The sequence below is a fragment of the Nyctereutes procyonoides genome, unplaced genomic scaffold, assembly GCF_905146905.1.
Source record: "Nyctereutes procyonoides isolate TBG_1078 unplaced genomic scaffold, NYPRO_anot_genome, whole genome shotgun sequence".
NCBI lineage: Eukaryota > Metazoa > Chordata > Mammalia > Carnivora > Canidae > Nyctereutes > Nyctereutes procyonoides.
Window position 1 is genome coordinate 37,413,982 of NW_026575030.1, and position 72,089 is coordinate 37,486,070.

Genomic DNA, 72,089 nt, shown 5'->3' on the forward strand with positions numbered 1-72,089 from the left:
TTTCACTGAAGCATCTTCTAACACTAATGGAAGAACTAAAAGCTGGGCAAGATTGAGCCAAACTCACTTAACTGAAAAGGCCTCAAGATATAGGTGCACTTTCTTTCTTCCTAGCTACATGAGTGGAAAACTAAATGTACTATATTCTTCAGCAAATGTCTGTGCTCCATAAAGGGAATACTATAGAAATTGAAAACCCAATTGCTAAAGTCAGGAGATATAAGTAAAGATTGGGAAGTCAGTTGTGTTAAGTATGTGTTGGGAAAGAACAAGCAAATAAGAATGTAAGAAATGTCCTGCTATGCTGGACTGTATTCTGTGGATTCCATAAGAAATGGAAGTTGACATAGTCCATTACCTAGAAATAAAACACATTTTTAGATCAAACAGCCGTTTTTCACAAGGTCACAAAAGCTCAGCCAGCAAGAAAGCCAAATAGGAATGGAACAAATGGGGTAACTTAGATCTCTTTGGGCTGATTAGTCATTCATATCATTTTCAGTTCATAGACTAGTTAGTGGGTAAAGATTGGAGTACATGAGGAGACCTTAATGTGTACTTGGATCAGTGAAAGAAATGATGCAAGCAGAAGGAGCATGTGCATCAATTGCATTTCCCTGGTCTACATTATAAAGTTAAAATGGAACATGAACTGTGTAGTCATGTGGCAGTACCTGGTTAGAAAACACCTATTGCTGACTTGGTAGCAAATGTTTTTTCCTACAATGTTAAACATCTGTAATGGCAATATCATTTAAGTGTCTATCAATCTGGTAAAAACATATTCTGAATACTCTAAGTCAAAATTCAAAGCCACCATATTTTACATTTATCACATAAGAATTTTTGCTCTTGTTTTCACATACACAGTTGTTTTTCTGTTAATTATGGTAAATAATCTTTACTACAATTCTGAGAAGTCGAAAGATGTAGCAAATAAAAATTAAAGAAAAAACTCAAGGAAATAAGAAAATTGTTCCAACTATTACTTTCCCTAGAAAAGGTTTGTCTTCAAAGACTTACCAGGTATATTGAAAGTAAGAGTGTTGCATTCTAGTTGTGTAGTTACTCTTGGGAGTGGGTTTCATCACTGCTCTATCCCCCATGTAAGTTACTGTAACAGTTCAAGTGAGGTATCTCACTGCTGAGTGATTCAAGCCTTTTGTAAGCAGCTGTAGACAAAGGACCCTAACTCCACATCCGTTGGATAGGTGCACAATTCTCACCTCAAAGATAACCCATGGTGTGCAGGCATTGGCTCAGTTTCCACGTGGACCCCTGCCCTGGCAATGAATCCATCCTGACTCTGGATCTCTATGGTCCTGCCAGCTATCTGTAATGGCTCCCTCTCCTAGGAGCTCATTCTGTGTTCTCTTCCTAACTCCCAGCCCAGGTGATCTTTACTCATTCTTCAGCATTAAGCAGAGCCCTTGGGCTATTCCTGGAGAATTCAGTCTCTGGTTATTCTTGAGAGGTGAAGGAGAGGCTTAGTGAGTATGATGAATTGTGCCAAGCCTACATCTTCTAGACTTTTGAGGATAAAAACCTCATTTTGAAGACCAGAGTAATTTCAAGAAATTGCAAGATAAAAGTAGTCATAGTTCTGGTATGCATTGGCTTCTGAGAATCAGGATCTGCTTTTCTAGTATCTGTACTTTATTAGATAAAGTATCATCTACATACACTGGGAAAATGCTTGTTGCTGTGAAAAAGGCTCTAACATTCATGCACTGTGGCACTGTTCTGCCTGGGTTTAAGTATGGGTACAGTGCTGCCACTTTATTAGTTGTGTGACCTTGGACAAGCTATCCAAGATTTTAATGCCTCAATTTCCTTATCTGCAAAACTGGCATAATAATAATAATACCTATCCTATAAGGCTGCTGTAAGCATTAAATGAATGCATACATGCAAAATGTTTAGAGTGCAGTAAGTACTTAATGAATGTTAGATGTTATTACTAAATATAAGGCGTATTGTTTATTGAACCTGCAAGCTTGTTTATAACCTCTCTAAGTTAGCCAAGGACAATGTTTTGAAATTTTGTTAAATCACATAATTGATTTAATATCCTCCATCTCTACTAAGATATGTTTGGTCTTATAAATAAATTTAAAATGGGAGAATTAATAAATTGGCCCTTGTCAGTATTAAGAGACAGAATATTTTAAACTTCACTGATTAGGAGGCAAGATATACTTTAGAAGATCATGAAAGATGAACATTAACCTGTGGGTCTACATGTAGGAAATCCCCACAGTCTTTAGCTAGGTTTAATCACGTCTCCCTGGGCTCCACTTCTAGCCATTAACAAATTACCTCGTTGTCTCTTCTGAGGCTGACAGGCAATTTTAGTGATAAATAAAGTCGAAGATTTTCAAAGTGAGGTTTGAATTACTTTGCATATATTTACACACATAAACAAAGCCACATTTGGCAAGTTAGGATTTGTCAGTATAAAAGACATTTAATAAATTTATCACCACCTAGTTGTTCCAGAGGCAAACACTAATTTTCATGTGATTAATCTAAACATTCAAAGAGTGAATTAATGAATTTCTAAACAACTTACTTTGGCTTGCTGCTACCTTTGCTGATCTTATACCCACCTATGTTGAAATCTCTTTCTCTCACTTAATTTCTCCCACCTCTCCGAAATTTTGGGAACCCAAAGAAATAAACAAATAGTTAAAGACATATGTAAAAAAGGAATTTCTCGCTCTTCTAAATGCAAATATACATGGAAAAGAAGAAAAAATGCTTTGAAGGTAGCATATTTTTTATGATCTACCTGATGCCTAATACATAATCAATCACTTTCATGAATCAGACATTGAGAAAAAGTTTGCCTCCATAGAGCACTATATACTTCAGAGTACTCAATAGAAAGGACAGGTAAGAACATTCTGGAATAAGAGTTACAGAGAGAGAGAGAGCAGTAGTAGAGCACAGCTTTCTCAACAGATTGAATTTGCCAATGTACCTCTCTATAAACTGCTAGTAAGTGAATAAATGTTACTATCAACAGAGATTAGAAAAAGCTAAATTAGCAAAACAGGGGACTGTTTAGTCTATTCTGGGTGACCAAATGTCATACTGTCATTGAGGTAGCAGTAACCTCAGGCAATGTCGGATGTTTGTTTAGGCAGCAAGTTACCTTGGGGGCTTACCCTCTGTTGTTTGTCTCTTAGGCTTGAAAAATGTAAGATCCAAGAGGTTATTATTTCCTAATTACATCAAGAAGAAACCTAGGCCTGAGTAGGGGGTTTCAAAGACATAGCAGGACCCCGTACCAAGAGAAGAGGCTGCCCCCTGATGTGATGGTGCAGGTACGTAGGAGGCCAGGAGGAGCCCCTGATGTGATGGTGCAGGTACGTAGGAGGCCAGGAGGAGCAAGCAAAGAGATACCTCCCTGGCTCAGGATGACCATGCAAGCAGTTTGGAGGCTTTTCATTCCTAAAGCAGCAATAAGGGAGAAAAAATTCTTTTCCTATTGCTTTCCTAGGTTCTCCAGCAAGGTCCTATAAATTAGACCGATAAAAGACAGATTAATAAGAGCAAAATAAACTGAAGTTTATTAGCATGTGCATTGGGCTTACACATGGGAGTATCCAAAGGGGTGGCTAGAACTTGTGCTTATATAGCGTTGTAGCCGAGAAACAATAATTTTTAGAATAGTGACAAGACAAAGGAAAAGGAAGGATTTTGAGTTTCTAAGGGCAAGAAATTACATATATGGGGGAACGAATGGGAGACAAGAGCTAGTTAGTAAAGTTTGTTATATAGATTCAACTCTGGGCTAATGGTTGAAAGTTGTCTCTGGTGATTAATGCTGTCCCTCTGGGTAGAGAAGGGTGAGGGAACAACTTTGAAAATTTATGTCCTGCTTTTCGGTAGATGGAGGGTAGAGAGCTTTTCTACTTCTTCTCAGTTGCCTTCAGCTCAAAATAAGTTTTATGCCAAAGTGGCATATTTTAGGGTGGCATAGTCTTCTCCCCTACACAGTTTAGTTCTCATTCCCATCTTTATAACTGAAAGACTCCAAACTGCTTAGATTAAAACTTGAACTGGCAGCGACAGCGAGCCGCCCAAACACAAATGGCTACTAAAACTTTTGGAGAACTTCAGCTATTCTCCTGAGTCTAGAAGAGAAAAGCTAGACAGTGATCAATAATATAATAATTTAGTAAGAGAAGGTTTTAAATTCCTGTGTATCTTATTACATTTCTTAAATCCTCCCTTTCCCACTTCTTAGTTTATACAAATTTTAGAATGGGAAAAAATTATTTTGATACTATTTTTGAAATGTGTAGATGAGAATGGAACATTTTCAGGTTTTTTTTTTTTTCATGTAGCCTTTCAAGTCCAAATGAAGATGCCTTTTTTTCCCTCTATATTAATTAAAAGGCAGTACTCTTTACTTAGTGACTAACTCAGATTCTTTCAAATTCTTATTTGAGTGACTTGCTATATTAATGAAATTAATGAGAGTGTTATATTTTGTTTTTAAATTACACCTGAAATCATGAGTCTGTCATCACCACCATCATCACAATAACAAGAAACACGTATTAAATATATACTATTTACTAGCTACTATACTACCATGTTATAAATCCTGCCTTCCATTCTGTCTGCTATGATCCAGGAACTGCTCTAGGCACCAGGAAAATAGTGAACTAAAGAGACAAAATCTGTGCCCTAATGGAGCTTATATTTTAGGGGTGAAAAACTTGAGCTTAGTCAGATTTGGGTAAATTTCAAGGTCACAACAAGCAATAATAACCTGACAGTAACCTGGGATTTCAAGCCAAGTCAGGGATTGCATAGACAGACAGTTAAGTCGTCTATCCATATTAAATAAGTAGTCTATTTTTATGAACCCAAAATGTTTTCTTCTAAAATATTCCTAAATATTGTATATTGTAATACAGTAATTTGTTGCTGTTTTGAGTCATTAGTCCATGGGGCTGTTTTTATCCCATCACAAGGATTTTCTATTCTAGTTCTTGCCCAGATATGAGGAAATATTAAGTTGGTTTTGATCTATTTTTCTCCACAACAGTCCATCAGTATTGATATAATTTACCAAAATCAAAAATGACTAAGTAAATAACTCATGTTTAAATTATATGAACTTTTCTACTCAGAATGGACCTTGTTAAAAGTCATACTATACATTTGAATAAAAAAATAACTCTTCAGTAGCAACTCAATAGAATATCTTAACCTCCTTCAACATGGTCTTGTCACAGCGGGGCCAGCCCAGCCTGAAGAAAAGAACGGAGGCCAGTGCTTGCTTGTGAAATGATGTAGGATCTATAGACCCTTTTTAAGGCACCAGTTTCTTCTTGTGAGCTGTGTTGTGGTTTTGTTGTTGCTTTTGTTTTGTTTGTTTATTTGTTTTTCATGTGAAGATGGGGACGATATGGGGAAAAGAAAGGCTGACACTCAAGGTGGCCCTCCAAATGTGTTATAAAATGTTTCCTTTTACATTCTTGTCAATGCCCTTCAACCAAAGACCATCAGGAACATAGGTGTAGTTGAACAAAGTTGGGTTTATTGACTTGTTGCAGGAGGGGAGAGATGGTGCCATGGGAATGCATGGAGTATCTCAGTGGAGGGTTTTAGAGAGGACTCCCTACAGAATTTTGGCTGTAGAATTTTGGCTTCTGTTAGGTGCTTTGGGGGAAAGATTCAAGGAAACAGGGCTTTGGTGTGGATTGGTGTGGATTAGAAAGTAGTGGTAACTCTATGTTTGTTTCTTCATAATTCTTATCTAGAAAACTAAAAGAATGCAGTAAGGCTAATGTTATGTTAGGTAAATAAGCAGCATTCACTCATATTAGCCAGGATTGGCAGATGTTTGGTCATTTTTAAGATTAGAAATGTGTGTGATATTGTCTGTGATCAGACATGATTATTTAGTAGTCTTGTTTTTGTCCAGATTAATGGCTGATGCAGAGTGGTCTTATCTCATATTAATGTTCTGTGAACAATCTTGTTGTTCATGATAACTACATGATATAGCCATTAGTGCTAGTCCAACTCTTAGTCATACCAGAGCCCAGCTAATACTGATGTGCCAAGACCTGGCTATGAGAGGCTGTCTTCTCTTTTACACTATTAATAAAGGCCTTAGGAAACATGTAAGGAAATTGTAAGACTAGTTGTTGCCACTAAAATATTGGTTGGTTTCATACTTCAGCACAGGAGGTATTGGAGAGTTAAGATTTCATGAAGTAGGATTGCAGAGGGACAAATACGTTCTCAAATACAACTTTCCATTTGTTAGGAGGGAAATTTCTTTCAGCCTTAGCATTCTTTATTTGAACAAAATTTTCCAAAGTGTTCCAACAGACAAAACAAGAGGAATTTAAGTGAAAATCTGATTGTAGTGGTTGAAAAAGAGGTGAGGCTGGCGTGTTAGGGATTTGAGTAACATTCACATAACTTGCAGCCTGTGTCCTAGTTGTCAAACAGAGAATATATGAAGTCAAACAGTGGCAACCTTTGAAGTTAAATAATCTCTGTTAAGTTTCCCATGTTTCAAGTAGTCTATGAATCCATGATTCTCTTCAGAAATGGAGTCATGGAATAGACTTAGAGCGTGGTGATTTGAGGATGGTCGATTGTGTGTTATGATTTATATATCAAATAACCAATAATCTGATAATGTCAAGATGATAGCAATAGCAATAAATAACTACTACAGTTGATTTCTCTGGTTGTTTTAAGAACATAAAACAGAAAATGGGTTCTATTCCTAAAATATTATAAGAAGGGATGGAATTAGATGGCATTTGGTCCAAATTACATGAGTTTTTAAAAAATTATTTTATGAAATCAAGTCATGTTTCTATGACTATTGATTTTCTCCTAGCTCCATGGCACTTGATGAACACATAAATATAGCCCCTACAATATGACATGCACTTTCATTATATTTTTAAACCATTTATCTTTGAAGAATTTTAGACTTATACAAGAGTTGCAAAAATAGTATACAGAATTTCTGTATATCCTTTATAATTTCCTTTCTTCCATAATGTTAACGTCTTACATAACTATGGTAAAATGACTGAAATTAGGAAAATATCCCTGGTATAGTACGAACTACTGATCTATAGACTTTACTTGGCTTTCACTATTTATCCACTAATGTCCTTATTTTGTTGCAGGGTCTAATCTAAGATTCAACATTGCATTTAGTTGTCATGTCACTTTAGGCTCCTCTAAGGTGTGACAGTTCCTTTGATTGTTTTTGTCTTTCATTAAACTGATATTTTTAGGAGTAATGGTCAGTATTTTGTAGAATGTCCTGTGATTTGGATTTGTCTGATGTTTTTTATACTTTGATTGAAGTTATGGATTTTTTAGTAAGAATATCACTTCTCAGTACATTGTATCGGGGATACATGGAATAAAATATATCTGATCACTGGTGATGTTTTTCTTTATCACTAGGGAAATGTCTGCCAATTTTATTTATCACTCTTTTTGGACAGTTCTGTTTTTTTGGCAAATGCATGGAGTTATGTTTCCTCCACCACAATAATGTACAAAATTTTTCCACTGTTCAAAAATTCTTCTCATGCTTGTCCTTTGATCCCACCCCTCTTTCCATCGCTAATCTCTAGCAACCACAAACTCATTTTCCATCCTTACAGTCTTGCCTTTTTCATAATGTCATATAAAGAGAATTATACAATATATGGTCTTTTCTATCTAACTTCTTCATTTAACAAATGATTTTTAGATCTATCCCTGCCATTGTGAAATAGTTCTTTGTTACTTTCTTTATTGCTGAGTAGTATTCCATTTTATGTATGTACTATAGTATTTTTTTAATTCATTAGTTTTGTCTCACACAATGGATAAAATGGAAGTGAAAACAATTGACTGATTTTTATTTATTTTCTTCTACATATCTTTCGATTGTTATTGGTTGGCATTTTAAATTATGTAATTTTTTTCTTGGAATAACTATCAGTTGAGGACAATCTGAACTTAATTCTTTGGAGAATTAAAATAGTCCACATGAATTATTAGACAGAATCTTTGGTTTTCTTATGAAAAGGAAGGTGCTCAAGGAATGTGCCAGCCAAAACTCTTGACTAAATGTATATTAACATATCCTGCCACTGACCAGGAAAGAGAAATGGGCATCAATCTCAATTTATTACCTATTGTCACCTGGGAGTTATCTAATTTATCAGATCCTTTATTACTTCAGTATTCAGCCTCAACTCAGTAACTTTTTTCCTATTGAAAAAGTCAATGAAAATAAGCCACATAAATGACCAGAAAAAGCGGAAGAGCTATATATATTATATAACAAGATATAATTTAGGGAAAAAATCAATGTTAAAATGGGCATCTAAGCACAGAGTGAAATTGGAGAAAGGTTTGTTGTAAGTATTTTTCCTAAAAAGTCTTAACAACAGTTCTGTTTGTTGTTTGTTGTTATTGTTAACTCTACTGATAATGCTAAGGATCTGTCAGCAATTTCTTATAAAGTATGGGTTGTGGAGTGTCTTATCAATAACCCCTGTATTAGTGTTCTATGATAATATGAATTAACTAGATAGATGAGGGACCATTACAGTCTATCACTGCAGTGATCCATACATTGAAGACTCCCTAAGTACATGTTGACACAATATTGCAGCAGTGATCCATGAATTAAATATGCTTTGGATCCGAGTCATTACAAGTTTAATGGAAGAAATGCACCAGTTCTACTGAAAAATGCCAGTTTTGACTCTATGATTAATTCTTCCATAAACACATTTCTAATGTCTGTCAGTAATGAATATTTTTCCTGAACCATCCCTGCTTATTATATTGTGACTTTGTCAACATTCGGAGTCCCATTTGATATTGACTATATTTGAAACTCCTTGAGTGTCACAGAAGAGATCTATGGAATAATTGCACAATAGTATCCACACAAATGTATCTTTTGTGAATAATGGAAAGCACTATTTTACCCTTTTTAAGGACTAGGCATAATAACTACTCAATAGACTTAAAGTGAAAGAAAATTAAATTTTTATTTGGGTCATTATTCAGTCTATCCTTCATTATAAAGTGTTCGTGGAGTTATTGTCATGGCAGAGTGAGCAAAAGATATGTGACAATGTTCCCTGCTACTTAGCATTTATTCCTTTTTATTCCATCATTCTTCTTTTACATATATTAAATTTTTCATGGTACATACTATGCAAGATAATAGTAATCATTTCTCAAATATTTATAATAGCCTTACAAACATCCTTTCCTCTGCTGAACACATACTGGGCACATGCAGGATGCTAATTATGGAGACAAAAAAAAATGAATAAAAGGAAAAAGAATGAAGGATGAAGAAGGTTTACAGAATAGATTCCAAAATAATTGGGTCAGATATTTATCTGAAATGGGAGGTGAGTTGAAGAGAATAGGTACAAGAACAGAAGCCAGTGAGAAGGAATTTAGACAAAATAGAAATATTCTCAGTGGCTTCACTCTAATCAATAAACCAAGGATTGAGTTATTTTGCTATTAGGGTGTGTGTATGAGCAGGGGGCTGAAGAAAATGAAAAGGAATTGACTTCTCATTGTGAGGAGCTTCCTAGTCTTTTCCCATCAGGACATCTGTTCTCCAGTCCTTTCCCGAGAGGCAACTGGCACGTGGTTTTTGTCTTCTCTGCTCTTCTTTTAGCCTGCACCTTTTCTCAAAGCAAAACAAAATGAAAGACAAGAGCTTTCTGCTACTTTTAATTTAATGTCTACCTTTTAAACTAATTCTCATCTATTTCTGTTTTCTTTGGTTAGTTCTCTGCCCTTATCATAATTTTTTCTCCTTTTTCCTATCCTTCTGTTAAATTTTCTTCTCTTCACTTTGTCAAAACCATAACATCCAGAACAAAAAAGCAGGAAGGTGTTTCTTATTTTTGTAAGTGTTCAGGTGGGAAATGTGCCAGGAATCTTGTTGTACCTCTCTCATTCTACAGATGCCAGGGATGACTCTGTTATTACAGAATGGGGCTGGTCTGTATTTGCCTCCCTCCGTGCTAAGTAGGGTAAGAGGAAACCAGAACTGGGATGTGCATGTGTTGGGATGGGACAAAGGGCAGGTGTGGAGAGTGAAGGAATTTATACTGGTGGGACCATGGGCCCAGAGATGGGCATACTGTTGTCAGCAGACATGGTATATCTCCACAAATAAAGCTGAGAGACCAGGAAATTGAACCCTGGAACAAGGAATAAAGAGCAGAGTGATGGGACTTGTAAGAGGTGAAATAAATTCGTAAGAAATGGAATCACTGAAAAAAACACATCTCTTAACAGCTATTTTACGGGGGGGGGGGTGTGTGCAATGTGCTTTCACATACATTATCTCATTCATTTCTTACAACAAGGCCATAAAGTATATGCCGAGCGTTTTGGGTATGGAATTATTGATTTAAGTAGCTTTAACAATGAAGCTCCAAAACTCAGTGACCACCTGAGACTAAATGTGAGCAGTGATGATTGAGGATGGTCCCAAAAAGTCTTAACAATGGCAAGAGGAGAGGAAGAGGGAAGAAAAGAGGAAAGATACAGAGAAAGGCAGAGTAATGCCATGTGTATAAAATTACTGCACTATCATGAAAATAAATGCTTTAAATATGTTATAATGTATCTTTAAAAAGACCAAGCTGGGGTGCCTGGTTGGCTCAGTTGGTAGAGCATGTGACTCGATCTTGGGGTCATGAGTTTGAGCCCCACACTGGGTATACAGTTTGATTCAAAAATAAAAAATTTTATTAAATAAATTAAGTTAAAATTAAAAGACCAAGCTATCTCCTTCTATTGATCTAAATATGTAGTGAAACTATATGGTTTTGTCTACTTGTCGACTGACTACTAACCAAGATGGCTTAACATTCTCCTTAGATTGATAAACTTTAGACAGGTTTCTTCTCAATTATAGGTTCCTGACTTACCTTTCCTCAGAGCATTTACTTTATAAAACTTGTAATTAAAAATTATTTCTCTGTTCCTTTGAGATATAAATCTCCTCCCAATCTTTTGTCAGTTTTACAGCCCAGGAATGTATCTCTCAAGGACCTGGGAGCCATCCCTTTAAAATGTCATCACTACGAAAGGTAGCAGCCCTATCTCCCAGTCTCTGTGGGTGGGTAGAAGCCTAACTTCAGTAAGTGCCAATTAGCAAATACAGACGATTTAATCATATTGGCCAACCTCCCTTCTAACATTCTCAAGTACTTTTCAACTAGCTCACTCCTATACTTATAAACCCTCCTGCCTTTTGTTTTAGAGGAATTGAGTTCAGTCTCTTTCCCTTTTTGCAGTAGACCTGAGCTCCTTTGCAGATAGACTGGAGTAAGCCTTTCTTACCTATTTAACTCCATTGGTTGCAATTTTTCTTTGACACTACTAACCCTGGGTGAGTGTCCATTTGTAAGAGTAAGTACACAGTATTGTCAGGGTGCTTGGGTGGCTCAGTCAGTTAAGGGCTGCCTTGGGCTCAGGTCATGATCCCAGGGTCCTGGGATTGAGCCCTGCATCCTGCTCTACAGGGAACTTGCTTCTCTCTCCCTCTGCCTGTTGCTCCCCCTGCTGGTGCTGTCAAATAAATAAATAAAATCTTTTTTTTTTTTTTTAAGTATATAGTATTCTTCATCCACCAAAACATAAGCTTTAATAAAATCAATGGCCTTATATCTGTAATAATTTAAGTATAATCCTCTTTAGATATAAAGGATGGTTCAGGTGATCTTTGAGATCAGTAAATCTTTTGACCTTTGAAATTTAACCTCAGATGTGGTAAAAAGGAAGCGTCCATTCACTGGCCACAGAAACATTATTTTAGATAGCTGTAATACATATTTTAAGGAAAAAATGTGATCAAGGAAAACACCAGGCGAAATTTAATACTACGCACACACACACACACACACTTGCACACGTACACACACACCCCACTTGATTGTTTTTTTTTCCTAAAGAAATTTTATGTATAAGTTATAGGAATATTGTATAATTGGCAAATACGAATTAAGAAAAAAATGGGAATGAAAGAAAAATAAGAATAAGAAAATACTATGAAACTGGTGGTCTATGGACACCATGCCATAAAGCCTATACAACATTACTGAAAGGGCATCCCAATTTGGGCTTGAGTTTTCAAGTAACTAACTCAAAAGGAAAGAAAAATGATCAATTACAAGATCCCCATTATCTGGAAAAAGAGAACAGCAAGCAAGACAATGTGATTTGAAGAAACACAAGATATTTAAATCTGAAAGAAATTGTAGTATTTATACATGCACATATACGTGCATGCCAACACAATGAGTAATCTTTGTAGGCAGGTAAATCTCATATTTATTAACTGAACCCTGTACTAAATGCAGAAATCTATTTTGTAAGATTATTTTCTTACTTTTCTTGATACAAAATAGATTTAAAAAATACAAAGTTCCATTTCTGTAAAAATGATCATGTAAGGCACAAGATATCTAGCACCTGGTTCTCTGGTAGCTTTGTCCATTCTTTAATTTAGTCCCCTTAAAAATAGTAAATGAAATACAAATTCTTAAAAATATGAGTTTACGTAAGTCAAAGTTTTCATGTCAATTAGGCTATAAAGAGGGTAAGATTATATTCTCTGACAAATTTCTGGGACTGCAGAAGAATATGTACTGGTCAAGATTTAACATACTTACTTAAATATTTCTTTAATTTTATTCCATTATTTCATTTCTTATAGTTTGGGTTTTCCAGGTGGTTGTTTCTGTTGACTGTCACAGTGATCGGTTTTCTTATGGTGGTTTGTAACTTTTCCTGTGATTATAGGTTTAACATGTGCCCTTCCATGACTGTCCAACCTGCTCTGGATTGTGGGGACATTCCTAGGGAGTTTTATTTTCCCCTGCAGGGACAGATGCATGTTACCAATTATATATTATAGGGTCTCCATCTGAGTAGTATAATTTCAGATCCAAAATCAATAGGTGTGTGAAGTTTGGGGCTTGATTTCTTATACAAAACTCTGCCTTCATCCCATGGCTCCTGGTAAACAGTTTAGCTTCTTTGCCATTTTCTAGAGCCAATGAGTGGGGACACCTCATTCATATTTCCTGGGTGGTCAGCCCACTGGAGTTCCTGGGTTTACGCAGAGAGCTTACACCCAACACAACATTGTGTGCAGGTCTGAGATTCCATCTACTAACTTAGCAAAGGCATTAACATCCAGTCTTACAAGGGTGTCTCGGCTTCAAAAACCCCGTTCTTTTCAGCAAAAGTTCATTCACTTCTGTAACTTTTACTTATCTCTTAGTTTCTTAACTATGGGAATTTTCCTTTCTTTTATGCGGTTATACTTTATAGAGCATTGTCGTTTGCTTACCAGAGTTGGCTGGGGTGAAGGTGAAGTGAAGCGTGGAGTGGACTTTATGCTAAAACTGAATCCACTATTATGACGGAAAACATATTTAACTTATCTGAGACTCCCTCCATTACCTTATGATATCTGTATTGAAAGGGTTTTTTTTTTTTTTGATAATTCAATGAGATAACACATGCAAAGTTTTTAGCACAGTTCCTGGTACATGGGCATACATGGACACTATCCGATAGTGTTACCAATAGCTAATCTACCTTTAAAATTTTATAGGAGCACCAGAGTGCCTCAGTGGGGTAAGCCTCCAACTCTGGGTTTCTGCTTAGGTAGTGAGCTCAAGGTCATGAGCTCCAGCCCTGCATAGACTCAGTGCAGAGTCCGCTTCAGAGTCTCTCCTTTTCCTTTTCCCTCCCCCTCTTCCTCTCTACTCATTCATGCGTTCTCTCTCTCTCTCAAATAAATAAATAAAAATCTTAAAATGTTATCTGTAAATATAATGTGTAATTTAAAATATAAGAATATATTATGTACTTTTACACTAACATTATTGTATACCAATATATTATTAATAGCATAATTAATAAAAATAAGTACATAAATATGAAGTGTGCACAAATATAAAACACTATATGCTAGGAACAATTTGAATCACTCTCATAAATATTAACACATGTGTTCCTTACAACCACCTATTATCTGTATTTCACAAGGAAGGAAACTGAGGCACAGTGGTCTTAAGCAAATTACCCAAAGTCACACAGCTAGTTAATGGAGAAGCTGTATTTCAACCTATGCGATCTGGTTTCAAAGTCAGTTCTCCTATGCCGTGCTATGCTGCTTTTTAAACATTTATCTGTGCTATTTTTTACCCATGGTATTACGAACCTTTTCCAACAATGTTTTTATAGCAAGCAATGTTTTCTGATTGAGATTAGATATCAGAGCCTATTGAAGCAATTCTTTGTAAATATCAAAACCATGTAACAGAATGCAGAAGAAAGCATGTGGTGTGCTTCTCTGTTGAAGCTATTCATGCATCCAGATAAAGCTGAAGCAAGATCAATGTGCTAAGAGTGGGATTCTTAAAAAAAAAAAAAAAAAAAAAAAGTTTTAAACGAACACTTCACAAAGGATGATATACGACGAAATCAGACAAAAAAAGTGTACAATATCAATGGTCACTGTACCAGTTAACAATTTATTGCCCCTCAGCTCCAAATTTCCCCTTCAATATATGCTCTGTGAAGATAATAGTCTTCCTTTAAGCATTTCTCCTTAAATGAGCACAGTGTTAGCTTTCTCAGTAGAGGGCACTGGAGGAGCATCCCTGGGAGGGAGGGCCCACCTGTTAGTTTCCTGGTGCCACAGGGTAAGTGGGTGGTGCAGCTGGGATGGCTTCCAGTGTTCCTCTGTTACAGCCACAGGCCCAGAGCACCGCATCCAAAGAGAACTTGCAGTCTCGGCCAGGAGACTCCCACAACCCTCAGCAGGGAGACCAGTAACCCCCAAACCTCCTGCTGGCCTAAGTATTGTAATGACCACTACAGACACCAATGTGGCCCCCTGAGACCCAGAGGATCCCACCCTTCTGCTTCTCTCTCTGCAGGCCCAAGCCTTGTGTACCTGGAGGATTGCCACCCCCATCTGCCTGCTCCTGTACTGGAAGCTGATTGTCGCTCCCCACCTGCACTCTGGGACACTGCTTTGTGCTGGCCAGTTTTCTAGACCAGCTTTAGCCTGGACAAACGGTGGAATTTTTATTTTTTTCTATCTGGTGGGCTAAGCTATACTTTCCCCAATAAGGTATGAACTTCAGCCTTGAGGAGAGAGTTTCACTCTGAGTTTGTCTTTCCTTGGATACTCTCTCTCATTCCTGGAATATCACACAGCATTTTCATATCTGTTATGATTATTCTTTTATCATAGATTGATGATTCTTTATATTGAGCTTTGGTTGTTTAACTCACCATGTGGTTTCTGTTTCGACCTACATTAGTCATTAGTGCAAATTAAAACCACAAAGAGATACAATTATATATACACTTGAATAGCTAATCTGTTTTTTAAAAAAGTATGGACAATACCAAATATTGGTAAAGATGTAGGGCGCCTGGAATTCTCATTCACTATTGGTGGGAATATGAAATATTATTAGCACTTTGGGAAAAAAAGCCTCAAAGATTCTTATAAAACTAACATACACTTATTCTAATATTCATCAGTTCTACTCCAAGAGAAATCAAGACATATATCCACAGAAAGGCTTGTATAGGAATGTTCTGAGATTTTGTACTGATAATAGCCAAAGCTGAAAACAAATGCCCATCAATAGGCACATGGGTAAATAGAGTATGGTGTAGTAATTTGATGGAGCACTACTTAGTGATAAAAGAACAGAAAACACTGCTTTTGAGCAACATTGATGAATCTCAAAATCATAATGAGTGAAAGAAGCCTTCAACAAATTTTCATATTATATGACTCTATGAGATTCTAGACCAAGTAAAATAAGGTTTGGCGGGGGGAAAACAGTGGTTGACTCTGGGAAGAATAGAGATTAATTGGGAAGAGGCTTGCAAGAATGTTCTGGAGTGATGAAAGTATTATTATACCTCTTGATATTCTCTGTGCAAATACTAAGAATGAATCTTTAAAAAACATGAATTCAGGTTATATAGATTATGCATTTGCCAAAACTTATTGAATGGTTCTGTTAAGATTTGTGCATTTCATAGGAGTGCATTTAACATAAAAATGTTTAAAGAAGCAAAGGTGTAATGCTACAGTGCTTAGATGAGAAGTATACTGATGCCTGCAACTTATTTTGAAATTCATTCAAAATACAGGTGGACTTATGGTTGCATAGAGGGATGGCTAGATGAATAGACATATGATAAAGTGAATATGGAAAAGTGTTAATTGTGGAATTTTTAACAAAGTGTTTAGAATATGGATGTTCACCTTAAAACTTTTTTTTTCAATTTTACTGTGTTTAAAAATATATATAAGAAATAATTGGAAAAACACTGAAGGTGATCAAAACCATCTTAGACTTTTGTCTCTTAAAACTATTCAAATCATTCCCTGGCTTGGTATGATATCAAAGTGCCAGTTTTGTATGAGGCTTGAGAGCTAAGGGTCTATTGTGAGCCCATGAAGACTCACTCATAATATAGGTATTTTTCCAGTGTTAAGACTGAAGAGAACTAACTTAAATTTACTGTTATAGCACTTCTCCTTTCTTAAAATTTATCATGGCCTGTGCGATGGCCTAGAGTGTCTTTGTTTTATGTGATGAAGGCAAGTATGCTTTTATGAAGGCATGTATTTGTATTCTGTAATCATTAGAGACTTAGCCTGACTTTTAAACCATACCACCAGGAACTAATATATAAATGGTTTCTATCTATTGGCTATTCATTTCATACATGCACATCTTGATTAAGTTGTAAATTCCCCAATGTAGGAACTATCTTCTGTTTATTTTGCTTCTCTACCCAGAGAATATTGTACAGTGCTGTAGACACAGGGGATATTTAAATGCTGATGGTGTCACAGTACCTGTTAGCAATTCCGTATTTGTAGCAATTCCAAATCATCCCCAAAGCACATATCTCTTCACCTAAAACCTTTTGAGTGTGTATGTGTATATACCAATATAGACCAATATGATTTTTAGTTCCTTGCAAGTGTATATAACCTTATCAGTTATTTCAAATAATTTTCACCATTGTATAAACCATGTAGTAAATTTTTTTGCAGTGATTGTAACCATAATTTTTATTTTATTTTATTTTATTAAATGCAAGATGTTTAAAATCTTTTTGAAATATCCAGGTTAAGGCTGGACTCTTACTAAATAATACTTAGTTCACTCAGAGTTAGTGGTACAGCTAAGATTATGTAGTTTACTCACATAGACAATCTTTGATTTCTTTAATTCTATATTATAGAAAGTTCCAAATGGCTTTTATATTAGTCACTGATTTTATTTTTATACAGTAGACAAAGAATCAACAGCTAATTAAGTCCACTTTGGACATATAATTCCCCTGAACTCCCAACATGTCTACCATAGGATGCCAATGAAGGACCACCTCCCCACCCCCAGCAAAACCAATGTTTTAAATACCAGTAAGTCATGGACAACTAGTGATCAGATTACAGATCTTAAGTTACCATAGGTGAAAGAAAAATACATGTGGACTTAGAACCCCAAAGTAATGGTATTCCCTTAACTATAGGTTTCTTTTTCAAATTGCAAGGAGAAATGCTTTTAAAAAAAGAAAATATGAGGCACTATTATATGTAAGTATGACAACTTTGAATCAGTCTTCCAGGTAAATAAGGGGAAATCACTTTACCAATAGGTAAAGACAAAAATTAGTAGTCATGTATTTCTTTGAACATCAGCTCAATTCCAACTCAAAGACCCCAAAACGTTCCTAAGGTACATATCAGAAAAATACCAGGATGCTCACCGAGAGTCATCATGTGATTATTGCTAGCAACAAGAATCCAGAAGGGTGAGGTTAGCTATCTCTAGGAAGGCTTCCCAGAAACATTCAGTTCTGAACTGAGATTTGCAGACATCACCGTTGAGATTCAGAAGGCTGGCTCTTAGGCAACAGAAAATGACCAATGGAGAAGGCAATCACTGAAAATCCTATGATGTGTGACATGTGAGGAGAATGTGCTGAAATAGCACAGATATACAAAATCTAGAAAGTGGTGGTGGAGGCTACTAGGGGGAATAAATATTTGTCAATATTTATTATTTTCCCAAATATTTTATCTAAAAGAGATCAGTCCAGTTTCAAGAAATTCAAAGAGACCCATTCATCTATAACTTCACTTGAATGAAATAAAATATTTACTAACACCATAAGCATCTTTTCCTGTCCTGATATATTTACTGGCAAACACTGTAATTACTAATTTGATTTTTTAGGTACTAAGATACCAAGAAGATAACGATGATAAGAAACATGGACATTCCAGTCCACTTACTAGTTTACCTTTAATTTCAAATTACTTAAATTTCTAGTCCTAAGCAGTCTAAGTTTGTACATTCCATGTCTATATTATGAAATTTAGATAACTTCTGGATCAAAAGATACTAAGTTTTCAGACTTTGAAGAGTATCATAACTGACTTGTAGGTGACATTTACACAATTGTTTTGTGTTTATTTATGAGCTTCACAAACACATCGGTAACACAGTACCTGTTAGCAATTCCATATTTGTAGCAATTCCAAATCATCCCCAAAGCACATATCTCTTCACCTAAAACCTTTTGAGTGTGTATGTGTATATACCAATATAGACCAATATGATTTTTAGTTCCTTGCAAGTGTATATAACCTTATCAGTTATTTCAAATAATTTTCACCATTGTATAAACCATGTAGTAAATTTTTTTGCAGTGATTGTAACCATAATTTTTTTTGTAACCATAATTTTTAATTAAAAATACCTATCGGCTGAGAGAGCATGATGGCGTATTCTTCCCCCAAAGCCTTCCCTAAAGGCAGTTTAGGGTTTGTTAGTTTTCTTCTTTTGTAATTTTCAACACTTTTATGTGGCAATGGGAAGAATATGATATTTCCTATATATTAATGATTATACATCTCATTTTCTTTTACATGTAAGTCACAAGCTAGGGGCCAGAGTTAAGTAGATTTTTATTTTTAGGCTCTGGCCTGAGCTATGGCACGTCTGCTAGCTAAAAGACAGTAATGAAGGCTATTTAGCCCACATTGCTTTGGGAAACAGGCTTAGCACTCCATAAATCCTGTATTTTACCTTATTTACACCATTCACACGTACAACCTTTATTCTGTTCATCTACTTGGAGTCTAATTTAATTTACTGAAGAGTGTGCATTACTCACTCAACCTTAATGTGGACTTGATTCAACTATAACTATTGTAAGCTAATTGTGCTGTGTTGGATTTGAAGGTGATAATGATGTGCAGTGACAGGTTTAACAAATTTTCGATTACCACATTCAATTACTTTTGGTGCATCCCACTTATCAGTGAGCCAAACACTTAATTCATTTAAGGTTTTGACAAAGAATATGGGATGAGATGATTCATTAGAGAGACTCCCAGGACAGGTCTTGCACTCTAGATGTTATTAAATAACTCCCTCTGTTGCTCTACAGGTTGATTTTAGAATCTAGCTGTGTTGTAGAAAATGTAGTGCTTATTTGCCACATGTTCCTATCTGGAAACAGATTATCCAGCGTGTTGAGATTTGCATTAATGCCTATATCAGCACATCAATATTTGTGGCTTATGAAGTTTTAAATAAAAATGCATTTATTTTCAAAGATCAGTGATAATGAGTCAAATATTATTTACTTTATAATTGATTTATTTCTAAGTCTACATTTATCAATGCTATTCTATAAAATAAAAATAGGAAGTTTAAAAATAAAGTGAAAATCACCTATTTCAATTACATTTCTGTACTTGTTTGTAAATTGGGTTAACCAATACTTAAGAGAATTTAGAAAATTTTACCTTCTGAACCAACAGAAAACAAAAGAACATTTAGTAAAATATCATTTAAGTTCTCAGAGAAAGACAAGTTCATCTTATTCCTATAAATCTAAAGTTTGATGAAAATCTCTAAGAAGATTCTTATGGTAGAAAAACAAAAACAAAAGCATTGGATTGTGTCATTTCTTTGAAAACAAATTGCCGAATATATCAAATAGAAGCTCATTTCCACTTATGACACAAGATACAAATATGTTTTCAGTCCTTATTGTCTCTTCTTTAATCTTCCTTATGAAGAGGGAGGTATTTGAGTAATACTGACATTCATTATTGTGGTTATTTTAAGTTTTATATTATTGAATAATCAGATGTGGTGTTGAAGGGGCCACCTTTCAGGTTTTGTGTGGGGTAGCTGGTTCATTATTGGATGATAATGATAAAAACTGATGCATAATATGTCGAGAAGTCTTTCTGAATACATATGTGCTGAAAGGCAATTTAAAAATCAATCCCATATTAGCCTAGGTATAATGATTTATAAATTTCTATGAAGTGTCAGTATATCCTGGAGGTACATGTAACTGACATTATAATTAGTGATATGATATTTCTTTCATAATTAGTTATGCATATTCTACTAGATTGCATACTGATTTGTTACAAGATTGTCCTCCTTTGAGGATCTGCCCACACCCTAGTTCAGACATTGAAGCTGCTCATTTACAAGATTGAGGCATTTATATTCATTGTTTCAAGGAGAAGTATGATTTAAAGCTAATGTCCTACTCTGCAGATTTGTAATTGGACCTTGTAATTTAAGATCAATTTGGATCCCGACTTTTGGGATCATCCATCATGGTGGATGAGGTTGTGACTGCTCCCATTCCCTCATGCCAGTATACTCACCTCTAGCTACTGCACCTGTTGACTTTTAATAGCTCACAGTGTTCCCCTTTGACCATCACCAGGGTAAACAGATGGCCCCTGTACTTCAAAGTGAACTCAACCCTGTGGTATAATTCATGCTCTATCACTCCCCATAGGACCAGGCTGAAACTTGTTTCCAGGACAGACTGCATCTATGTTTAGCTTTCTTCTCCTGCCCTATTGTTCTTGCCTCCCTCCCCTTCTCCCAAGAGCATATCTCTAATAAATCACTTGTACAAGAATCCTCATTTATGTTGTGCTTCTAAAGAACCCAACCTTGGGACATTTCAGATAAGATATACAGTTTAAGGCTTAGTCATTCAAATGCACTTCACAATGATCCAAAAATAGTGGTAATTTATGTATTTGACAATAGTAATAGAGCAGCTTAGACATCATTGTCCATAGTTTTTTGGAAACCCAGATTTTATGAGTGCTATTAAAATCTTTTCTTGATAAAAGGATGAAAATATGTCCAAAATGTCATATGTATCTTACATTTGAAATAGTGACTTAAAGGAACTGTTATATAGTAAGCCATCTTTTTGACCAATGGAGGACAATAGTGAGAAAAGTAGTAATTAGAGACTATGTGCCTTTAACTGTAGTCCTCATCCTATGGCTTCTTGATATGAACTTTAGACTAGACATATTGCTTCCATGGTTTCTATAACTCACCAGAAAAGGTGACATTGATAATAAATAGCTAAAATTCACTTAAAATATACTATGTATATCATTCATTATTTTGACAACCCTTTGGACATAATTATCTTCATCAAAGATACAGAGACCAAAGCTCAGACTCTTTGAATACTTTTCTTGTATTACCAATCTTCTATGTGTAAAGTATGAATCAAGCCTAGACTTACTGTGTTCCTTAGCCCAGGCATTCCCTGCTGTAGCACCTTACCTCTCTATACATTTTTGGTGTCCTGAGAAGTCAATTAACTTAATGGAGGTGTTGTAATAGGCATTGGTTGGACAGGAGGACAGATAGGAGCAATAATTGGCTTGCTTTCATGATTCTTTATTTTTCACACTAGCTTTTGCTTCTCTGCTGAAAGAAGTATTTTTCACCTGAGCTGAGTAATGTTCGCAAAATTTTCATTAGTAATTATAGTTGTTTTTTTATTGCTTTTGTAACAAATTATCAAAAAGTCTGTGCCAAAAACAATACAGATTTACTATCTCACAGTTTTGTAGGTTGGAAGTTCCACAGAAGTCTTATTGGGCTGAAATCAAGTTAGAAGGGCTGAGTTGTCTCTAGGAGACTGGAGACTCTAGGAGAAAGTCAGTTTTCTTGCCTTTTCTAGCTTCTATAAGCCACACACATTCTTTGGCTGGTGGCTCCTTTCCTTTAGGTTCAAAGCCAACAATGTCACATTCCTCTAACTCTCACTTCATCACATCTCTTTCTCTGACCACAGCAAAAAAAGATTCCTGTTTTCAAAGACTCTTGAGATTAGATTGATAACCATCCAGATAATGCAGAAAAATTTCCCTATCTGAAGGTCCTTAACCTTAATCACATCCTTAAAGTCCCATTTGCGATGTAAGGTAACACGTCACACGTTCCAGGGATCAAGGTGTGGATATCTTTGGGAGGAGGGAACTGTTCTGCACAGCAATAGACCTACATTAATAATTTTCATTGGTATTATTTTTTTCAAAGTAATGGGGATATTTAATTTTTAGAAGGATCTTTTATCTAATTTTTTTCTAGTGTTGTCTATTCTACTTTTACCTCTCCCTGACAGATACTGGGAACAGGAATTAGGACTGTCCCAAGCCTGTTTACAACAGCAATCAACAAAATGTTCTCCTCTTTCCCAGGGCAAAATTCCTTCAGGAAGAAGCCAAAGGGAAGAATCAGTGAAACAATGTGTGAGTAGCCTGTTTGATTCAATACTATTGACTGTGACTAAATCAATGTAGAAACTAAGTACATTCAATAACTGGAATCTCACAGGTACATAAACTTAATAGAACTGTTCTATACATAAATCATATTTGGGTCTCATATTTATGTGATCTCATTCTTTATCTTCTGCACAAAACCTATGAAGACTTCAAATTTTTCCTCCAAAATGAGCCTGGTTTAGGGTTACTTTGTTTGTATGAGATTATCCCTCATAAACCATTGCCATGAAGTGAAGATCCTGTTAACCGAGTTCACTGGGAGAGGTGGATATGCAGTTCACTCTCTTTGAGACGAGCTCTTCTTGGTCAGATTTCACTTAATTTTGTAGAAGCAACTAAAAATGTAAATTATTTTTCAGCCCTACTGTCTCCTTATTTACTGTTTTCCTACAAAAACTTTTTGATCTGAATATAGCTCCCTAAATTTCCTACCTTAACTCACTTAACTCCAAAAATTTGATTCTCTCCCAATTAATTCTGCCACTTAACCCTCCCCCATAGAAGTTTCTGAAATAATGATTTTTTTTCTTGGCCTAAATTATTTTTTCCATGTGAATTACCATACACATTTAGGGGTTCCATTGTTAAATGATTTTGATAATATTTGTAAAGATTAGATTTTCTCAAAATAGTACTGTAGTTTATTTCCCATCTGTGCTTTAATCTAGTCATAAACTAATGATTATTTTATTTACTAATTTACCCAATTTTGATCAAGGGAACCCTGTTAATAGTATAAAAGTATTTTCTTTCAAAATAAAAACTATCCCTAACAATTTTTTTTTTCATTTTTTTCCCTTTGGTTTTGCAGATAGTGTTATTGATTGATTGATTGATTGCACAGCAGCATGTGTGTGTGTGTCTATACATATATATGATATAATATTATTTTGTAGGGGGTAATTTCTTTTGGCAATGTAGGAGTGTTAATTATCATTTAGGAGTGTAAATAATCATTATGTTCTCTAATTTTTCCCCTTACTCTTCAGCTGCAGTTTCTTAGTTTAAGTCATTATTATATCAGAAGCATTACTTGTAAGCCTATACTGGGGTATTTTATAATTTTGTGGTTGTCTTTCTTTGCATTGCTGTTATTATTTTTTTCATCTTAACATAAATGTCTGGAACAGTCACCTTGGACAAATCACTAAGATGATGTATAGAATTCTCAAAAAATTCAAAGATTGTTGTCTCAAATGTGTACATGTAAATGGTATTTACAGTGGAGGTGTTTGAAACATTAAGGTACATCTGACTCATATGCTCAGACTCATTTTAAATGGGAGACACTCTAATTAGCATTTAATGTAACAGCGGCACCACCAACAAGATAACTGTGGTAGGCAGAGTTCTAAGATTGGTTTTCACATTTGTACCCCCTGGTAAGAATTACCTCTCCTTGAATGCAGGTGAGAACTGTAAATATAATGGGATATCACTCCCATGATTAAGTTACTGTATCTGACAAAGGGGAAAGTATTTAGCAGTAGTAATTAAGGTCCTAATTGGCTGGCTTTAAGTTAATCAAAAGGAGATTATCACGGGAGGGCCTGACATAATGAGACGAGCTCTTTTTGAAACGATTTAGTAGTTGAAATAGGAAAAGTCAGGGAGAGAGAAACAGCAGTAGGTGTACTCCTGTTGGCTTTGAAGAAAAAAACCCACAAAGTCATAGAAGGGTCATATGCCAAGGAATGGGGGCAGCCTCTAATTGCTGAGAGCCTCAGTCTCCCAACTGTAAGTAAATGAATCCTGCCAACAACAGGTAAGCTTGGAAGAAGATCCTGAGCCCCTGATTGTAGCCCCAGCTAATACCCTCACTTCCTCTGTGGAGACTCAGAGCAGAGGACCCAGCTCTCCTGTGTCCAGACTACTGCCACACAGGACCTGTGAGATAACAAATTGGTGTTGGTGTAAGCACAAAGTTTGTGGTGATTGATTATATAGCAATAAAAAAGTAATACAATAGCTCACGTTTATTTAGCTCTTTTTATGTGCCATGTTCCATGCAATGGATATTACATACATGATTTTACTTAATACAATAGCTCTATGAAGTAGGACCTGTTATTTTTAAAATTTTACAGATGAGAAAATTAAGCCGTAGGGATTTCAGAACACTTGTGTGCAGGTCACAGAGCTGGTTGATGAAGGAATTGGGATTTGAACTTGAGCTCTAAATCTCTTCGCTACATTATATTTTTTAATATGAAACGTTCCGCAAAATAATGCATGTCATTTTTGTTCTGATTACCACCAGTTCAAATATTGTCCTTATCTCATGCGTATCAAACAAGCGACAAATACTAAAGAATAAACAGCCTTTGGTGAAATATAATTTTTTGGTTGATTTCATAAAAAGGCCTTTATATGAGTACTTCACCAATTTTAGAAGAAAGTCTTCTGAAAAATAAATCTTTCTTAAAAAGTTACTTAATTGCTCTTTTACCTAGAAGAAGAGCAATCTATTTCCATCTATCAGGTAGTAATGAGAAGTCATTATCTTACACTCTTTTTTAATTAACATCAATCCTGATTAGTCAGAATAAGTTAGGCTCTTTGTCTTTTTTCCATAGTTGTGATTCTTCTGGTACAGGAGTCATTCAATTATGTGTTATCATGTATGATCAGTCACAAAAGGTGGCAGTATAATTATATTACTGCATTTCAAATTTTACTTTGCAGCATATTTCAGTGTTAAAATGTAAGTTTGGTTCCTTTAAATATGGGAAAATAATGATGCATAATTTTTTTCATATTAAAAACAAAATGTACAATGTTTAATAAGGCTTGGGGATTTTAGTAGCTAGTATTTGTCATAATAGGCATTGAACACAATAGTAAAAATATCAGAGGTACTAATTGTTGCTACAAATCATTGGAGGGGAGGGTTATAGTGAAGGAAAGAATGATTCTGACTGGAATGTGCAATAGAATTTTGAAAATTCAATTGATGATTTGGCAGTTCTATATGGCAACCTTGGCCATCATTTAAAACATGATTTTCCATTCATCTTTTTAGGGTTTTATGCATGTATTGAGAGAGCCCCTATCTCATTTGCTTTTGGACCAAAATCCTCTCCCCTTCCCAATGTGAACACTAAAAACTAAATGGTGTAAATACAACTTTATTCTTTTTTTGATGGGATGGAAGTAGGTATGCAGATCTTGCACTAATTACCTAAGTGACTGGCGCTACAATGGAAGTAATTATTAGCTGCCCTCACAGGAGGGAGGAGGGGAGCAAGTAAACATTCTATCCTCCCAACCCTCTCATAGAAGTACTATGCCCTGCATAGGGTGGAGTCAGCTAATCTATCAGGGTGAACAGAAGTTAGAAATTGCACTATCTCTAACCTTGCTTTGAAGAGACAACTTGATTCTCTCGTCATACCTACAAAACCCTTTTGGGGTCAGAACTCATGGAACAGAGGGAATTTCCAGCCCTGCATAGCAGACATCAGGGGAAAAACAAAGGGTGATTTGCTGCCCCTGGCAGCATCGGTACATTATTCTTCCCAGTGTGACTGCATTTCTTCCCACACTTCCTGCGCTCTCACATTTTCATCAGTTCAGCATCGCCAGTGACTTATCACCCCAAACCGACCACATTCCTTTTTTTCCCCCTTCCACTTCAGAAGTATACTTGAAATTATTTTTCTGTAAGAATTTTAAATTGTGCTCTTTTCTGTGGCATTTGTTTGGTATTTTTAAGGTTAAGCAATCATGTTTGACACATAAATGAAAAACAGAATGGTCTTCATCTCTCTTGAGCTAGCAGTGTTACAGATCATAGACTTTGCCCAGGAGAAACCAGGTTCTTTATTTGCAACTCAAACGATTTTTACTGGAATCATTTGCTCTGTTTCCATTACTTGACATAGGCATTGGACAAAAAAAAAAAAAAAAAAAACCTTACTGTTCAGGCATTGCAGCATTACTAAAGAGAAAGCAATCTTAAATACTGTGGCTTTTGCTCTAATTTAATAGAGGTGATTTAGAAATAAAATCAAGGAGAGGAAGGGAACAATACTTTTGTGGGTTTCACCTTCTTCTACTAATAAACTCTTGATTCTTCTATTAACACAGAAGATAAGAAAATACCAGAGCTATTGTAGAAATCTGAACGGGGGAGTGAAACAGACCACGGACTTAAACATGAAATTGCTAACACAGCATAAAGCTTGAATCGCCAACTTGCTATCTTTTGATAAGTGATTCAGTATAATAAGATTTGGAATTTAGAAATTGAGTTCTTTTAAATAAAACTAAGATCTGTTGAACAAACGCTTTGCACTTTGCATACTAGGCGAGTGCAGTTCAACTGGGCAAAGTAACTTCCGTAGGACACACATAATTAAAATTTTCGGAATAATTTTGGAAGTACTCCCAGGAAACCCAGGAGAAAATTTCACTTATTTACGTAATAGTTTCTGAACAAGTGAGACCATCCTACAAGCCTGTGAGATGCCCCGTGCCCAGCACAGTGTCCTGCGCACCGTTCAGTACCTATTTGTTCAGCTGATATGGTCTTAAGGAGCACGCATTGTTTTTTCCTCAGTCTTTGTAACCCTAGCACCCAGTACGCCACCTGAGACGTTCATTAATAATAAATGCTAACTGAATACTTGTTTTCAAATAAATGAATTTGTCTATGTCTTCCAAATTCCATTTTAATGTTGAGCACACTTATGTTATTTTTCAGCCTTACTGTGAGTCTCCCTAATATACAAGGTGTGTTAAAAAAAAAAAAATCCAGGTGGCGGGAATTAGAAAACATGTGTTCATCTTGGAAGGAGACTGCTAATGAAGACAGTGTCTGTGCTCGTAAATCAGTGCTTTATAGAAGTGTTGCCTGAATACCATCTGCACTGGAATCACTTGGCACCGCTGCCCCACTCTGGGACTTTTGAATCAGAATATCTGGGGGGAGGGCTCCAGAACCAATGGTTTTGTAAGATCACCAGGCAAAATTTGTGTATGCTAAGGCCTTGCAATTCAAGGTGTGGCCTGCAGATAAGCAGCATCTGTGACAGCTGCAACCCGTGAGTCTCAGGCCCTGGCCCAGAGCTGGGGCGTCAGAATGTGCATTTCAACACACATCCCCAGGGGATTGATTGCACTTGAGAATTTGGGAATCACTAGGTTGAAGTTTCAGAACTACCACTTCTATCTTAAATTATAAATTGAGTCTCATGCCTAAGGATCCGTTCTTCAGTTTCTCCTATCAGGACACACTCCCACTTTGTTTCCTACTGTCGCTGGGGGAAAAATCCTGTTTTTCAACCCTGCTCCCATGAGCCTATGAGATTATGATGTAACTGTGTTCTGCACTAGACTGTGGGCTGTAAGTGGCAACAGCTATATCTCCTTTCATCTTTCAGCTCCAATACTGAATGCTTATACAGAGTACTTAGTTGGATTAATTGAATAGATTAATTGAACTAATTGATTTCATTAATTGAATTAATATCAAATAGATAAATGAAAACTATCTTAGATTGGGGGAGGCACACTTTTCAAAAGAGAGAAGACTAGTTTTTTTTTTTTAAGTTAATGACTGCAGTTCTGATTTCTACCTTGTTCCCTGTTGCGTGTATTGGCTGTAATAGGAAAATAACTATTTTTGCAAACATTATGGTAAGAGGGTCTAATCAAACCACTAATCATCAAGTTTTCCAGGCTCAAACATCACAAATTAGCCCCCACTGACTTCCAGCCTCTCCTCAGAACTAACTTAGATTTAGCCAATTCTTGTTTTTCTGTGCCTCTCAAATCACCATCTCCAATCTCCTTATTTCTGTAGCCATACTTCTTTAACCATGAGTATGTGGGAGGAGAACCCAGGGTGGTAAGTGGCCTCAGGCTGAGAGATGCAGGGGGTCAGCAAAGCTCTGTTGTTTAGAGGGCTTTTATTATTTTCAGACTTAAAGCTGAAACCATACCAGAAATCTGAGCTTTGGAAAACTGGCTTCATATATATTATTTTGCGACTATATCAGTTTTTCTGATGTTCTTGTTTATATTGTCTTACATGCATATCACCCCAGATAAACTATATCTTTCTAAAAATCAAATATAGTCAGTTCTCATTATTCACAGTGGTTATGTTCTATAAAGTCCCCACTTGATCCCTCAACACTGAGGGGGGATGCTGAACAATTGCTGTAGGGGAAGTGTAGAATTAGGTTCCTGGGAACATTAGTTCACATTTTTATCAACCAATCAATATGTAACTTTGTTTTATGTGTTTTCCTGTTTAAAGACACTTAATTTCATATATATACTGTTGATTCATTGAGATGGACTTCAAAACCAGTAGCAATATATAACTCATGCCTGAATGAAGCTTATCCAACACAGGTGCTTTTTCCACCAAGCACACTGCAGCCTTTTTGTCTTTTTTTTTTAAATTTATTTATGATAGTCACACACACAGAGAGAGAGAGAGAGAGAGAGAGAGAGAGAGAGAGAGGCAGAGACATAGGCAGAGGGAGAAGCAGGCTCCATGCACCGAGAGCCTGACGTGGGACTCGATCCCGGGTGTCTGGGATCGCGCCGTGGGCCAAAGGCAGGCGCTAAAACCGCTGCGCCACCCAGGGACCCCAGACTTTTTGCATATAAGAACAGTAGAAAGCACTTCAGCAGTACACTTGGGGGCCTTTATAAAGAGCAAAATCACCAACAAAAAGCACAAAATGTGAAAAACATGGCACTAAATTGTCTACGAAAAGGATAGTTAATTACACTGTGAGACCTGAGATACAAAGGAAGAGGTGCCTTCAGCTGTGATTGTGCATGTCAGGTGGCTCAAACTTGTCACAACTTTATTTTGCATATGTCCAGGAATGAGTACAAAAGTGGTATATTGATTTTGGCGTTGCAAATACATTTTAGTAAATAGGCCAACTGAAACATACAGAATTTGCAAATAATGTGGATCAACTGTTCTATGTTTTCGATGTTCAGGGACTTTCCTTAGTCTTTAATATGATCTTTACACAGAGATAGGTATTGAATTAATGAAATGAGTCTCTCTTTTTTTGTGAATAGAAAAGTCTTCTAAATAAGCCTGTGATTGATAAGTCAGGATTAGGTAATACATGATTCAATCTATAAATATAAAGTATTGTGTAGAAACACCCACACAAAAATTCAGGCCATGTTCCAAGTAAATATAACTAAAATTTGTTGGACCCTAATTTTATGCTAGGCATTCTGTTGAAAACTTCCCATATATGTGTATTCTCCCTTTATGGAAGCTCAGAGTGGTGAAGTCATATATTCAAGTTCACACCCTTAGTAAGTGTCAGTTGTTTTCTTGACTAGAATGAAGTAAATTGTATTGCCTCTTTGTTGAAAATAACAGAATCATCTACTATGATACTAGCATATATCACGTGATCATGAGATCACTGGTTAAATCTATACATATATATGAGAGTGAGTGAGAGTTCCATTTGGTTTACGAAGTGATAGTGTTCAATCATTGGTTTCTATATCTATTGTTCATCATATTTTCATAAACTGTAGAATATATAGCTGGTCTGTGTGTTTTTTCTGAAATATACATTGTTAAATATGTCTATATTTCTACATATGCACAGATTCTAAATTTGATAACACCTGCATGTTTTTCTAGCACATAAAGCATAAAATACTTTTTGTGTTTTTCAACTATTGCTTCATGTGAAAGATAGCAGTGAGGTTTATAATTATTGTCTCTTCCCTCTAATTGTACTTTCACAAATTAGCCTCCAGACCAAATCCCATTGTTGAAAGCTAGCCCACCACTTCATCTTTCCTACTTCTCCTCCTTCCCTTCCTCCCTAGACACACACACACACACACACACACACACACACACACACACACACGGGTTTAACTTTTCAATCTGGGGCTTTTGAGTCAGGAATCCTATTGACAGCAGATTATGGAGATACTCTCTTCCTCTTATGACCAATTGTTTGCCCTAACGAGCTATAATAAAATACAGCAGGGTTCAGCACTATTGACACACTTGGTTTAGAGGAAGCTCAAGACTGGAACTCCATAAAGTTTCAGGTCAGGATAAACATGTGGAGTAGCTGAACAGAGAATAAGATTAGTAATTAATTAGAAAATCAGTGATTTGTCTTTATTTCTATGCTGTATGTGGAGTCCTCTTACTTCTATGCCCATAAAGTCTTAATTTTCTCTGGCATCTGCCATCATGTTTTACCACATCATGCTAATTCATCTTGCTATAAAAGTTATAAAATGCAGGAAGCTTAAATAATTCTGGAAAGTGCTATTCATCACTTTTTTATGAAACAGAATATATTTGCTTTATTTACAGTATTGGCTTCATGCATATAAAATTTATGTGAAATATTATTGCATCAAGGGAGTATAATGTGCATTTCTTGCACGATACTAAATTTATCTTTAGTAAACAAAGACAAACAAAATGACAATAGTCTCTGATCTCAATTTGCTAAGCAATCCCTGTCATCACTCTTGTACTTTTGTGAGTTAAAAAGTTATGATTTTGATCCTAATTATTTATACTATGAATTCCACTATTGCACATAGAGTCCATATCCTGTTAAGTTTCAAAAAACTTCATTTTATTAATCAGCACACAATAGTGCAAATGAATATCACTATAACCATAAGTGATACATTTATTGACTGCACCAGCTGGTGAAAACCTGGCCTAATCCTACCCTAGGGGCAGTGATCTAGACACGAATTCTGGGCCCAGCAGCCTGAGTTCAAATATTGCTTATCTCCTAATTAATGAATAAGGCCATAGTACAATAAACACTGATCATCAAAGAGAAAGCTATAAACAGATGTAAGATCTAACTCTTGCCTTCATGAAGCTTTCAGGCGAGACCTATGATCAATACGTACTGAGAATGTGAAAGTGTAAACTTTCCACTCTTCTCAGAGTATTACTTACGCAAGTTGGAATGAGGTATGCAATAGGATATAAAATCTCTCTCTTTTTTAAAAAAAATTGAGGAGGACCACTTAATTACGCTAAGCATTTAGAAGTACCAGATTCAGTTGATTTGTGATTATTGCAAGGTGAAGCAAGTACATTAGAGTGGGAACAGATAAAAAAATACTCAGAAAAAAAATGAAAATGCTGAAATGTAAGCTAACAATTTCTTTGGCCTTAAATATTAATAGGACCAAAAAGCATACACTTGTAAAGGTGGAAGGCACTTTAGAGACATCAAAGACATCTTCTTTATTTTGTAAAGTTAAAGTCTTAGGAGGCTATGTGGTACATTGGGTACTCAGTATATGTCATTTGAATGAAAGAATGAAGCCTAGAAAATTGAGTATGTTGCCTAATGTTCACAAATCCAAAATCAGCAGTTACCTTGGTATAGTAACTCCATATTCAATACCTCATCTAAGTTGCTTCTTAGGAATGTGAATAATACCAGAGGGACCGTTTCAGGTAGAGGTCAAGGTAATGACTAAAATATATATATGATAAACTAGGATTTTAAATCATTGAGTTATTTTTTTTTTAAAAGATTCTGTTTATTTATGAGAGACACACAGAGGGAGGCAGAGACATAAGCAGGGGAGAAGCAAGCTCCCTATGGAGAGCCTGATGTGGACTTGATCCCCAGGACCCCAGGATCATGACCTGAGCCACCCTGATGCCCCACTTAGTTAATTTTGAGGGATACTAAGAACTTATCTTTGTGGTTTTGAAATTTTCCCATTTGTTTTGGTCTCTGCTTCCCCTTCCTGCATTTTTCTGGGTAAGCTTTATGTGAAACCTATCAATGTGTTATTCTAGTATAAAATAGCAGAAAAGTTCAGTATGGGGAAGTATGTTCTGCCCACAAGAGCCCAGGATCTAAGAGGTTATACTTTATGAGAGCACCAAAAAGCACATAAATCAGACTGTCCTCAAAGATTTAGAAATAGGTAAAAGGGGCCACTCCATTTGGCTCAGGATTACAAAGATTAGAAGTGAAAGGTTGAGGCCTCATGAGCTCCTGTCCATTATGTAATGAAGATGATTAGCTTTCTGGCTTGCTAAATAAAATCGTATTCGTAATAGAATCAAAAACTTTCCTGAAGGTCAGACATGCCATATTTATTGCTTCCTCCTTGTCTATAAGCCAGAACATTCTGTCACTGTTGTAATACAAGCCAACGAGAGCCAAATAAATCTTTGATTCTTTTGGCTCACTCTGCCATTAAACACAAGCCATTGTAAAGTCATGAAAATTACCTGAGAAGGAAGTGGAGAAATTGGTTGGTTCAGAAAAGACCCACCACAGTGATTAAAGGGATGAAAAATATGACCTGTCTGAAAGCTAAAGAAGCTGGTGCTATTTAGTTGAAGAGAAGAGAAGGCTGAATGGTAACTTAATAACTGTCTTCAAATTTCAAGAGGATTACTACTTCTGTTTTATCCATCTTTACAGATTTCAAACTACCAAGGAATTATTCTGAATTTTTCCTGTAACTAGTACATTTGATTCACTTTATATTAATTATAATGTTTTCTCATTAAAAAATTTGAACTCTTATTTGGCATTCTTCCATCTGAAAGAATAAATAGTAGGAAGAGATAATCAAATAAGGAGTATTATTCTGTTCTGCTGCTTCGTACATCTGAGGAATAGTTCTTCTTTTCTTGATATAAACAAGTTGTGACAAGTTCCTGCCATTTATCAACCTCAAATACCAATGGGTTAAATTTTTCTGTTACTTGGCTCCAGCTATATTTTGCGTTACTATTGCCAAGCCTTAATAATAATGACAAAAAGGAGGAAATGAACATGTTAGAAGTTAAATTGCATTCCTTGTCACTTTGTAAAGCGAAATAACAAGACTTGGAATCATTACCTTGTGTATTTCTGAATAAAGATTAATTTATAAGGTCTCAATTGTTTTGAAACCATCAGTAAGCATTTACTAAATGTCAAATACTGTTTAGTACTAGGGTTTTTTTTTAACTTTTAGATTTTTATTAGTAGTTTTCTGAAGAATCAAAATAGTTACCAAATTACTTTAGATTCACCAAGACTGTATATCCTTTGTATTTAGATCTTTAATGATATACAACAGAATATAAAACGAACGAAAGAGACTGATTTCTATGACTAGGTATTATTCCTGTCATCCTAGAGCAGAGGGGGCTGGAGGGAGAGGCTGTTCTCCAAAGAGAACCAAGGTGGAGTTGGTGCTGGGCTACTTTATTTGGGAGACAAGGAGAGAGAGAGAGATAGAGATAGAGATAGAGATAGAGATAGAGATAGAGAGAGAGAGAGAGAGAGAGAGAGAGAGAGAGAGAGAGAAATACCCTTAGAGCTCAAGATGTTTTAGTCTGGTGGTAAAGATAAGTTAATGAAGTCATGGCTGGGGAGCAGGGCCTAATCACATACATGTGTGCCTCAAGGAAGTACAAATCCTGGGTGAGCTAAAACACACAGGGCTAGGAGTCTAACTAGCACTCGTTGGCTGCTAACTCTTGTGTTCCGCATTCACACAGCTCCGTTCCTTTTAGTGGCCCCATGTCAAGTATATATCCACCAGGCCATTTGATCTCTTTTTGTTCATTTTGTTTGTTGTTTTTTTACATCTGAGTCTGTCTGTACTCCTATTTTCTTCATAATTTTTTGTCTGTCAAAGCCTCAATCTTTTGCTTCTGTGGTATTCATGTTCTTAAATTTCCTGCTTCTGTGAGCCACTTTCTTCTATTTCTTAATTCAAATTCCAGAGAAGGAACGTGTGATTATCCTGCTCATTTGCACACCAGATCATGTCCCAGGTCACAAGCCAAGCCTTGGGTCAGGAGCCAGGGTTCATCAAACTCACACTTCCTCCCCAGGGCTCTCACTATAACAGGAGCTGGGGCCTTACAGTTTCGCTTGGGATGAGAGAAGCACATAGCTGCTATCACAATTTGTACTTAAATTTTGAAGAAAATATGAAATTTGGATAATTGGGAGGAAAAAAAGATCAAGTTTAAAGAAATGTCTGGGGAAGACCAAGATATGCAGATAAAACACAATGATTACGGGGCTCAGAGAGACCTGCTTACCTGGGGATACTCAGAGGAATAGTGCAAATAAATATATCTGATTAGGTAGTGTGAGGCCTGGAAATAGAAGCTCTCTAAAGCAGGATGAGATGTTAGACTGATTATTCTTGAGTCCAGAAATTTAACAAACAATAGTTAAAGGGATATAGTGGTCCCATATGCCAGTGAAATAACTGAGTAGGAGTTCCAAAATCAATAGACACCTCCGCCCTCTTATTTTTTGTTACATTTCATTTTATCAGCAAGAGAATCTTTTAGAGAGAAACTTGGGAATGGTTCATTACAGGAAAAGATTGTATTCCTTTTGCTTAGAGAACTATGTAACACTCAAGGAGCCAGGAGTTGGTAAGCTGGCAAGTGGAGAAAGTACCATTTGAAGGGTAGACAATTGAGCCTGATCATCTTAGTGCTAACCTAAACACTAACCCTAATCCAAGCCCTATGAGAAATCATCTTTGAAATGGCCCTTCATCCTGGAAAGCATGAAAAGTTAAACTGCTCTAAGTTTAAGTCTTCAAAGCTGTTTAGAATTAAATTAAAATCACACACACACACACACACACACACACACACACACACACACGTTGTGTCTGTCTTGTGCTTTCTTTACGTCAACATAGATAGGAAACTATATAATTGTCTTCCCTCCATTTAGAAAGACATGTGTCACTGATGATTATTTTATTGCATGGTAACTCTGGTTTAATATTTTAGTCTCTGTGCATATTAAAGTAGAAGAAGGGCAGATGACAATCTAATCAAGAACATTACGTACAAAATTGGTGGTTCTTCTCATTATAGAAGGGTTCCAGTTTGCCTATCCCTAGACAGTTGATTTGTATCCATCAACAAAACAATTCATAGTATTGAAAATCTGCTTCCAGTGCTATGTCATTTATCAAATGATCCATGAAAGCATAAGATATTCCTGCTGCCCACAATAAGCTCATAATTTATTTGAGGACACAAAACTCATACACATAAAACAATTCATGAATGAGACATATTCATGTATCATATGGAGGCAGGCCCTTCTTTCACTATGTTTGCAGAGGTCCAATTTTAAAATATATTAGTACAGGGTAAATTCTCTGTGTTCTGATGCTGTCTTTTGGAGGCATATTTGACTTGCATACTAGTTAAAGAACATTCATTTGAAATTTTGTTAAATTCATATTTACCTAACATATATTATCTATTATGTGCAAGACATTCTCTTTTAGATATCATCTTGTTTAATCTGCACAGAATTTTAGCTCAGTACATGTTCTTTATTTTTAGATAATAAATGGCTCAGAGAAGTTAAGTTGGGTGGCCAAAGTTACAAACTTATTAAGCGTTGGTGCTGAGATTTGAAAATTGATTTTTCTCATTCCAACTTTAGTAGTCTTTTTACTTCGTATCCCATAGCCTTCATATAATGGTTGTGTGGATAAGGGATTGAAAACTGATTATACCTTTTTACTAGGCATTGACAATTCCCAAAGCTCTACAAAGCAAAACAGAGAGAGGTGGACACTACTTGCCCAGATATAATAAATTCTATTGTCTAGATGATTAGGGTTGAGACTGTTATATTTAAGATGCTAATTGAGGCATATAATACCAAAAAGGAAAAGTTTGGGAAAGTATGGCCAAAGTGGACTAGCATCACTAGGAAAACTTCATGGGGAATTTGACTCATTTCTTGAAAGTTTAATAATGATTGTGTGAATAAGTATCTTCATTTTACTTCTACAGTAGTTGGTGAAGTTTTCTATTGTAAATCACTTTCACATATAATATCTCATCATTTGAAGAAGCTTTTGGGTTAGGCATAGCAGATATTGCCTCCTCTGTCTGTTAAGGAAATCTGTAAACCTTCTTTCTGGTTCTTCTCCTACAAGTTTATAGGACCCCAACACCATACATGCCCCATCAAGAATTGCTGGAGTGCTGGGGGTAGGGGGTGGGGAGTGGGCAGTGGAGGTGGTTTTATATGTGTTCATGGACTAGTCTGCAATAGCTGATTTTTCTAGGCTCTGGTAGGGTTTCTTCTGGGGGGTCTTCATCTCTTATATCACGTTCACTGGGTGCTACCACCAACAATGCCATTGCTGTCATTCACTGGTCTCACTACTAGTGTGCTGGTGCCTTCAGGAAGCCAAAGTTGGACAGAGCTCTCTAGACCAGTTGGGAAAGTGCTTTTTCTCCTTCTGTATATTGTGATTTTAAAGATTCCAAATGTCCTACAGTTTTTTAGGACTGTTATTAGTCACAACCCATTTTCAAGATTCAAGATATGAGCTCAGGGGTGGGGGACAGGTAAGAGAAAACGTCAGCATCTGGTCTCACCAATTTGACTCTGACCATTAAGACTCTGTTATGCAGTCCAAGTTCTGTTAAAAGTTTCTGTTTTCCCTAGTGATGATTTCTTAGTCCCTTTTGCCAGCAGGCTCCTGTGAGGCCAGAAACTTCTTTAGCAGGGCAGACATGCCTTGCTTTTTTCTGAGACCTAATGGTAGTAGGTCAAGGTGGAACCTAGAATAAGAGGCAGGTCCAAAACTACTGGACTATTATATAATTATAATAGTAGTTATAAAACTTATAAAATCTTTATTTAAAAAATCAATAAATTTTATAATGAAAAATTATAATTTGTATATTAAAATTAATACATTTTAATTAATTCATTCCAAGGTATAATATAGAGATGTAAACAGTGGGAACTCAGATGGGAAAAATCAGACAAATCCAGAGAGACATATATGAGTTTCTTTTCTAATGGGAAATATAAGAGTTCCTCTATGCCCTAAAAGGTTGCTGGTGGTTAATTAAAAAAAGAGAAAAATATATAGACCTTTGAGTGCTAGATAAGAAAATTTCCAAATTTTCTTTCAATATCCTTTTAATATTCAATTAAACTATGTTCATGCCATGGCTTATTTGTAGCCTCCTATGATATACAGCTTATAGTTTCCTTCTATTTCCCATAATTTTAATCACTTCATAGTTATAAATATGAATAGCATTTCTATATAAGATCAAATGTTTTAGTAATATGAAATCCATTGATTACTACTTCTTGTATTATAGATTATACTTTATATATTTATATTACAGAATACTCTTTAGAGTATAAGAAAGACATCTTAAATTCAGTGTTTATAATAAAACAAATTGGATTACTCATATCCATATCTTTGAGCAACCATCTGCTGTACCAGGAGTCTCAACACTGGCTTTTTCTGCAAAGAAAAAAGTAACATCAAGAAAATATTTTAGAGCTACCTTCAGATCCAAATTCAAAATTTTGGCTTGGACTAAGCACTCAGTGGAACTTCATTAGAATTGCTACAGACGATGTAATTGAAAACAAGAGTCAAAAAAAAATTAAAAATTAAAAAAAAAAAACAAAAAACGAGAGTCTGCATTCTTTCTGCAGAGACAGGTCTACAGAATTTAGAATACAGCCCTGAGAAGCTTTAAACAAGTCATGATTTCTTACTTTCCTTTTTCATTTGTTTGAGAAGATAGTTTTCCTTTCTTGAGGGGGGTAAAAATGAGGCCATTAGTTTCGGTTTCACTCTTTTATTATTGTGCCAAGCTCAGGTCTCAAGTTAAATTTTGAGTTATTTCTCCACCTGTGTGGAATAGAAGTGAGCCCTTTAAAAGTGAGATTAGTATTGAGAATTGACCTATTAACAGGTAGTATTGGAAATTGATAGATTTCCAAATTAACCTGTGAACTACAAATCAAGTTCTATTACCATTTCCTCCTATCACATCAGTGATGAGGAATGTCCATACCAAATGCAGGTAACAAGAGGCCAAGGTGAACTTGCCTGTCCCTTCACTGGGTTCGTTACCTTTGTGCAAAGCTCTCTTAAAACATTTATTTTTCTAGGTGTGGGTTACATGTTTCTTAGATAATTTGAGTACTATTATTTATTTGAATACTCACATTGTATTGATTTTTTAAAAAAAGATTTTATTTATTAATGAGACACACACACACACACACACAGAGAGAGAGAGAGAGAGAGAGAGAGAGGCAGAGACACAGGCAGAAGGAGAAGCAGGCTCCATGCAGGGAGCCCGACGTGGGACTCAATCCAGAGTCTCCAGGTTCACGCCCTGGGCTGAAGGCCACGCTAAACCACTGAGCCACCCAGGCTGCCCTGTATTGATTTTTAAAATATCAGTAGAATAAGCCATAATATTACTTTAAGAGCAAGACAGAAAATAGTAGTGGCTAATGATTACTTTTTTCTTTTCAAACAATTTTATGAATCTAACAATCTTCTGCTGTAATCAAAGATGTTTTTATAATAAAATCGAAGGTTATTTTTCTGTGATTTGAGGGTTAGGAGTGAGAATCCTCTTCAAAATAATAGCCTCCCACTCATCAGTGAGAACTTCTGGAATTCTGTTCTTCTAGAGGTCCATGGGGGATGGAGAGTTGTTAAGGAAGCAATGATGCAGAAATGAAGAGAGAAGCATCATTCTCTCAAAGAGGGGAGAGGGTGTGATCTCCAGGATTCTTTGATATCTTTTTTTTTAGACTATATATTTTTACAAGCAGTTTTTGGTTCAAAGCAAAATTGAGGTTAGAGATTTCTCATATATCCCCTGCCCTCACATATGCATACCGTGTCCCACTATCAACATCCTTCACTAGAGAAATACATTTGTTATAAGTCATGAGCCTACACTGACACATTTTAATCATCCAAAGCCCACAGTTTACATTACAATGACTCTAGGCATTGCACATACCATGGGTTTGGGCTAACGAATAGCAAGATGTATCCATTATTATGGTATCATACAAAGTATTTTTATTGCCCTAAAAATTCTCTGTACTCTGCTGATTTATCCCTCATCCTCATCCCCCAACTCCTGGAAACCACTGATACTGTTACTGTCTCCACAGTTTTGGCTTTTCTAGAATGTCATATACTTGGAATCACACAGTATGCAGCACCCTTTTCGGATTGGCTTGTTTTAGTTAGCAATATGAATTTAAGTTTCCTCTATGTCTTTTCATGGCTCAAATAACTCATTTTTTGAAGTGTTGAATAATGTTTTGTGTTGTGGATGCACCACAGTTATTTATCCACTCACCAACTGAAGGACACCTTGGTTGCTTACAAGTTTTGGCAGTTGCAAATACAGCTGCTATACATAGCTGTGTGCAGGTTATTGTACAGACATAAGTTTTCAGCCTTTTTGGGAATATACCAAGGAATGATTGTTAAACGATATGGCAAAAGTATGTTTAGTTTTGTAAGACACCACCAAGCTCTTCCAAAGTGCTGTACCATTTTGCATTCATAGCAATGTGTGAGCATTCCTGTTGCTCTACATCCTCATCAGCATTTGATGTTGTCAGTGTCCCAGGTTTTGGCTATTTTAATAGGTGTGTAGTGGTATCCTACTGTCTTGATTTGCATTTCCTTGATGGTATAAATGTGATGTAGAACATCTTTTCATATGCTTATTTTCCATCTGCATATCTTCTTTGGTGAGGTGTCTGTCAAGGTCTTTGGCCCTTTTTTAAATTGGGTTATTTTCTTATTGAATTTTAAGAATTCTTTACATATTTTGGAGAATAATCCTTTATCAATGTGCCCTTGGCAAATATTTTCTCCCAATCTGTCTTGTCTTCTAATTCTCTTGGCATTCTCTTTTACAAAGCAGAAAATTTTAATTTTAATGAAGCCCATCTTATCAATTATTTCTTTCACAGATCATCCCTTGGTATTGTTTCCAAAAAGGCATTGGCATATCCAAGGTCATCTGCATTTTCTCCTATGTTATCTTCTAGGGATTTTATAATTTTGTGTTTGACATTTAGACCTCTGATCAATTTTGAATTAATTTTTTTGTGAAAGGTATGAGGTCTCTAGGTTCTTTTTTTTTTTTTTTTTTTTTTTTTTGCATGTGAATATTCCAGCACCATTTGTTGCTCCCTTGTATTGTGTTTGCTCCTTTGTCAAAGATCAGTTAACTATACTTGTGTGGGTCTATTTTGTGCCCACCATTTTTCCATTAATCTATGTGTCTATTCTTTTACCAATAGCATATTATTTTGATTATTATAGATTGATAATAAGACTTGGAGTCAGATAAAGTCAGTCCTCCAACTTTACTCCCTCCTTCAATATTGTTTTATTTATTCTGGGTTTTGGGTCTCCATATAAACTTTAGAATCAGTTTGCCAGTATTTAGTACAAAAACAAAAAAAAACTTGCTGTCTTATTTGGGATTTCCTTAAATCTATAGATCTACTCAAGAAAAACTGACATCTTGACAATATTAAGTTTTCCTGTCCATGAACATGGAATATCTCTTCATTTATTTAGTTCTTCTTTGATTTCATTCATTAGAATTTTGTCATTTTATTCATACAGATTTTGTATATATTTTGTTAGGTTTATACCTGAGAATTTAATTTCAGGGATGAAAATATAAATGATAATGTGTTTTTAATTTCAAATCCCATTTGATTATTGCTAATATTTGCATATTAACCTTGTATCCTGTGACCTTGTTAGAATTGCTTATTATTTATAGGAGATTTTTTTTGGGGGGGTCAATTCTTTAGGATTTTCTTTATAGGTGATTATGTCTCCTACAAACAAACAGTTTTATATATTCCTTCCAGTCTGTATCCCTTACTTTTTATTTTCTTATTTTACTACATTAGCTTGAATTTCTACTATGATGTTAAAAGGAATGGTGAGGAGGGGCAACTTTATCTTGTAACTGAACTTTAATGATAAAGCTTTAAGTTTCTCATCATTAACTATGATGTTAGCTTTAGGTGATTCATAGATAGTCTTTATCAGTTTGAGAAAGTTTTCCTCTTTTCTTAGTTTACTGAGAGGTTTTTTTTTTAAATCATGAATTGGTGTTAGAATTTTGTTAATTTTTTAATGCATATATTGATATCATATGTTTTTTTCTTTTTTGGCCTGTTGAGATGATGGATTACATTAATTAATTTTCATATGCTGAATCAATCTTGCTTGCCTGGGGTAAATCCCACATCGTCATGGTGTATAATTTTTTCTAATTTAATTTGCCAATATTTTGTTGAAGGATTTTTCTATCGTTTTTATGAAAGATATACTGTCATCTGGCTTTGGTGTTGGGATAATGCTGGCCTTAGAACTGTTAAATTCACATAATGAGTTTGGAAGTATTCCTTCTGCTTCTATCTTCTAAAACAGAATATAGAAAATTGGTATAAATTCTTCCTCAAATGTTTGGTGGATTTTACCAATGAATCCCTCTGGGCCTGGTGATTTCCATTTTGGAAGGTTATTAGTTATTAATTCAGTATATTTAATAGATATAGCCTATTTTTACTTTCCTTGATATCATTGTATTATTATGTATTATAAGTCTTGTTCTACACTTCATTGTCTAGTATTGCATGAGGCACTTTGGTTTCTATATCAAACTGTTAGCTCCTTCAGGCAGGGAATGAGGACGCCACTGGTAAAAGGAGATGAAAGACACAACAAAGAAAGATTAAGAACACAAATGGTCCCTAACTTATAAGAAGGGTAGTGATATCAAAGAACAAAGCTTATATCCTATACAGAGACATTTAGTGGATTAAACTGAGATGGTAAAATAATTAAGAGTCAACCATGGCCAGTGCCACCACTAACCCAGAAAAATAGGGCCCCAGAACTTGTTCCCATGCTTCCCTACTCTTAATATTCTCTGACCGGGCCCCTTCTCTCAGTGTGTGAAACTTTTCTTGGTCTAAGGATATGCTTTCCCCTCGGAACCTATGGCCACTCATTCTAGACCAGGTTCCAGCAACAGTATTCATCAGCTAACATCCAGTGCCTGTATGAACTTCTCTATATCCATCTTCCCAGTTAGAAACATATGTGTTTCCCTAAATCCAAGCAGCCCAGGTCCAAAACATATTAGGGGCAACCTGACCATTTTGGTTCATAATAGGAATCAGACTGGAGATGTGTACCTGTGTGTGTCTGGAGGTTATTCAAGAGTGAAAAAGAAGGAACTCTAATCAGTTCCCTGCTTATGTTTCTTGGGCTTTGACAGCTTAGGCCTGGATTTGCTTCCATGTGTCAGTAAGTTTACATAGAAAAGTTCAATGATGTGTGCATGGAAATCTGAAAAGATGGGTTTTACAACTTTGGAATCTGGTGGTCCTGTTATAGGAATACATATGTGGGAGGAAGATGGAAAGAGGACCATCCCTGCAGATAGAAGCTTTAGTAATGGAGAAATTGGGAATTAAAAGTGAGAGAGGGTTTCCTTTGGAAGGGGGTTGTTGGAACATGCTTGTAGGCAGAGAGAAATTATCTAGTGGAAGGGAGAGAAAAATCTGCTTTATTATATACTAACATTAATAAAACATATTCTTTGAGCTTATTGGATAGTAAAAGTTCCTTTTTATATTGAAAATATTTTATATTTACATTTTTTGTTAGTGTATATAGTTTTCCTATATTATTATACATACATATAATTTACTTACTCCTTAAATGTGGGACTGGTAACACTAATCACCTTGTTTTGATGACTCAGGATAGTTAGTAGGCAGGAAGGTTGCTGTAATGTTTCATGGAGGCACCTACAAATTTAGAGATTATTATGGATTGAATTGTATGCCCCTAAAATTCATATGTAGAAGCATTAACCTCCAATGTGATGATATTTAGAAATGAAGCCTTTGGGAAATAATCAGATTTGATTGAAGTCATGTGTGGGAGGGTGTTCTTCATGATGAGATTAGTATCCTTATAAAAAGAGACAACAGAGACACCAGCTTGCTCTCTTGATTTCTAGCCTCCAAAACTGAGAAAATAAATGTCTGTTGTTCAAGCCACCCAGTCCATTATTATGGCAGGCAGAGCTGACTAAGACTCAGATGCAAACTTAATGTTGATCATGCAAGGCATAGAGATAAACAGATGCTCATCTCTATAGGGTCTGTCCCTGCAACATTTTTTTTCTTTGAATCTTAGAAATAATCTTTTTTTTTTCTTAGACTCTTAAAGGAAGTATATACAACCCATACCAGGACACGATATCATAGCTGCCTTTTTGTACAACTAACTAGAGATCTTATGGATATAGGATTTTTTTCCTGACTCCCAGAAAACTGATTCCTCTGATATTGTCACGATTATTTTCCAATGGAACACCATTCAGAGCTCTGACTCTGATTTATGAATCAGTGACCCAAAAGACCACAGACTTGCATATTCACCTGACTATATTTACTGGCCTTGCATGCATAGTTGGTGGAGGGTAAAGAAGTATCCCTCACTATTTCAAGAACATGTACATGTACAACTTGGAAGTAGCTTATTGTAAATCCTATACATTGGTCTCATCCAAAATAAATGTTGACCATTCATCAGATGTAATATTAGATCCATAACTCTTTCCCCTTGTGAGACCAATCACAAACAATAGAATGTGTCTTTTGTGAGTTTAGATAAAAAATTAGGACAAGTGGCTAAATACTAAATCAATCTGGATGAACATTTACTATAATGACTTGTATTTTAATCCATATATTGAGTCAATGATGAGAGAAAAAAATGGAGAGAAAAAATGGTTTAAAAATAATTCCCAGACTAGATTTCTACTTTTCAGAGATTTTTTTTTCCTTTTTTAGAATGGGCCATGTATTCTAGAAGGGGGTAGAAGTAGAAAAGAAATTCTGTGAGCAGTGTTCTTGATGCTCCACTTCTCCAGAGAAGCTGAGCTATGAGGGACAGCCTTCTATTAGGCAGAGAGAATATTAACTGGCTAGTCTTAGTTCCTTTCTAAGAAAAGAGTTGTTCTTATGCAGATATTTGTTTGCATCATACTATGCATAAATTTTTAAAAATATAGTTAAAATTACATGATTACAGTCAGGACAGATAGTATAGACCCATTTCTCCCTGTTTCCTCCTCTAAAGCACAAGAGATGAAGAGATGACCAAAGAATAACTCTAAAAGATGCTAAGAAACCGAGCTGGTTTGAGACCCCAGGATCAGAGGAATGACACAGCAGCAGAGCACGTCATATCCTTCCTATCCAATAGAAGAAACCTACACTGGCATTACATTTCGAGATCTCTCCCCCACAATATAGTAAATGAAGGCAGTCTGGGTAGGCTTATTTGTCCCCAGATCCAAGGGGTTCCTATAATTACATCAAGAGAGCCCAATGCCACCAGCAAGGAGAATCAACAAAGACTGCTGCCAGAGGAAAACAGCCAGGAGAGACATTTTCCTTCCCTGCAAGATCCAAAACTTATCTTTTTCACCAAAAAATACTGAAGTTGATGGGAAGAACCAGCAAGAGAGACCCAGTATAGCCAATGCCCTGATCTGGAATGCTTCTTTCTCCCCATGGGATGATACTTTCCTCCCTGACCCAGAGATGTTATGGTAGGTGGATGGAACCAGGAAAAAGATTCAATCACAGCAAGTGACATGGGATGAGAAGCACCTTTGTCTCCACAGGCCAAGATGTTAGAGCAGTCAGGCACAGGTAGGGGGAATTCCCCCAGATGCCTCTCTCACAGAGAGACACCTGGAAGCCCTCAGATACCACCAGCGAGGAGCACTGTGAGCCCCAGCAAAAGCAAGTAAAAAGAACAAACCAAAATCATACCACAAAAGTCCTGAAAATTAAACTGCCATTAGAACCATAGCCTATAAAACTAAGCCAGGATATACATCTAAACTAAACAGGGTGACCACCTGCTAAAATAAAATATTTAAATAAGATGAAGTTTCCAAAATGATAGACAAATGACTGAGATACAACAAAAACTTGAATGAAGAAAGAGAATCAACTGTGGCCAGCATCAAGATGCATGAGATGTTGGCATTATCTGGTAAGAATTGTAAATGAACATTATAAAAATGCTTCAACAAACAATTATATATTATCTTGAAACAAAACAAATGGAAAATATTATCAAAGAAATAGAAATTATAAGAAAAGACTCCAGTAGAACCTATAAAAAATATAGTAGGAGAAATTTAAAATTTATCAGATGTGTTCAATAGTAGAGTGTAGATAACATGATAAATTAGTGAATTTGAAGACAGAATAATAGATTTTTATCAAATTTAAACAACAGAAAGAAAATAGACTGGTAAATTGAACAGAGGCAGGGTCTTGTGGCATAATAGCAAATGATCCAACATTCATATGTAATAGTCCCAGAAGGAAAGGAGAAAAAGCAGGGATAGAAGAGGTTTTGAAGAAATAATAGGTAACACTCTTCAAACTTGATAAAAGACCTAAATCTACAAATATAAGAAGGTGAGAGAACCCTAAATAGGTGGATCCATGGAAGTCTGTGCCAAGAAATATCATAATTAAAATTTAAAATGTAAAGATAAATGAAAAGCCTTAAAAGGAAGCAGGGAGAAAAGACATGATACCTATAGGAAATTAAATGAAAGAATGGCAGATCTCTCACCTGAGACCATGTACACCAGAAGGAAGTGGCTCAATATTTTTTAAGTGCTAAAAGGAAAGAACTGTCAAGCGCAAGTTTTGTATCTGTCAAATCTGTACCTTATGAATAAAGGGGAAATAAAAACATCTTAGATAAAAGAGAACTAAAGGTTTGTCACTAGAAGATCTTCCCTTAAAGTTTGGCTAAAAGAAGTTATTTTACAGAAAAGAACTGATAAGAAAGAAGACCTTAGAGCATCAAGATGAATGAAGGAACATAGAAAGTTCAGAAATAAAAGCACATACATAAGACTATATTTTTCCTCCTGGGTTTTATACATTTTGTCTTTAAGATCTTGAACTATAGAAAGTGTTCTTAGACATTCCATAAAAGCACAGTCCATTAAAGGAAAATGTAATAAGCTGAAGTTCATCAAAATTAAAAAATGCTCCGGAAAGCCTATGTGAAGAGGATGAAAGACAAGTTTCGAATGATAGAAAATATTTGCAAACCATATATCTGATGAAAGACTTACTATATATATCTATATATCTATATCTATATATCTATATCTATATAAAGACTTACTATATATATCTGATGAAAGTCTTACTATATACAGAAATCTCACATTCATCATTAAAAGGATAATCTAATTAGGAAATGTACAAAAGATATGAACAGATATCACACTGAAACAAATACACAGATGGCAAATAACCACATGAAGAGATGTTTGGCAACATTAGCCATTAGGGAAATGCAAACCACGAAGTGGTATCCCTACATACCAATCATAATGGCTAAAATGATATAAACTTAGAACACCTAATGCTAGTGAGGATATGGAGCAATTGAATCACTCATATTGTTGGTAGGAATATAAAATGGTACATCTACTCTGGAAAAGAGTTTGATGGTTTTTTAAAAACTAAACCTGCAACAACCACATGACTTGGCATTTTCATTCCTGAGCATTTACTACACAGAAATTAATATTTATGTTCACATAATACTCTACACATAATTGTTCATAACAGCTTTGTTAGTAGTAACCTAAACCTAGAAACAGCCCAGATATCCTTCAGTGGGTGCATGGTCAAACTGTGATATACCAATGAGCAATTAAAAGGAGCAAACTATTGATATATACATGCAGCAAACTGAATGACTCTCCAGGGGATTATGCTGAATGAAAAATAAAGCCAATCCCGAGGTTTTGTGTTGTAAATCCACTTATAGACATGTTTGAAATGACAAAATTTAAAAAATGGAGATAGTTTTGTGAATGTCAGGGATTGGAGATGAGGGCGCTAGGAAGGAGATGGGCATGTCAGGAAGCAGATGGGCATGGTTATACAACTCAAGGAATTCTCTTTGTGGTAGGGGTACTTTTTTTTTACAGTTTATTTATTTATTATTTATTTATTTATTTATTTATTTATTCATTCATTCATTCATTCATTCATGAGACACAGAGAGAGAGGCAGAGACAGAGAGGCAGAAACATAGGTAGAGGAAGAAGCAGGCTCACTGCAAGAAGCCTGATGCGAGACTTGATCCTGGATTAAACCCTGAGCCAAAGGCAGACGCTCAACCACTGAGCCACCCAGGCATCCCTACTCTTCAGTATCTTAAGTGTGATAATAGATACATGAACCTACACCAATGATAAAATTATACAGAACTTAATACTTACACACCACAGATGACTACAAGTTCACTGGGGAAATCTGAGTAAGATTGGTGTATTGTACAATGTCAACATCCTGGTTGTGATATTACACTAAGGTTTTTACCATATGAGGAAAGTGAGCAAACATACATAGGAGTACTGTATATTATTTCTTAAAATTGCATGTGAATCTATAACTAATGAATAAGTATGTCAATTAAAAATAATTCAGAAGCAATGATTTTTTTTCCTTACAAAAGGGCCTAAAATCCTCCAGCAGCAGAAGTATTTCCTTTTCTTTTACCTGTAGCTATTAATATGATGTTTAAGGGAAAGAAACCATGAAAAAAAAAAACAAATTTCTCCATCCAGCTATTTTGTGGCTTTTTGTAAGCCACATGTAAATTCTTAATATTTTTGAAATGTTACATCAATGAAATTTTCAAGTAACTTAAAATGTTTTACTTACAGTACCTTCTCACATTTTAAATGCAATAACTCAATTTATACTCAATTTTTTAAAAATCCAGCCAGTTACTACCTATCAAGTGAAATTTGGCAAAAGTTGGCAATTATAAATAATTAATGTAACCAACTGATTGAAATTAATTATAAAGAGTTTTTAATGCCATCTCATTTTCAATTTCCAGAGTTAGTTCTAAATTATGTTTTCACATGCTATCAACTGCCTGTGCTGACTAATGTCTTCTTCATTAACATTGGGTTAGAAATAGGGGAATTGCTGTCTTTTTATTGTAAACAGCATTAAAAAGCAGATCACTCTACAAGTGTAACATATCATCACACTTAAGGTCAGGATTTGAGCCCAAGATATGTCACTTGTTAGCTCTTCTACATTTTGCCAAGGGACTTCAGTGTCCTCATCGATGAAAAAGAAGAAATAACTAGAAGATCCTCTGAAAGTTTCCTGCTTATCACAATACCTAGCCTGTGGGAATTTCTCTATACATTTTAACTCTCATTATTGTTGTGGGGACAACAATTTAGAGTTCCATTTAACATTTGTCTGCAAAAATTTTTGAAGCTCTGCTTATACAGTATTCTGATCTCAGACAATGTTGGTAAACTAATATTGTGCTAAAGAATGACTATTTGTCTGTACTCAACCTTTTCAACTAATGAAGACATACTCACTTTTGCTTTTAACAGCCAGCTTTTAAAAAATTCTGCCTTTTGTTTTTCTCTAAATGTAGTTTGGAATCCGTTCTGTATATAGATCCTTTAGGATATTACAAATAGGAACACTGTGTTTTATTTATGGTTTAGTCAGATTTTTTATACAGCTTTACATAAGGCAAATATTCTCATCTCTCAGGTTATTGAACTACTCTGGCTAGCATGCTTTCAGCAAGGTATCCGATTGCTACATAATTAGGAGGTATTTTTCTGCTATTGAAAAATGTCTTAACCTACCTTCTCCCCTTAAATAATTTTTTTTATGTGTGTGTTTATTTCTGGATCCAGAGCTCTTTTAGAAGGGTATGAAGGCTGATTTCAGGTAAACAAGATTTTAATATTATTCAACTAAATTAAATATTTGTAATTCATTTCCCTTTTAATGCATAATCTTTTTTAATATATTTTTTTATTTTAATGCATAATCTAAATATATATATATAGTAACTAAAATATATCATTACAGGTTGAACAGATTGTTATGAATCTTCCCATGGTTATCATCAAAAATGCAAAATAATATCCCTAAGTTATTTTAATCCACATGATTATTGATATTGGTTTTAGTGTCACTGTAGTTACTACTGAACCTAGAAACCCATTTTCAATAACCATAGTGATTTAATGGGTATATAATAAGACATTTTAAAATAACTTCAGTTTTATTCCCCACATGCAATGTATATGAAATATCATATAGAACAGTTTATATGAAATATCAGGAGCAATTTATATGAAATATCATATAAAATATTATTTATATAATTGTACATTGGGCCATCCATTGTTTGAATGCAAACTGTTTCTAGAGTGGTGTTTGAAAATGTCTTTGTAGTTTGCTAATAGTTACCTTTTTAAAGTATGAAATTGTTTACATTTGCCAAGCAGTATTGTTTAGAAAGACCTTTCATTCAAACATTTGTTGACGGCTATATATATATATATATATATATATATATATATATATATACTGTTTTCTAGAGTTAATGAAGATAATGGATTTCTTGAACAAAATGTTTAAGGAACTCCTTTAAATTCATACATCTAGAAAGAGGATTGAAAGTTAGGGCTCCTATTCATTCTACTATTATTTTTAATATATTGCACTATATTCATCAGAACTTTTCTTAACACTCTTTCAAAAGTAAAGTAACTTGGGATCCCTGGGTGGCTCAGTGGTTTAGAGCCTGCCTTCAGCCCAGGATGTGATCCTGGAGTCCCGCGATCGAGTCCCACATCGGGCTCCCTGCATGGAACCTGCTTCTCCCTCTGTCTGTGTCTCTGCCTCTCTCTCTCTCTCTCTCTGTCTCTGTGTGTGTGTGTCATGAATAAATAAATCAATAATTTAAAAAAAAGTAAAGTAACTCAAATTGTTTCAGTTATCTCACATTCCACATCAGTGCCTGGAGCTTAAATTTTTCATATTTGTCCACATAAGAGTCATGGTTACTTTTGCTTTGACACTAATAATTGTTTCGGTGGCAATTTTTGTGGAAAGCATACTTGCCGATGACAGTGTTTTTTCTTTTGCACATCTATAAAAATAGGAAGGAACATAGGTTATAGACCACTTGTATTTATTTTCTCCCTTTACATGAACATTACTGATAGACTTTTTCAGAACAGACTAGTTTTTTGAGCCTAGCACACTAGGCGGTAAAAATCCTGGGTGTGTGGACATTTAAATCGAGGGAGAGCTAGCTGGATCCTGCTTTTGTTTCTATGCCACTCCTTTCTGACTCACAAATACACTGGATAACTATAAGGCTGGTCTGATCCAATTGTGTTCTTGGGTGTCACTGCACGCCCTCCTTTCGACGAATGTTTGGCAGAGGATTTGAGTGCAGAATCTGGCATCTTGGCAGCATGTACTCATGGCTTGAATTAAAAAGAAAGAAAAAAGTTTTTTGAACTTAGTACAAATTTATCTTTCCATCATTTAATTCCTTCAGCCACTAGTCACCTGTTTCGTTCTTTTTTTTTTTTTTAAACCTGAAGCAGCTCATACATTGCTACATTTAATTTTACTGGTCAGCATAACTAATATTTCATTCTTAATGAGCAAATTGAATTTAAAAGGTCAGTATCATAAATAACTGCTTTTTGTTGTTCGAAGGCATAGTTTGTATCTTTGCAAGCCAGTTATTGGTTAGAGATTTTTTTCCCTTAGATTTGTTAACTTTCTTTTTATATCACAAGTCTTCTGTGTTTTAGGATATGTGTCATAAATTATATTAGCCATTCTCCACTTTGCTGGTTTTAACTTTGTTCTGTGGGTACTTAGTCTTTTAAATGTTCCAGAAAAATCTTTATTTTTCATTTTGATTTGTTGGAGGTGAAATCCATTTACTGAATGAAAAGTCATTCTGAAATCACAATGATTTTCTTTGTTTTGTTCTGCTTGTCCAATTTTGTTACAATAGACAGTAGCAAGAAGTTAGAATCTCCTGGAAGCCAAATAATGATATTAAGGAGAAGTGCCAATAAGAATAATAATGTGGGGGCACCTGGGTGGCTCAGTCAGGTAAGCATCGGTCTTCAGCTCGGGTCATGGTCCCAGGGTGCTGGGATCGAGCCCTGCATCAGGCTGGGCTCTCTGCTCAGTGGGGACGCTGCTTCTCCCTCTCCCCCTGCCTGCCACTCCCTCTGCTTATGCCCTCTCTCATGTTCTCTCTCACTGTCAAATAAATAAATAAATAAATAAATAAATAAATAAATAAATAAAATATTTTTAAAAAGAGAAAAATAATTTGAAGTTTAATAATTTTCCATCAAGATATTAAAGTTAAAGGATAAAGAAGAGGATTCTTTTGGTCATGCTCAGAATCTCTCATGACCCAAATATTATCTAGTGAACAAAATGTAAGATTTCAAATTAATATGAAAACAAATTCTTTTACCTGACATTTAAAAAAATTTAAATTCATTTAGTCAACATACAGTATATCATTAGTTTCAGATGTAGAGTTCAGTGATTCATCAGTTGCATATAACACTCAGCACTCATCACATCACATGCCCTCCTTAATGCCCGTCACCCAGTTACTCCATCCCCCTCCCTCCCCATCCCTCCAGCATCCTGGCATTTTTTTTCCTATTTAGAAAGATAGTGTTCCCTTTATTGTCTCAGAAAGTAGTAGAAGTTCAAAGGAAATGATTTCAAAGAAATTATGCTAAAAATATCTTTTCGATATTCTGCATGGCAGTGTTTTCAATAAAAGTCAAACATCATCAAGTCGAATTATATGTAAACATATATACTTTAAAAGTGATTATTTGCTTCTTTGTACAAATATAAATGTTCTTAGCCTCTACACTCTGTTTATGTGCATTAGAGAAAATGACAGCATCCCTCTCTGCTTATTCAGTGTCCAATCTGCGGCTTCAGCTACTAACAAGCATCATTTAGCATTAGACTGACTCAAACTAAATTATACTGAGAATAATTTAATATGAAGGGTATTACAAGTTCAGTGAAGAATGAATTGTATTAGTAAAGAAAAACTATAAAATAATGAATTATTATGAACATAATATATCACTTTGAAATATTTTATTAAATTTGTTTATTTTCAGAAAGGAAAAAGTACAGCATAAATATAGTGTTTCAATCACCTCTGTAACCATGTAAGAGGAATAATTTAAAAAAAAGATATTGTGAAGTTTTAGATTTACTTCGCCAAAAAGCCCTTTATTTAGGTATACCATAGCTGGATGTTTGGGTAGGAAAAGTTTGCCCATAGTTAAAATCAAATAGCCTCTTATTCATGTAGAAAATTATATAGCTAATCCATATTTCTCATGACTTAGCAATTTGGGGTCTTAATAGAATTTTATATTTTATATCACTGAAATGTTACTTTCACATAATTCACTTAGTTCCTGGACTCCTTTAAGTACTTTTGGTTCCCTAAATGTTCCATGCTTTCTGTCCCTTGCTGTGGGGATTTGTATAGTCTGTTCTTTCCAGCTTGACTGTCTTCTACCTCAACTCTTTTTCACAGGTTGTTCCAAAGTAGTCATAACATACCTTTCTCACCTTTGTTAATGTCCACAGCACCACATTGTTTTTTTTTTTTAAATTTTTAAATTTTTATTTATTTATGATAGTCACACACAGAGAGAGAGAGAGGCGCAGAGACATAGGCAGAGGGAGAAGCAGGCTCCATGCACCGGGAGCCCGATGTGGGATTCGATCCTGGGTCTCCAGGATCACGCCCTGGGCCAAAGGCAGGCGCCAAACCTCTGCGCCACCCAGGGATCCCAGCACCACATTGTAATGCCTTATTTAGTTGTCTGTTTTACCTGTAGGCTGAGCTATATAGACCACACCAATGTAATGAGAGATGGCCCTTAATAACTCCGAAAGTATTTGTAGGATGAATGGGAGTTAAAAATGAGTGCTTTGTAATGTTGCTGAACTTCATTTTTTTTCAAAAAGTCTACTTGCAACCCTATAAATAATATGAAGATAATAAAAGGAACTGGAGCACGTGGATGGCTCAATAGGTTAAGTGTCAGCCTTTGGCTCAGGTCATGATCCCAGGATCCTGGGATGGAGCCCCGCATTGGGCTCCTAGCTCAGCCCAGAGTCTGCTTCTCCCTCCACCTCTACCCCTCCCTCAGCCCTCCTCCTGCTTGTGCTCTCTCTCAAATAAGTAAATAAAAAAAATTATTAAAAAAATAATAAAAGGAAGTAATGATTACTGATATCATGCTGCTATGGGCTAGGCAAGAAGCCAGTGCTTTCTGTAACATATCAGAGACAAAACCATCAGTAATTTTCTATCCCTTCTTTGGCAAGTGAATAGTAATAATCTCAGTGTAATTATTAATCTCAACCCCTCCCTAATGCTGTTGTTATATGCTAATCTCTAAAAACCACACTCAAGCCTGTAAAGCTGAAGGCAAAAATAAAATCATGTTGTGAAAAACATACAAATAAAACATTCTTGGGATAATTTATATGTTTTAAAAACTTTCTGTCCAGTGGTATTATATCAAACTATGTCCTCCTCATACATGATAAATTATGAATGTAATAGGCAGTACATATATTTTTGATGGATCAAGTCCTAAAATGTAGTCACCAATGAATGCAGAGGAATTTCAGAGCAGTCTGGAGAATAATGGATTTTTCACCCCACACACATAGTCTCTGTACAAGAGAACCAATGTTGTCTGTGCATTTTATATTTCTGCTAACACATTTTATATTTTTGATATTTTTGTTTTTATATAGTTTTGTGGTTAACCATTCTCCTCATACTTCCTATCCTCTGTCAGATTTTAAATTCTTAGAGAAAGGCATATCATATTTTTTCTCTTTTGTCAATTTCAATAATTTTTGTCTGTATACAGAAATGAAGCTGCTGAGCCACAATCAGTAGTTAAAATTGGCTTTTCTATTGCTAGGGATAGGTTCTTATCCAACCAGTTATATACTCTCAGCTGTTTTGATCAGCAGTGCATTAACACATATGAACACACAGTGGCTTTCCATGTAGGTTATGAGACCCTAGAACAAAGCAATATGTGTAACTCTATAAAGGTTACAATCTGGATGAAGCTTAGTTAGCAGAACTCTCTAGTCAGGGAAACTAACTAAATAACTCATACCATGGTCAAAGCTCTCCCTCAAGAAAAACTGATGAATTGCTTACTAATTCCTATATGTTTATATTAATGTTTCACACTATAGATAGTATAGGACAATCTTATAGAGTTCTGTTGTGATGATAATAAATATTCAGAATTATGCAATTAATGAAAAAAACGTTCTCATTTTCCTTCGGTCTTATTTAAGGAAAATAATCTCCATGTTGGTTCACATATATGTTTTTACCTCAAACTTTATTATGTCTCAGTGAAATAGCAATTAAAACAGCATGTTCAGCATGTTAACCTTATCAAAGCTTAAGATACAGTCCTAGCATTTCGCATATTTTCTACTCAATTCATGCATAGATATCCTTTGAAAGGATACAGAGAAACCCAAGTCCTTATATAAGGTAGAGAAGCACGACTGCTAACCTCCAGTAGGTTCTTCAAATGTAATTCCTTGGATGCTCATGCAGAACATAAGGGCATGGAAGTCTAAATGATGATAGCAGCTCACACATCCTAGTGATTTGAGACCGATGGCAGGCTTTTGCCCCCCTTGGAAATACGTTAGGTAGCAGTTGATGAAAAATGGAAAAACATAAATGTACTATTTATAACAAATGTCACACATGGTTTCCAAATGGATTTTTCATAGAGCATGAAATTATATGAAAACTGCTTCCAAATTGTTTGAAATTATTTGAGCTCAGTTGCCAACCCAATAAATTATACTTTGAAAAATAATTATTTGTATCTTAATTCCTTCCTTTTTTTGGAACTGATAATTATGATTCAGGATTTCAACAAACAGGGCTTACTTTAGATGAAAATGGAGTCTGTACATTGTAAATTATTAAAATAAATCTCTAAAAAACACACCGAACTTTTACAGTAATTCTCCTTTTAACATAGTTACTTGATCTAAAAGAGCCCACATCCCTGTATCTGTTAGTTTCCAAGTTCTTTTACAATTAATCCCAGTGGAAATGGTTGTCATTCATAAGAGCAAGAAGCAAATAAAAATATCTATAATAATGTTGTTTATAAAATTATCAAAATGTGGTCATTTATTGACTTGAGACTTCTCTTCTTAGAACTAAGAACAAGCTAGAGATAGCAGGCTTCTCAAGCAGTGAAAAACATTAATCCCCATAACAGCATTATGAATACTTTCTCATGAGAAAGAGTTGGTAAATTATATTAGTGAATAAAAAAAATTATTTTCCCCCAATATCACTGGTGGGAAATTGTTTACCGCTACACTATCTGTTCTTCTGTGTGTGTGTGTGTGTGTGTGTGTGTGTGTGTGTGTTGGAACTGGGGGAGAGAGAGGTGGATTTAATGGCTTGGGCCAATTCTTCCAGCATGGCTAAGTAGGGTCTTCAAACTCTGTTGAAAACTGCCTGCCATTTAGTTTCTCTATTAGAAGTTAAAGGAAGCAGGTCAAAAGAGGAGAGGCTGTGAGCAGCAAATCACAAATTTGGCCTTTTCAATTCAAAATTGAGGTAACTTAGTAAAGGATGTTTGTAAGCCTATTCAATGATAATGTATATCCAGAGGGAAGATTATTCTTGTAGGTTTGTGGATTTTTCAGTTTTGTTTTTAAATTTAATATTCAGAATAACATTTAAACCAATATCACAAATGGGGCATACAATATATATTTACCAGAAATTTCTACATATATTACCTTACTATTTTATGGATGAATGGTAGTTTATAGGTTTCAGAATATGTTAAAGTCATTTAGAAAATGTTTTCATTTTCTTTTCCTTAAAGTTAGTATCTCTTCTGAATGCTATTTACTTTGTGTTATCCTCTTTCTAACCTTCATTCCAATTTATGGCTTATCCTATGCATATTCTTGCTTGAGCACTCTACCTAAAGAATATTCCAGAAGGAAAGTAATATAAGCATCTTAAACAAATCTCTGTATAGAATATGTGGGGAGGAGAAATGGGCCAATGAATGGAGTCTGTTGGGGGATGGATTACTTGCATTTAAATGTCTTCCTTTTATTTGTATAGCATTTATAGTATTATTTTGCAGTGTAATTATTTTTACTTAGGAATTCATGCAAAATGGCATTAAATTTTAAGCACCACTGCATAACATTTTTATCTTTGGTTAGCATTTCAAGAAGGCTGAGGAAGCATTATTTGTGCTTGCCCATCTCTAACTCCCTGAATTAAGAACTATACCATCAGAAAAAAAAAATAAGAGAGTGGTATTAAATGATCTTCCTCTCTCTGTTTTTCCAGAGACTCAAGGCTTAAAGCATTTTATTTTATTTTTTATAATAAATTTATTTTTTATTGGTGTTCAATTTACCAACATACAGAATAACACCCAGTGCTCATCCCGTCAAGTGCCCCCCTCAGTCCCCGACACCCATTCACCCCCACCCCCTGTCCTCCTCCCCCTCCACCACCCCTAGTTCATTTCCCAGAGTTAGGAGTCTTCATGTTCTGTCTCCCTTTCTGATATTTCCCACACATTTCTTCACCCTTCCCTTATATTCCCTTTCACTATTATTTATATTCCCCAAATGAATGAGAACATATAATGTTTGTCCTTCTCTGATTGACTCATTTCACTCAGCATAATACCCTCCAGTTCCAACCACGTTGAAGCAAATGGTGGGTATTTGTCGTTTCTAATGGCTGAGGAATATTCCATTGTATACATAGACCACATCTTCTTTATCCATTCATCTTTCTTTTTTTTATTTTTTATTTATTTATGATAGTCACAGAGAGAGAGAGAGAGAGAGAGGCAGAGACACAGGCGGAGGGAGAAGCAGGCTCCATGCACCGGGAGCCCGACGTGGGACTCGATCCCGGGCCTCCAGGATCGCGCCCTGGGCCAAAGGCAGGCGCCAAACTGCTGCGCCACCCAGGGATCCCTCCCTTCATCTTTCGATGGACACTGAGGCTCCTTTCACAGTTTGGCTATTGTGGACATTGCTGCTACAAACATCGGGTGTAGGTGTCCCGGCATTTCATTGCATCTGAATCTTTGGGGTAAATCCCCAGTAGTGCAATTGCTGGGTCGTAGGGCAGGTCTATTTTTAACACTTTGAGGAACCTCCACACAGTTTTCCAGAGTGGCTGCACCAGTTCACATTCCCACCATTTTAAATAATACAAATATCACCCACTACCCAGTGTCAAGGCTCATTTCCCCCTGCTCACAGGGATGGGGCTCAATAACGTTCACCCTAAATAATGTCCAGTCCCCTAGGACGGCCATTCACAGGATCCATTTCTGAGTCTCTACAATAGATGACGAAAAGTATGATGAGTGGTGCAGGACCTGAAGAGCTGGGGAAATAGCCAGGATTCTTATAATGTTGTTTTCACTCTGATCTCATCATTTCTCAAGTTAATAAGAGAACAGAGCTACCATTTGGAGTTGGAATTAAGGAAATGAAGAGAGCTCCCAGTGTTCCCTGGTAAACTTCCCTCTTCCTCCAGGTGGGTTTAAATGGATCTCAAATGTGGAGTTTGACTGGTTTCATAATACAGATCAAACAAAGTTTTAATTTTGTTTGATAAATGAAAGCTTTACTGTGATTTGGTACAGATGTAGGAATTGATATTGACTCTCTTAAATAAATGATTTTTTCAAAATGTTCTGAGTTTAGCTAGGATTCTCTGAGGACCTTATTTGAGTCTTTGGTTGGCAGTAAGATCACCCTAACTGATGAACTCAGCTTTACTTTTCTCTTTAATACATTTTCTGTAAAGAGTCTTTTCCAGGTAAATTGATTGCTTTATAATGATTATTAGCAGGTCACTTTACAAAAACATTACATTTGTCTTACGAATGCCACTTTTTGTATGTCCTTTTGTAGGCATTAGTAATACTCCTGACTTATCATCAGATTGACATGAATTTGAATTATTTTCCCAGTGCAGATCTTCCTTCATTTATAATGGGGCTGTATATTGATAAACCCATCTTAAAAATACCGTAAGTCAAAAAAAATGCACTCGATGGACCCAATTTACTGAATATCAGAGCTTAGCTTAGCCCACCTTAAATGTGCTCAGAACAACTGCATTAGCCTACACTTGGCCAAAGATCTAACACAAAGCCTATTTTATGAGAAAAAAATCTTAACTATCTCATGCTATTTACTGAATAGTGTACTGAAAGTGAAAAACTAAATGTTATATGGTACAGAATGGTTGTAAACGTATCGGTCATTTACCCTCATGTTGTGTGGCTGATGGGAGCTGCGGCTGGCTGCCACTGCCCAGCGTCACCAGAGAGTATTGGATAGAATATTGCTAGCCTGGGAAAGGTCAAACTTTAAAATTAAAAGTACAGTTTCTACTAAATGTGTATTGCTTTCACACTATCATAAAGTTGAAAGATGGTTAAGATGAACCATTGTAAGTCAGGAACCATCTGCAACCCATTGTACTGTTGCATCCACCCATTTTCCAGAATGGAATGATCTACACAATGTGATTTTTAAAGACATCCTACAAGGCTGAATGTTGCATGTAATCTTACCCAACCTGGTGCCAGCAATTCCACCAACATACATTCTTTTGATTTTTTGGTGTTATCCAAATTTAAAATCCCTGTTTAAAATAGTTTCTCTGTAATATTATCTGCCAACTACACTTCGGTAAAAGAATAAAATAGGTAATTAAGTAAATAAATAAGTGAGTTAATAAGTAAATCAATAAATAAAATGTATCTCTGGGAGGCACAACATCTTTAACTACCACAAATAATATTTTTAAAAAGATTGTGTGATAGTATTACATGGAAAGGTCCTTGTAGTACCTAAGAGGTAGACCCCAAGAGAGAAGTCAGCTGTTTGTTATGGGAGGAAAGATTGAAGAGGATAAATATAAAACTATCAAAGGCATATACATTGTCTACATATAATTCTATGCACGCTTTTCTCTTGGTCTTCTTGCAATAAAATGAAAACACCCATTTGAGAATATTCCAGGTGAATCAGAATTAATGGTGTGTGTGTGTGTGTGTGTGTGTATGTGTGTTGAATCTGTTTTCATAATGTCTCCACCTCTTTCTTGACCCTGTAGCTGCTAATCTGCTCTTTTCTGTAATTTGTCACTTCAAGAATATTATGTAGATGGAATCATGTAGTATGTACACTTTTGGGGATTTTTTTTTCATTCAGCATAATTCTATAGAGATTCATGTAAGTTTTTGTGTGTACCTATAGTTCATTTTTATTGCTTGGTAGTATCACATGGTATGGATGTACCATGGCTTCTTTAACCATTTACCTGTTAAAGGTCATCTGAATTGTTTCCCGTTTTTGGCTAATATGAATAAAACTACTATAAAAATTCATGTATAGGTTTTTGCATGACATTAAGTCTTCATTTCTTTGAGATATATGACAGAGGGCAGTTACTAGTCATATGATAGTTACATGTTTAGTTTTTAAGAAACTGGGAAGCTGTTTTCTAGAGTGGATTTGCATTCCCACAAGCAATGTAGGAGGAATCCAGTTTCTCCACATTTTTACCATCATTTAATACTGCCAAAATATTTTATTTTAGCCATTCTGATAAGTGTATGTTGATATCACATTGAAGTTTTAATCACATTTTCCTAATTTATAAGTCATTTAACATTGCTTCATATGCTTATTTTCCATCTACATATCATCTTTGGTGAATTTTTTTTCTTTAGTTCATTTTCTAATTGGATTGTTTACATTTTTACTTGGTATTGATATATATATAATTCTTGTATATTGCTGAATTATATTTGCTAAATTTTGTTAAGAAATTTACATTTATATTCATGAGGGATATTGTTCTCTCATTTTCTTTGATTATATTGCCTTTTTCTGATTTTGGTATGAGAGTAATATCAACTTCATAAAATCAATTGAGAAGTCTTTTTCCTTCTATTTCCTACAAGCAAAGCTCTACTAGTCCTGTTTTTTTCTTTTTTTAAAGATTGTATTTATTTTTTCATGCGACACACACACACACACACACACACACACACACACAGAGGAAGAGACATAGGCAGAGAGAGAGAAACAGGCTCCATGCAGGGAGCCCGATGTGGGACTCAACCCCAGATCTCTGGGATCACGCCCTGGGCTGAAGGCAGGCGCTCAACCACTGAGCCACTCAGGCATCCCAGTCATGTTTCAATAGATCAAAACATTCATGTGTGAATTTTCAAATGTTCATCTCTGGGTGAGTCAAGGTGTGTGTGTGTGTGTGTGTGTGTGTGTGTGTGTGTGTGTGTGTGTATGAATGCATAGTGAGCCTATTGCTGAATATGACCTCATAGGATTATATAATAAGCTTCTGATAGCTTGAATTACTTCTGAAATGTCTCTTGAGAATAGGGATGTTATATCTATGAATTCTTATTACATGACTAGGAGAAAGAAGGGTGAAAATTATTATTATTAATTTTTAGTAATAGAGAATTGTTCCATAACAAGTTCTAAAATGTAGCTCTTTTTTGATTAAAACACTTCACAGAAATACCCAAATTGACTTGAAATTATCTACTCAGACAAAAATAGGGCAGGATAAAGCAATAAAAGAATAAGCATAAGGAACGCGTAAACACATTATAAAATGACAGTGTCTCATTTTTCCTACATTCGGCACTGGAATTTTGGCTGCACTAGTCAAATAGGGTCACTTAAGCTAGATATTTTACGTAACATCTGGATGGATTTTTATAACTTAGAACATCATAAGGAAGACAATGAAATGATTAGTTGATAGTAAGTGAAACTACGGAATATGAACATTGTACTCTGATTCTCCCAGCACAGTCTCTTAAAAGTTATTACAAAAAAGATAATACAAATATAGATAGCTATGATAATCTCCAAATTCTTCCTAGCTAAGAAATTGATGAAAGCCTTTAAACTATTATGGACCTTTCTCTTCCCTGCACTATTCAGATTCTGTTCATACTTCAGTGATATCCCATAGTATAGTGTTCCTTCTTGTTTTATTCTGAGATTTTTGATTGTCTGGATTAGATTTTTTTGTAATTTTTCGTAGACCTATTCATGTATTCTTAGATACTTGTTAATATAATTATGTACTGAATCTTTGTACAATATAAGATGCTAGCAATGTTTTGTATTCTTCTAACATGCTCTGAATCAATCTTCCTAGAGTATATTCCACGGCAGAACACTATTGTCATGAAATATTCTACACCCATCACAAGAAAAATATTTTTAAAATCGGATACTAAATTGAGCTAGACATTAGGAATATAACATAAAAAGGAGGCTTTCCTGTTGAATAAAATAAAAATTCCTAGGTTATAATTCCTATATTTTTTTCTGGTGGTAGACTAAAAGATTGATTGATTGATTTACTTTTAGTAATCTCTACAACAGATATGGGGCTCGAAATCATGATACAGAGATCAAGAGTCACATGTTCTATCTGACTGAGCCAGCTAGGTATCCCAAAAAGATTTTGCATTTTAAACAATATTTTCTTCTCAAATACATATTGGGTCTGGGGAGCATAATGTGAGATTGTGAAGATTAAAATTTCTAATACATCATTATGATAAAAATGAGAAAAAGCATTGAAAGTTATATTTTTCCGTAGCTTGGTCAATTACCAGTTTGGTGCACCTTAATGGACTTAACACATGGGAAGAAGATTAGAGTACTAGGGGATCCCTGGGTGGCTCAGTGGTTTGGCGCCTGCCTTTGGCCCAGGGCGCGATCCTGGGGTCCCTGGATCAAGTCCCACGTCGGGTTCCTGGCATGGAGCCTGTTTCTCCTTCCTCCTGTGTCTCTGCCTCTCTCTCTCTCTCTCTCTCTCTCTCTGTGTGTGTGTGTGTGTGTGTGTGTCTATCATAAAAATAAATAAATAAATAAATAAATAAATAAATAAATAAATAAATCTTTAAAAAAAAAGATTAGAGTACTAAAAAAGAACTGGCTGGCAGCAAATACTATTTGTATAAATATAGTTACCATGAGAATTTCTTTCTATATTCATTGTTTGACACAAGATAGGTGACTTTTCAACATTATCTATCACAGTTGAGGTTGGGATTATTGAATTGATTCTTCAAGAAATTAAGTGAATCTCCAAGTCTAGCAATCCCAAGTAGCTAAATACTGAAGAAAAAAAAGAAAGCTCATGAGCAATGTGGTGAAACAAAATTGACTTGGCAAGTTAGCTTATGAATTTATTTTAAATGTTTCATTTCTTACAATTTCTTTGGATAAATTTGTAACTTGCCACAAAGAGTAACACCTAGGGCCATCTGAGAAGTTATGGAAGGTAGTTTCCTATAAAGTAACTGGTGAGCTGAGATCTAAAATATAAGGAGGAGTTAACTGGGCTAAAGTGTGGTGGGGAGAAAGCCCTGCAAAGATCTTGAGGAAGTTGAAGCATGTGTTTAAACACCTGAAATAAAAGTATGTCTGAAGTTGAGTTGAGGTCTTGTTGTGGGATGAGCTAGGAGAAGTGAGAGTAAAATGATACAGCCTTGAAGGGCAAAGTAAAATTTAATTCTAATCATAAGAGCAATGGGAAGGCATTTCTAAATTTTGAGGGATGGTGGTGGTGGTAGTATTTATTCATTGAAAATATCACTCTAGCCATACTACGGAGAACTCATCAAGAGGAAACAGGGGGGCAGGGAGGCCAATTAGGATTTGAATTGGTGAGGTGAAGGTAAGATCTTCTGGTGGCTTGTACTTTGGTGTGACAATTGAAAGGAATGGGTAGTTCTTTGAGATGTCGAGCAGTTAAAAATTGACAGGATGACTGGTGGTGCCATTCATGTGATAAAGACCCTAGAAGAGGATTGGGTATTAATAGAACTGTAATCATAGTTGATATTGGTTAGACAAAGAGCAGAGGAGAACAGCAAGTATCCTGTGACCAAGTATTAAGAAATTCTAATGTTAGTGTCTAGGTGGCAGAGAATAAGCCTGCCTGCAGAAGAGACTCAGATGGAGAACCTGAAGTGAAAAGAGGCAGCCTAGGGAATGGAATGTTTCAGAAGCTCAGGGAAGAAGTGTGCTCAACAGTGTGCTGCTGGTAGTTTATTTGGTTTCATAATATGAGATCATCCATGACTTGAGCAAGATATCTTTCATCCAGAGAAGAGAAAATCTGGACAAGAGTGGAATGAGGAGTGAATTTTAAGTGAGGAAACTGAGACTGAAATTTGGAGAACTACTTTGAGATGTTAAGCACTGAAAATAAGGCAAAAACTAGGGCAGTATGGGTATAGGATTTAGACTTGCCCTTTATCATAAGCCTGTTCCTTATTATCTGATGGATAATTTTGCAAACTATTGAAGTATTTATCTTGTAGAATTTTTTTTCTTTTGATTATTACCAGTACTTCCAATCTAATTTCTAAAGAGGAAAAAATTATCTTCTAAGCTTTCTATGTCAGTCTGGGTACTTGCTGATGAACTCAGTAGTGCATAACTTTAATTAACATTATCATTTTTCTTAAGTGATTCAATCACAGAGTATGTTAATACCATTTATATAATGTATTTTAATTTAATTCTATGCCATTAACTGGGAAATGTACCAACTTACCAATAACCTATTTGTCCTAGAAAAGGACCAAGATACTGATTGTGTTTACCTATAAAATAATTTGGTTCATTATGACCCAGGGTCACAGAGTAATTGTGAATCTACATTAGAAAGGTGTAAATGGTTCTGAAAGACTCTTCTGTATTAATAATCTGAGAGTTAGTGAATATTCTTTTTTTTTTAAGATTTCATTTGTTTATTGATTTGACAGAGAGAGAGAGAGCAAGCACAAACAGGAGAGGGGGCAGAGGGAGAGGAAGAAGCGGGTTCCCCACCGAGCAGAAAGCCAGACATGGGGCTCAATCCCAGTTCTCTGGGATTATGACCTGAGTCAAAGCAGACACTTAACCTACTGAGTCACTCAGATGCCCTGTGAATATTCTTGAATTCTTATTAATTCCAAGATGGGCTCCTATATGCCAAGTATTTAATCAAGTGCTAATTTAGAAGCTATTGTGAAGGTATTTTACAGATGCAGTTAAGGACCCAAACTGGTTGACTTTATGAAAGGAAATCTATCTTTGGTGAGACTGACCTAATCAGGTGAGCTCTTACACGGGACTGGGCTCCCTCAGGAGGGAGAGATTCAAAGCAGAAGAGAATTTAACACAATTGCTACATGAAGTTGAAGAAAGCCAAATGGCAAGGAATGCAGGTGGCCTCTGGGACCTAAAAGCAGCCCCTGCTGGCACACGGCAAGCAAGTAGGGGGCTCAGTCCACCAATTGCAAGGAACTGAATTCTACTGAGAATAATGAACTTGGAAGCAAATTTTCCCCCCAGAGTCTCCAAATGAGGATTCAGCCTGGCTGATTCCATGATTTCAGTCTTGCGATTCCTTGAGCTCAGAAGCCAGTTGTATCATGCGAGATTCATGGCTTGCAAAACTGTGGAGTGTGGATATGGAGAAAAGGGACCCTCATGTACCATTGGTGGGAATGTAAATTGGGGAAGCCACTATGAAAAGTATGGAGGTTCTTCAAAAAAATTTAAAAATAGAACTACCAAGTGATCCAGCAATCCTACTGTGGGGTGTAAATTCAAAAGAAATGAAATCACTGTCCCAAAGAGATATCTGCACTCCAAAGTTCATTGCGGCATTATTTATAATAACTAATACATGGAAACTTAAGTGCCCATCAGAACATTAAGGGATAAGGAAAATGTAGTATCCACACACGCACACAGGCACATGCAATAGAATATCATCCAACCTTTAAAAGGACAAAAATCCTGAAATTTGCAACAACATGGATGAAACTTGAGGTCATTTTGTTAAGTGAAAAAAGTCAGACCGAGAAAGAGAAATACTTTATGATCTCATTTATACATGCAATCTAAAAGCACCAAAATCAGAAAAAAAGAATAGATGGGTGGTTGCCAGGGGCAGGAACTAGAATTTAGGATGGAAATCAAAATTGTGTTCTAGATCACGTATTGATTCTTAAATCTTCCCTGTATCAGTGAGAATACTGGCTCTTTGGAGGAAGAGATTTCATGTTCAATTCACTTTAACCTACAATGATATTTTACCTACTGAGTGCTTGGGTATCTTACTGGCAATCTAAACCATATAGGGGTGCCTGGATGGTTCAGTCGGTCAAGCATCTGACTCTTGATTTCAGATCAGGTCATGATCTTGAGGTCCTGAGATGGAGCCCCACATTGGGCTCTGTGCTGGTTGGTAGAGCCTGCTTAAGATTTTCTGTCTCTCCTCTGCCTCTTCTCTTCCCACCCTGCTCTTTCTTTCTCTTTCTAAAAAAAAATTAAACAAGCAAACACATGGAGAGTGCCACCATTAAAATTGGATTTTATCAGTGTAATGCTTTGGGTTTTATCAATGTAAAAATAAAATAATCAATAGCCATATGTATAGTTTTCTGTGTGGAATATTTCAGCCAGATAACTCTAGAGAAATTAGAGAAGTGTGTCATAACTTCTTTTTGCTGAGGTTGCTCAGATTCTCAGGATGGCAACTTCCCTAGAAGTTTGAAGATGAAATAATTTGAGGGAACGTCATATTTTGCATCTACAGAATTTCCACATGGCTAATTAATTCAAATTCTGAAGTCAGAAAGATACTTTTGATTCCTGGGCCTATCATATTCTACTAGCTGTGAGATCTTGCATTCCTCTTTGGTAAAATATGAATAGTAAGGCATTTCACAAAAGGCTTTCTGAGTGCAATAAGTTAGAAACTTTTGTGAAAATTACCAAGCAAAGTGCTAGACCCAGGAGACTTTCCATCACTATTAGCTTCCTTCTTTCTTCAATTTTCAAAGCAAAACTGAAAGCATAAACTGAAATTTCCAGATCCAATGATCTTCCTCACAGTTTCACACATCAACAGCTGATAAAGACAATATTTTATTTTCAATCACAGCCACTAGCTTCCCACATGTATGGGGAATTCCCTTGCTGTTTGGAATGTTGCATAGACCTTTGCTATTTTACAAATCACTTCAGTTTACCTGGAAGAAAAAAGTACTTTAAGCAAAAAACCATGAAATTGCATCTCCAGGGACTAGAAAACCAGAATAATTCTCTACCTGATACAGGGAGAAATTATTAGAGCATACTACATTCCAGGAAAGCAATGAGTATATTCTTTTGTTTTTTAAAAACAGAATGAGTCTTGCTTTTCAAGAAATCCTTTCAAATTTTTGAAATATCTTTCTGTGTTATTATGTAGTTCTTTCAATAGTTAATATCCTTTTTCCATTTTTTTTTTCCCTTTCTTTTTCCATGCATGATAGAGGACGAGCTCTAGAGTTAAACAGGCCTGATTCAAATCTTGTCTGGTCAGTTGCTATCTTGGGAAGGTTACCTCACCTCTTGCAGACTCAGTTTCTTCATATGTAAATTGAAAATAATACTTTATAAATGAGGTAATGTATGAGCATTTCTTTACATAGTGTCTGGTATCAATAAAATGCTCAATAAATATTGGTGACAGTTAATAGCTACTATTATCAGGGACTGGAAACACGTTTCCTACGGAAGTTCCTATGGAAGTTCACACAGCACTGAGCTCCCTACAGTTCTTTAAAGAGTTGTGCTGATGGAATTGTGAGAATCTCAAGGTTCAAATCAAGTCACAGTCCCATTGTGCAACTCTAAACATGGATATTTGGACATAAAAAACAAAACAAAACCCCAAACCAGAGACATGAGGGTATAGACATGGAAAAATACTGGTTCAAGATAGTTTAAAGAAAAGAGATGTTCAGGCATAAGCTTCAATGAAAGAAAATGGATTTGTTTCATATGTTCTTAAAAATGTGTTATTCGAAGGAGACCAAATGTAGTCAAGGGGTGATTTCTTTTCCAAAACACTCACAGATGCTCATAATTGCATTGCCCCACTTACCACACTCCCAGCCATCCTCAGGAAGCTCATAGGCCTGAAGTATATTCAGTGTCTGTTTCTTACTTGTTCCACCCAAAAATCCAAAAGAAAAGGCAAAATAAAAAAATACATAAAATTCTTAATCAAAACCTAAAGATAACTTTTAGAAAAATTACCTCTCTGATCATCAGTTCCTTCAAGACAGGGAAGCAAAGGGTGAAAGGATCCCTAACATCAATGCTTTTTTACCTGCAATGGACACATTTACCCATTTCCTACAGAAATTTATAAACTGACTTTTGCCTTATTTTAGGCTTTATTTCCATCTTTTTATTTTTAACCCTTTCTCAGTATCTAACTTCATGTCTGTTCTTTCTGACTTTGTGCTTTAATCCCCTGTCTTTTGCTGTACCCTTCAATAGCAGATATTACATTCTCCACTGCCAGGCTCAGACGCAGAACTCCCTTAACAGACTATGTGTTCAGAGGTTGACCTTTGGCTCCATGCACTAAGTTCACTCTGCTGTCTCCAGTGCTGGGGTGAGTATCTTGGCTGCTCACTAGGAATCACTAGCTCAACCCAACCCCATTGGTCAGGGATGGCTATGAGAAATAAAGTGAAAATTGCTCTCCTTGTGTCCCTGGAGTTAAATGGAGGTATGGTCTTTGCCAAGAATCAGTTCAATGCTTTGGTATGCACATTGAAGAGCTGCTTGAGCTGAATATATGCCTGAAATAAAACTATACTCTTTATAAGCAGCTGGACAGAAGGTTTTTCTCTCTTGCCTGTCACAGAATCATTACAAGTCTTAGGGTTCTGAGCTTCACAGGGTACAACACTGGGAATATATTTCTCATGGGACTCAAATCCTGACCTTAGGACATATGTACAAAGGCATACACAGAAGTGATCCAGGTGGATCACTGGTTCCTGAGTAGTAGCTCACATACTAGAAATGGTACAGGCCTTGATGACAATGCCTGGGTCACACTGACCCTGTCTATGTCAAACTGCCTGTGGCTCTTACATTTCAATAGCATCAGGGAGGAAAGTAATAGAAGATGCTCAGCTCAGTAAGAGTTTCCCTATCAAAAGTACACTTAAGTTTCCATTATAAATGAAGGAGGGGTTAGAGATAGAGTTAACTCTGGGTGCCTAAAAGGCCCTCCTTCCTTTTCAGACATGGATTGAGCCTCCTCTTCAGACAAATAGAATCTTTCTCACATCTTCATAAAAGTCGCAGGATCCTCTGAAATTGAATCACATCCCAGTTAACCATTAGGTTGTGAGATATTGATCAAATAATGCCACTCTGGGGATCCCTGGGTAGCTCAGCAATTTAGCGCCTGCCTTTGGACCAGGGTATGATCCTGGAGACCCAGGATCAAGTCCCACGTCAGGATCCCTGTGTGGAGCCTGCTTCTTCCTCTGCCTCTCTCTCTCTCTCTCTCTCTCTCTCTCTCTCTCTCTCTCTCTCATAAATAAATAAAATCTTTAAAAAGAAAGTCACTCTCTCGACTTTTAGTTTGCCATTTTGTAAATTGAAGTGTTCTCTTTCAGTCTAAAAGTATGTGATGATACTCAGTCTTAAAATATCAGTTAAGAACTAAATTAATCTTCAAGTTTTCAAGTAAAAAATATATATACATATATATGTATTTTATATATGTAAAATATAAAGTGAATGGATCTATTCTGCTGAATACAAATGGGCCTTTCTGACTTTGAGTGCTCTGCAAAAGCATTTTATGGATCAGTGACTGCCAAACTTTTCCAATTCAATACACTAAGTCATGAAGCACATTCCCATTAGTAACAGTGGCTCACCATAGTATTGATCACATAGGGGTTGGAAGGGTCAGGTATCAAATGGAAAGAGGGATATGTGTAGGTTGAGCATTCCTCAGGTAATTCTGCTTTATTCTTATCACACCATGTGGAGAATCGTTATTATAGGTAGAATTTGTCTACTGAAACTTATAGGCTTAGAAAAGTGTCAAAAGAAAGAACTTCCAAGTGATCAGAACAAACCCTGACAGAATTAAAGATAAATCTACTTCAGAATGCAGGCTGTGTGTGTATTCTCAAATAAAATCAGTAGATACCTTCTGGTACAGCAGAAGTCTAAGATAACTATAATTAATCAAAGAAAGGAGACTGTAGATGAGAAAGACTTCAATTTTTAAATTTTGTTAACTTCTTAATTTAATTACAAAGTTAATGATACCTAATTTAACAAATCAAATCATATAGGAAAGTGTAAAGAAAAACTTAATAGGCTCCCCTTAAACTTCTCTTCAGTCTACCTCACTGAGGAAAATACAGTGTGGGATGTAGCTATCCACATCATTCTCTATGTTTGTACAAATATACAGAATTGATTTTGACAAAAGTAGGATAATATCCCAAAATACTTATTTCAACTTGTTTTTGTGATTAAAAATATCATGGCTTTGACAGCTTCACAAATTCTACTGAATATTTAAAAAAGAGTTAATACCTATTCTATGCAAACTGTTGCAAAAAATAGAAGGAAAACTTCCAAATTCTATGATGCCAGTAATACCAAAACCAGATAAAGACATCACACACACAAAAAAAGAACTACAAGCCAAAATTCCTGATAAACATAGATGCAAAAATCCTCAACAAAATACTAGCAAACTGAATCTAACAGTACATTAAAAAAAAATCATTCACCATGATCAAGTGGGATTGGTTCTCGGGGTGGAAGGGTGGTTCGGTATTCACAAATCAATCAATGTTCTATTTTCAGTTTCTGTCTATTTTGGAAGCTCTTTATCTCTCCTTATATTCTGAATGGGAGTCTTGCTGGATAAAGTATTCTTGGCTTTAGGTGGGTGGGGGGAGGTGGGTGGGGGGAAGGGGTGACTGGGTGATGGGCACTGAGGGGGCACTTGATGGGATGAGCACTGGGTGTTATATGTTGGCAAACCGAACTTCAATAAAATATATATATATATGTATATATATATATATATATAATTGTTAAAAAATTAATGTTCTACATCACATCAGTAAAAGAAAGGATCATTTCAATGGATACAAAAAAAGCATTTATTTGACAAAATACAACATCGATTCATGAGAAAAACCCTCAACAAAGTAGGTTTAGGGGAAACATACCTCAACATAATAAAGGCCATATACAAAAACTCACAGCAAACATGATCCTAAAGGGGGAAAGTTGGAGACCTTCCCTCTAAGGTCAGGAATGAGACAGGCTGTCCACTCTCACCATTTTTATTCAACATAGTACTAGAAGTCTTAGCCACAGCAATCAGACACAAAAACAAAGAGCATTTAAATTAGTAAGGAAGAAGAAAACTTTCACTATTTGTATATGACAGGATACTACCTATGGAAAACCCAAAAGACTCCACGAAAAACAACTAGAACTGATAAGTGAATTCAGTAAAATTGTAGGACACAAAATCAATGTGCAGAAATCTGTTGCGTTTCTATACACTAATAATGAAGCAGCAGAAAGAGAAATTAAGAAAACAGTGCCATTTACAGTTGCACCAAAAATAATAAGATGTCTAGGAATATACCTAACCAAAATAGTGAAAGACCTGCACTCTGAAAACTATAAACCACTGATGAGAACACCTGGGTGGCTCCGTGGTTGAGGATCTGCCTTTGACTTGGGTCTTGATCCCAGAGTCCTGGGATCGAATTCCACATTGGGCTCCATGCAGGGAGGCTGCTTCTCCTCTGCTTATGTCTCTGCCTCTCTGTCTCTCTCTGTCTCTCATGAATAAGTAAATACAATCTTTTTAAAAAGCACTGAAAAAAAAAAGCTGAGAAGAAATTGAAGATGACATAAAAAATAGACCACCCTATGCTCATGAATTGAAAAAACACGGTGTAAATGTCTACGCTATGCAAAGCAATCTACACATTTAATGCATCTGTACCAAAATACCAACAACATTTTTCACAGAACTAGAGCAAACAATTCTAAAATGTGTATGGGACCACAAAATATCCAAATAGCCAAAGAAATCTTGAAAAAGAAAAGCATAGCTGGAAGCATTACAATTCTGGACTTCAAGTTATATTACAAAGCTGTAGTAATCAAAATGGTATGGCAAAAACAGACACATAAATCAATAAGGGAATAGAAAATCCAGAAATAAGTGCATAATTACATAGTCAATCTTCAAAAAAGCAGGAAAGACTATCCTATGGGAAAAAAGTCTCTTCAACAAATGGTTTTAGGAAAATTGGTTTGCTATGTACAAAGAATGAAACTGGACCACTTTCTTACACCAAAAATAAACTCAAAATGGATTAATGATTTAAATGTGAGGCCCCAAAACCATAAAAATCCTAGAAGAGAGCATAGGCAGTAATGTGTCTGACATCAGCCTTAACAACTTTTTTTTCTAGATA